The sequence below is a fragment of the Mobula hypostoma genome, chromosome 13 (genome assembly GCF_963921235.1).
Source record: "Mobula hypostoma chromosome 13, sMobHyp1.1, whole genome shotgun sequence".
NCBI lineage: Eukaryota > Metazoa > Chordata > Chondrichthyes > Myliobatiformes > Myliobatidae > Mobula > Mobula hypostoma.
The window spans coordinates 39444896-39516984 of record NC_086109.1 but is presented as its reverse complement, the minus strand read 5'-3'; the positions used below and the strand labels follow the sequence as shown (position 1 = coordinate 39516984).

General features: G+C 40.5%; 1 protein-coding gene across 1 annotated transcript; it reads left to right on the top strand.

Annotated features, from left to right (window-relative positions):
* The first annotated feature begins 28616 nt into the window (after positions 1-28616).
* On the top strand, positions 28617-58609 carry csrp1a (cysteine and glycine-rich protein 1a). Its single transcript, XM_063065572.1, has 6 exons — positions 28617-28721; positions 43286-43398; positions 49430-49598; positions 52097-52226; positions 55633-55726; positions 57330-58609. The coding sequence occupies exons 2-6, from the start codon at positions 43287-43289 to the stop codon at positions 57404-57406; spliced, it is 582 nt and encodes a 193-aa protein (XP_062921642.1). The 5' UTR covers positions 28617-28721; position 43286; the 3' UTR covers positions 57407-58609.
* Positions 58610-72089: the final 13480 nt, after the last annotated feature.

The window sequence follows — 72089 nt, the reverse complement described above, 5'->3', positions numbered from 1 at the left end:
CTCCAGATAGATCCTACTGTCTCCAATTTTTCATCATTTTGTCCAGCAAGGCATATCAAAGTGTAGCATGAATGGTGTCACCCTTCGATCTTCCTCACTAGTATTCTCCCTTTTTGCATGACTTTGTTATATTCCTCATAGTAACTTATGGTATTTTGTATGAATTACACTGTACTACTGCCACAAAACAACAAACTTCATGAAACAACACACATAAAAGTTGCTGGTGAACGCAGCAGGCCAGGCAGCATCTTTAGGAAGAGATGCAAACCTCTTCCTATAGATGCTGCCTGGCCTGCTGCGTTCACCAGCAACTTTTATGTGTGTTGCTTGAAATTCCAGCATCTGCAGATTTCCTCTTGTTTGCGTTTTTAAACTTCATGAAGTATGTCAGTGATAATGGACCTGATTCTGATGTGTGATCTGTTTAGATGAGGTGGTTGCTATAGTTGATAAACTGACATTGTGTGCAGGATGTAAGATCTGGGTGCAGGATCTGTGTGGATGGGGTGACAAGAATCAATGTTGGGTAGGACTCCTGAATGGTGGAGTTGTTTTCAGGTGGGTGATGGGGACCTGTTAAATTATGCAATGTCCACAGCGTGTGCAGTGTGCACATGCACTGATATTGACCATTTAAAACATAGAACATGGACTGAACAACACAGAAACTTGCCCTTTAACCCCACAATGTTGTGCTGAGCTAATTAAGCTATCGATGCCTAGTTACACTAATCTCTTCGTCTCGCACATGGTCCATAGCTGTGCATTCTCTCCATAGTCACGTGCCTATTGAAGAACCTTTTAAATCCCTCTATTGTCTCTGCCTCCACCAGTACCCCTGGAAGCAGATTTCTGGCACCTGCCACTCTCTGTACAATAAGAGCTTGCCTCACAAATTTCCTTTGAACTTGCCCCCTCTCATTTTAAATGTATACTTTCTAGTATTGGACATTTCAAACCTTGGAGAAAGACACTGTTGAGGCCTCTCATAATTTTATAAATATACGGTATATCAATTTTATAAACTTCTATTTGTGTGTGGTCATTGAACTTCTGTCTCTCATAAAAGTCCTTGGGGCTTCATTGTTGGCTAGGTATCCTGATGAAAGTTCTTCAAGTAAACGTCAATATGATCTGAATTTGTTATTGTAACCAAGGTCAATTTGCCTTATTTAGCCATTGTATGCGCTTAAACATAAACTGGGTGATAAACTGCATGATAAAGACAGACATCCCACCTCTCCCGGAAGTTCCGGGAGTCTCCCGCATATTGGTAGTGGCTCCCTGATGTCTGCAAATTATATACAATATCCTGGAAATCGAATTTTTGAGAGCGAGCGAGGAGAGAGCACGAGAGCGACAGAGAGCAAGAGTGTGCGCAAGAGAGAGCGAGAGAGAGAGAGAGAGAGCGTGCACCATGGCAGAGTGTTCCAAAAAAAGAAAATATAAAACGTATGTCACCCCAGACTACACTAAAGTGTACCCCTGCCTAATAGGGGTCAAAAATAATGACAGTGTTGCTCGCTGAACTGTTTGCAACAGTGACTTTTCTATCGCCCATTGTGGGTTAGGACTGTAAAAGACATGTTGAGGTGAGTTTAACAGGTGTCATTCGTTCATTAGCATAGCTAATGTTATTTAAGCTAGCTGGCTAGCTGCTAAGGAGCTACTCTATTGCAGACATCCCACCTCTCCCAGAAGTTCCGGGAGTCTCCCGCAAACTGATGGTGCTACCTCCCTGAAATGAGTATTTGCAGGGTGGGATGTCTGTAAAGAGTTAAAGGGAAGGGATAAATCTTTTTATGGTCCTCCTTATAACTGATTTGAAAAAGTATCCCATTCTAATAAATACTAGAGTTATATTAAGTTAGAAAAGTACAACACACTATTCAATTATTCTTCATTCCTCATACAGGTTTTCCTACTATACACTCATTTTCCTTTATTATGATACTTTTGACATTAAGAACTAATCTCCCTGGTTTCCTCATTCGTTAAGTAGTTCAATGCACAAAATGGGTGTAATTTTCATGTTTGCAAAAATATGTGCAGCTGATGATAAGAATGAAAACTGGCTCCACTAAACTCCCAAACTGAGCTGTAAAGACTGGATTGTGCAGTCTTTTGATTGTTCACCCCATAACATGAGAACAGATGTAGAACAATAATCAGTTCAGTGAAAGTTGAACACATTCCCATCTCTGTCTTAAGACAGCATTAACAGAAGACTAAGAAATTCTTGCTTACCCAGTGTCACAGTGTCCTAAAGAAGCACGAGGAAAACAGGAGAATAATGCTGTTACGTTGTTCTCCTCTGCAAAAAATATTAACTCATTCCATTAAAATGAAAGAAAATACATGCTGCTGAATTCATTGCACTCCCTGGTCAACTGTAAGTTAAAATAACAGAGTGTTGTCAAAATGAGCATTCAAATTCTTCTCATACCGGGGAAATCAAAGAAATACAGATGTGAGAGCTGTAACTCATGAGGCAGATAGAGTTCACACAACTCAATCGGCAGTGTTGCTACATTTGTGAAACATTTGAATTCTAGACTTGCATGGCTTTTGTATATAAAACTTATACCTTTTATGTTGTCTCGATCTGTATGAAACCAGTCCACACTGGTTTCTTTCTGGGTAAGTTACCTGTTTTGCTCTTCAATATGGTGTGATATTTATCCAACTTGTGCAGTTTATACCTCACAAACTCTTTTAGATTGACATATGCATTAACCATACAACACACACAATAGAAACGTTCACTACATATTTACAATAATCAGTCATATGCAATGGGACTCATAAACAAATGAACGCATTTCATTTAATACGAGTTTGTGCTCCGAGAATAGGTGCCTGCTGTGTTTATGCTGGTGATCACAGTAATGCCCTTCCTAACCTTTACCCTTATAAGTATAAGTTGAAAAGATAGTTTAACATTTTTCATTTATAAACTGTTAATTTGGTATTTCAACAAATTTACAGATGTTCTGTGAATTCCAATCAAAGCTGTGTTATTTTTTTCCCCTACTATTAATGTGCAATGGAAAAATGCACTGTGCTTTGGCTTTAAAACAGCTATGAATCATAAATGAAGCATATGAAAACTCTCCTTATTGAATGCTCAAAGTTTTCCACTGACTCAGTGTAAATGTCAGAGAGCTACACTCTTTGATTCTCACCGCATCTCAGAGGAATGTAGAATCCTACTGGATTATCATCTGAACTCATTTCTACCTTCCCAAACAGTCTGATGTAGGAACATGTCAGTAAAGAAACTGGTTGCATGTTAGCTCCATCTTGAATTCATTTTCCCGGAGATGTATGGATATAGGATATTCTTCCAAAATGTATTCAATACCGTCAAATTTCCTTCTTTGTAACGAGGCCAGAAAGCATAAATTATTGTTAATATAGGGGGCAACATTTTAAGGTGCTTGGAGGAAAGTATAAGGGAGATGTCAGCAGTAAGTCTTTGCACAGAGAGTGGTGGGTACATGGAATGCCCTGCCAGGGGTGATGGTAGTAGCAGATTAATTAGGGGCATTTAAAAGACTTTCAGATAGGCATATAGCTGATAGAAAAATGGATGGCTATGTGGGAAGGAAGGGCTAGGTTGATCTTAGATCAGGTTAAAATATCAGCACAATATTGTGGGCCCAAGGGCCTGTACTGTGCTGTAATGTTCTATGTTCTATTATTCATAATTCACAAGGATAATTAATTTTGCTGCACTACTACTACTGATATTCAAATGCTATAAATGTGCAGTATTGTTTTCCTTGCATTTTAAAATATGATCCTACTGTCCTCATATTGATTTTTGATTTAATTATATAATATAGAACATAGAACATAGAAATCTACAGCATATTACAGGCCCTTCGGCCCACAATGTTATTCTGACCATGTAAACTACTCTATAAACTGCCAGTGCATAGCCCTCTATTTTTCTAAGCTCCATGTATCTTTCTAAGAGGCTCTTAAAAGACCCTATTGTATTAGCATTTTTTTTCTTTTTTTGCCAGCGACGGTGGTTAGAGGTGGATAACATTAAATTTAAATTGATAATCATTTAAATAACAATTGATATACTTTCAGTGACTTTAAATGTTTAAGCATATCATTGATAGTATTTCATATGGACTACACAGGGTATTGTTTTAGCCAAATAACAGTTGCTTTATTTTGGAAGATAAGTCACAAAAAATAGTGACAAAATAGACTGGCAATAGAAATCATCATGTTGTGTTACAATTGCCTTCTACCACAACTTGCACAAATGGGTGCACCCTTAGTTTGTGACACAGTCTTGCAATTAGAAAGGATCACGTTTCATGAACATTGTAGGTGATTAGTAATGCATCATCCCCATGTGTATGCCAATGTTCCACTTCCAAGCCACTTGAGTACAGAATAACAGATTGCAGTGTTTGTTAGCTGACCCCATCCATCATTATGTGCAGGTTATGCTTTGGGGTTAACACAGGGTTATTACTATGATCTACATAGAGAATCATAAATTATTAATATTTGACATAATAAAACAAAGACGCTTGGCCCAAACTCCCCGTAACAGTTCAATGAAAGGATAATCCACTTAGTCCCATTTTATGACCTTCTCTCAACTTTATTATCTCTTTTTTCAATTATTTACATACTTTCAAATTAGCTGGCAGATGCCAAACACCGTTTTCAATAGGATTTTCCAGACTCTGTTTTTGCCTTATAATGAGCATGACTGGTTGAAAGTGAGGCTAGATTCAGTCTGTCAAAGCTCTCTGTGTCCACCATCACTTCAGCTGCTTCAGGCTGCCATAGAAACAGTGCATCTTTCACATGAGAGTGGAAATGCAAGGAATTCATATCTGATATTTTTCCATTTGGCTTTCAGTATTACAAATGAAAGGATCATCACGAGAAATTTTGGAGGATTGCTGGAAGGTAATCACACTGAAATTCTTCCACGGTGATTGCCTTCCAGTGTTCTTGTGAGACAGGGCCTTGTAGTTATAACAGAATTCTCTCCCTGCCTCCGTAACGCAGTATTTATCTGCTCAAGGCATGGGCTTTGGTTGAAACCTTTGGTGGTAGTGTCCCTTTTTTTTGAGTTGCTCAGATTTTAAATGGGATTCAGAAGGCCAATGGTTTTACATAATCACAACGTAAACCTCTTTTCAGTGGCAGCCCACCCACCCCTTTACGCTTCTTGAAGCCATGAGATAATACATCACATAGGGTGCGGCTCCTAAACCAGAGACCAGCTCAGTGGATCACTCGCCAATTCACAATTTTAGGATATTTTTATGAAAATGCTTGGATGCAGTGTCATCTGAATGAAATAATTTATCCAAATTCATGTCTTTTGGACTTTTGTGTCTTGAGCTTCACGATCTAATCTTAACTGGAGGTGTGAGGTGTGAAGGTGGGGTATTCAACAATATAAATCAGGCCTGAGCTGGATGATTCTATTTCCTGGGCCTCCCCAACTTGAATAAACCCCATAAGTTTCCTCATGTACTCTGTGGGAGCTAGCACCCAGGTCATAGACTGCTCCTTGGAAGCTCAGAAGAGGGAGAGAACTCCTGTAAACAAAGTAGAATTGAAGGGCTGGAAGAGAGATGGCTGGGAGATGGTGGTGAACGGCAAAGGGTTAATGGGGGAAACTGGGAATTGAAAAGTGGATGGAGCAACAATTATGGAGAGGTGAAATTGTTTGAGTGAGTGCTATGGAAACCATAGCTGTAAACTTTGTGGTTTTCAGTAGAGTGCTCCAGCTGACACCGAACATAGTGTTGGATTCTGATGTTTTAATCCAAGGTTCTATCAGAAGTCAGGAAAGAGGCACAAAACTTGTTGCTTCATGGTAATTTTACTAAGCATTAATTGAACAAAGACAGTTGAAAATGAACTGTAACAGAAGCAGACGCTAGAAGCAGAAGGCAGAGCAATGACGAAAAGATAAAGAGGCTAAGATGGCACTGCCGCAAGTTGCACTCTTTATACTACATAGATTAAGAAAAATTCCATTCAAATGTGCAGTTAAGAGTCAACCAATTAGAAATTCCAATTGAAATAATGCCAAGAGAAGCTTCCAGAACTTCTCTGAATTTTTCCAAAGTAATCTCTAGGGGCCACACTGAACAACTGCATCTACATTCTGTAGCTATTAGGAAACATGTTACATACATATAAAATACAAGCAGACAGTTAATTGTTAAATTGCAAAGAAAATAACAAGATCAATTCACAATTCATAGGGGAAGCACTAAAACAAACTTCTTTTCCTACATTTGTCACAGTACATTATAATTAGATCTTTCAACCTTAAAAAATATTTCCATATGGAAAAGTAACTGCTTAATATCTTTCAACAGGTGTCACAATGTCAACACCACAATGCCTCCTGTTGTGTGCATATTAAAAGTCTTTGATATTAAATTGGAAGCATTCCAGTCTTGTGATTGATGGATCTGATTACCTGAAGTTCTTCTAAATGTAGAAAATAGGTTAAAAAGTCTCACTGCATTTTTAGTTTGTGAAAGACAATTGATTACAGGACAAAGAATCAGGTTGCAATTTCATTTAAAAGTAATCAAGAGAAGAGTTTATGAAGCTATCATGGATCATCAAAAGACTGTCTAATTAAAGGGGACCTCTGCAGAGTTGAGAGATGAAAAAGAAAAAAAGCTGAAGTATTTAGAGGAAATTTCTTATCAACTTAGGTAGTTGAACTCAGCCACCAAAGGGGTGGATGTCAGGAAAAGGACTAAAAATGGAGAAATAGAAACAGAACATGCTGGAAACTCTCAGCAGTTTAAAGGGGGTGTGCAAGGCCAGTTTTGTTCTATTAAATACCATTAAATACCTTGAATGGGCTGCCAAGGATGGTAGTGGAAGCAGGCATGACAATAGCATTAAAGAGGTTTTTAGATAGGCACATGGTTATGCAGGGAACATAGGGATATCGATCACATATCAGCATAAGGGACTAGTTTAACTTGTCATCATGGTCACCAAAGATGTTGTAGGCTGGAGGGCCTATTCCTGAGCTATACCATTCTTTATTCCATGTTCTATTGGTGAAAGGGGAACATTTTGAATGTTTGAGCTCATTGGACTAGATGTTTCAATCCCTTTGATAAGCAGGTCCTAACTCAGGTCATAGCGTAGAGATCTTGAGGTGGGGCTTGGTGGGTGGCAGATGCTTCCCAGGGGTCATCAGGGCACCCCTTTCTTCAATGTTTCATCAATTTAAGCCCACTACATCTCCAGAGGGCTCAACGGTGTGACCCAGCATCACAGGAAAACCCCCTTCCATATCTGGCCACCAATGGGCCATTTTAGATCCAGCTGCTGTCACTCTTCTTCATCCATAACCAATGGCAGCTTCACTCAGCTATTCCGAGAGTTCTTTTATAGCTTGCTGCTGGCCCTGGCCTCGGACTCCCAATCCCTTTAGCAATCTGTCCATGGATGTAGCCACAAATTCTCTGCAGCCAACCTCTACAGGTAAAGATCTGCACCTTCCACCCACGCTGCTTGGCATCTGTGGCCAGCTCAGCATATCTTACACGTTTCCGTTCATACACCTCACAGATGGCATCTTCCCAGGGCATTGTGAGCTCTGAGATTACTACAGCCTTCACACTGCTGGACCACAAAACCAGACGTGGTCTGAGGGTGGTAGTGCCTCTCTCCGGGGGAAATATTAGCCTTTTGTCAAGGTTGGCAGCCATGTTGCAGTCATGAGCGGGCTCCAGTGTGCCCGACAGCTACAGTGTCACTGAGGGTGGCACTGTCTGTCCTTGCTGGACAAAGAGAATGATGGTTCTTCCAGTCATATGGGGCTTAGAATTGTTCTTCAGCCTTTGCTTCTCCACAATGGATGCCAAACAGCTGAGGACCTGGTTGTGCCTCCACGTGTATCTTCCTTGAGTGAGGCATACTTTGCAAGATGAGAGGATGTGCTTGAGGTTTGCTGTTCTTCCAGAGAGTGGACAAGCTGGATCTTCACCAAGTCACTGGTTCAGATTTTTGGGAGTGGGAGAACATCATAAAATCTCTCATTAGGAAGCTAATCGTTCTTCCTTCCTTTCCCAAAAAGTCTTTAAAGCTGAATTTTCTTTTCTCAATGTTTTTCCACCTTGTCCACTGACTCTGTTTAGCCTGAGACACTGCTCTTGCATATCTCATTTGCTCCTCCTGTCGCTGTACTTCCTTTAGATTAGATTAGATTCAACTTTATTGTCATTGTGCTGAATACAGATACAAAGCCAATGAAATGCATTTAGCATCTGACCAGAAATGCAAAGAATAGTGTTATTTACAAAATAACTGCGAGTAAAAAGTAAGTGCTACAGCACACAAATATAAAAGTACTGAAACAGTACAATACGGATGCAATACTGCTTAGCGCTGTGATGAAAGGATCAGCAGTGTCACAGCCTCAGGGAAGAAGCTCTTCTTGTGCCTGCTGGTGCGGGAGCAGAGACTCCTGTAGCGCCTACCGGATGGGAGGAGAGTAAAAAGTCCATGGTTAGGGTGAGATGCATCCCTGATAATGTTTTTCACCCTGCTCAGGCAGCGTTTATGGTAGATGTTCTCAATGGTGGGCGATTGGGTGCCAATAATCCACTGGGCAGTTTTCACCACATGCTGGAGTGCTTTGCGGTCTGATACGGGACAATTGCCATACCACACTGAGATGCAGTTGGTAAGTATGCTCTCAATGGTACAGCGGTAAAAGTCCGTCAGTATCCTGGGACAGAGGTGAGCTTTCTTGATGCTCTGCAGGAAATAAAGGGGCTGTTGCACCTTTTTGATCAGGATGGTGGAGTTCAGGGACTAGGTGAGATCCTCGGAAATGTGGACACCAAGGAAGTTGAAACTTGATACAAACTCCACTACAGTTCCATTGATGTAGATGGGGACATGAGTGTGAGTCCTGGCGTGCCTGAAGTCTACAATGATCTCCTTGGTCTTCTGGGTGTTAACGGCCAGATTGTTGTCGGCACACTATGCAGCCAGGTGCTGAACCTCACCCCTGTAGGCCGTCTCGTTTATTTGACTGGAGATCTTTCTACTTCAGAGCAGACCCTTTCTTTCAAAATTCCAAATTCCTGCTCTCCCTACAGTAGTGTCGTCTGCGAACTTGATTATGGAGTCAGAACCATGTACAGGAACGCGGTCATATGTGAAAAGGGAGTACAGAAGAGGGTTCAGCACACAGCCTTGAGGCACGCCGTTGTTCAGGGTGAGAGTGGAGGAGGAGAAGTTGTCTAACTTAACTGATTGGGGTCTGTTAGTCAGAAAGTCCAAAGTCCAATTGCAGAGGGATACGCTGATACCACAGCTCAACTTTGCTTTTGTGTTGTCGCCTTTGCCAAATGGGCCTATTTAACCCCGTGTGCTTTGTTTTACACACTTTATGCTAGGTGCGAGGAATAAGCTGCCAAGGATGTGCTCAAAACAGGTACGATAGCAACGTTTAAGAAACATTCACATTGTAGTTGTAAATTATAGAAGTAAGTAGTGTGACCAAACGACCAAGTTATCAGAAGATTGATGCCAATAAGAGAGACAATGGGGAAACATTCAGAAATGTTAATGAGAGACGAGAGAGATTAACGAAAAGAGACACAGTTCCGAGTATTGTCAGACCGGTTGCTTTGAACCTGAACTGTTTAAAGTTTGATGGACAGGCGATACCCCAGCAGGGGGATAAAAGGAACAGATTCGCTAAGGCAAGCCACACACCACGACACCACGAGATAACGAGACCCTGGAAGTGCGGTGTGCCCCACAAGTTGGTGGAAGTTTGGAGGTCTGGTCACAGGACCGACCATAGACGCACAGGGTGAAAAGGTACGATCGGCGGGAACCTGGTGTGTGTGTCCACCCTTGCCTGGGTGCTGGGTTCACTGCAGAAGAATGATCGTATCTGGAACGGAGGGGTCACAGTCGGTGACCTCAGAAGACATTACAAAGGGCTCGCCCGAAAGCTAACTGCGAGGAATATCAAAGGTCTGTTCGAATCCGATTTGAATATCATCATTCGCTCTCTCTCTCTCTCTCTCTCTCTCTCTCTCCCCAACGGCACAACAGCGATTACTGCGAACTGAACTAAACTGAACTGAACTCTGTGTCACTTGAGACTGATCATTTTACCCCTAGACTGCGATAGAGCTTGATTGATCCTATTATACTAGTCTGTGTACATGTATGTTTTATCATTGCTAACCTGTTGCATTTATATCCTTACTATTAGAGTACTGTGTTACTTATTTCTTTAATAAAACTTTCTTAGTTCCAATAATCCAGACTCCAACTAAGTGGTCCATTTCTGCTGGTTTGGCAACCCAGTTACGGGGTACGTAACAGTAGAAATGAGCCCATTGGGTATAGGTGAAGCCAAAGAATGGGAGTTTAAAGGCTGATTTATACTTGTGCGTCAAATGGACGCCGTAGCCTACGCAAGTGGCCTATGTACGTTGTGAGCATTTATACTTGTCTGTTGGTGTGTCTGTGTCGTTCTGCAATTCGGGCATGTCGCGCATGCGCACACACCTGCCCGTGCAAGGCTTCATGGTCATTGTAGTCTTTCCCAGGGTAAACAAGTTTAAAGCGAGCGACACACACAAAAATTGCTGGTGAACGCAGCAGGCCAGGCAGCATCTATAGGAATTGGTACATTTGACGTTTTGGGCTGAGACTCTTCGTCAGGACTGACTGAAAGAAGAGATAGTAAGAGATTTGAAAGTGGGAGGGGGAGGGGGAGATCCGAAATGATAGGAGAAGACAGTTTATGCCGAGCGTCTTTTTTCGTAAAAGCGAAATGCGTCCTCCATAATTTCGGAGGTCTATAAAGCTTTATGGAAAGCATTGCAGCCAGAGTTCCTTCCCTGCCCTTCAGTCGCCCAATGGGAAGCTATTGCAGCCTAGGATGAAATGCGATGCTACCAAGTGCACCAATCACAGCTGTTGTGTTCTGCGTTGCCGCGACACATAGTTACATTTTGGGGGAGGTGCACGTCAGGCTCTGGCGTAGGGATCTGTGTCAGCTCTGCGTAGGGTTTGCGGCGACGCAGTACTTACGGCGTTGCGTTGACGCAGAAGTATAAATAAACAAGAGCAGAGCCTAAATCCGTGAAGAAATTCTCAGTATTACACTACGCTCAATATTCTTTGAAGTACAAGCTTCAAGGTTGTAAACAGCTGAGCATCACGTTGAATCAGCAGTGGATTGGGTTCTTCCTGCTGCTGAATAGTCGTCTAACATATTTTGCTGGAGAATTAAGCTGTGATTAGGCAATGCTGGCATCAAACTGGCAACGCATAATAATCTGCTTACTCTGTGTACTTCCAACAGGCATTTACATTGTTTGTGCTAATACCATTCCCAATATGGGGCTGCCGTTACTTGATTTAGAACCGTGTGCCAGTTGGGTGCATGTTGGCATCAATTACCAACCACGGCACGCAAGCAACTGACACTAAGCAGCCAACTTCTGTTTCTAGTGAAAATGTATGATCATGAGGAGGCCATTTGCAACACATTGCACGTGAGAAAACACACACAAAATGCATGAGGGACTCAGTAGGCCAAGTAACATCACTGGAAAGGAATAAACAGTCGATGTTTTGGGCTGAGACCCTTCTTCAGGACATGAGCAAAGCTTGTGATAGGTGATAACACTGTCAACCATCTAACTGCTCGATTTAATATTTGTTTTACTTTCCCTTTTAATTTTTCATATTTTTAGCTTCCATATTGCATTATGATCTTGTACATTGTTAAGTAATGTCAGTTTCTTGGGAAAAGTTTGGAGAGTGTCCGAGTACAGAAATCTTTTCTTTTTATTTCAGCTATTTATCCTACACTGTCTTCACAGCTTCCTCCATAGTTTTGCAAAGCTGCAGAATAATGCTTCATTAGACTCTTTCTTTAGCATAATGTCTAACAATTTGATTATATCATCTTAGAACAAGCAAATAGTGACAGTACACAAATATGTATTTTGTTCACTTGAATGGTGCCCCACTGTAATAGAAAATAATAAAATATTTATTTCCCAACTGGCATGCAATGCAAAACTAATTTTAATTCTGAATCTTTTTCCTTCCATTGTTACAAATTTATTTCAAAGTCTTTGAACAAACTCACTGATCTGGAAAAGGCAGATTAACAAATACTTAAAAACTTCAATGACTCAGTCAGTTTAAAGTATTGTCTGAAAAGCCTATTTACACTCTCATTATTTTCTGAGGCCTTGCCTCTGGTTCCTTCATGAAGCGTTGAAACTTATCTGATTAGCCTTTTCTTTTAATTTGCAATATCACTGTGACATTCAATTGTTTTTAAAAACACACTCTCTGCTCTCTACCTCACTGTTTTAGTGCAAAAATAGTGAAGTAGTGTTCGTGGGTTCATGGACCATTCAGAAATCTGATGGGGAGGGGAAAACGCTGTTCGTAAAAGACTTACTATGTGTCTTCAGACACCTTTACCTCCTCCCTGATGGTAGTAATGAGAAGAGGACATGTCCTGGGTAGTGGGGTTATTAATGATGGATGCCACCTTTTTGGGGCATTGCCTTTTGAAGGTATCCTTGATGCTAGGGAGTATCATGCCCATGATGGAACTGGCTGAGTTTACAATCCTCCGCATCTTTTTCTGATCCTGTCCATTACATAAGAACATAAGAAATGGGAGCAGGAGTAGGCTATCTGGCCCATTGAGACTGCTCTGCCATTCAATAAGATCATGACTGATCTGCTCATGGACTCATCTCTACCTACCTGCCCTTTCCCCATAATCCTTAATCCCCCTGATATGCAAAAATCTATCCAACTTTTTCTTAAATATACTTACTGAGGTAGCCTCCATTGGGGCCCTCCATACTGGACAGTGATTCCAACTAGTTAGAATGCTCTCCATGGTACATCTGTAGGAATTTTTTGGAGTCTTTTGTGATGTACTAAATCTCATCAAACTCTTAATGAGAAGGACTATCTGCTTCCCAGGGTTGAATTGTCTAATGCCACAGGGCATGCACTGAAGGTGAGGAGGGGAAGCTTCAAGGGGGATGTGAGGAGTAAGTTTTTTACCCAGAGAATCATGGATGCCTAGAATGAACTGCCTGGTACGGCAGTAGAGCAAAGAAATTAAAGGCTTTTAAGAGATGTTTACATGGGCTCATGGATGTAAGGAAGATGGAGGGATATGGGCATAGTGTAGGTAGGAGGGGTTAATGTTTGCGTGATTTTGATTTGCTTTTTAGTTGGTTCGCCACAATATTGTGGGCTAAATAGCCTGTTCCTGTGCTATACTGTTCCATGTTCTATAGCTGCTGCCATACCTTCTTCATAATTGCATCATTATGTTGGGCCCAGAATAGATCTTCAGAGATGTTGACACTCATTAACTGCTTGCCCTTAGGACTATGGACAGCAGGCTTAACCAGTTCCCTTTCCCCTTTCTTGATCTCCTTGTCTCTATCTCTGGAGACAATTTGTCTACTGATATTTTTTATGAACCTACTCCCTCTCACAGTAATCTTGACTATACTTCTTCCCACCCTGTCACTTGTAAAAATGCTATTCCCTTTTCTCTGTTCCTTCATCTCTGCCACATCTGTTCTCAGGATGAGGATTTCCATTCCAGAATATCTTCAAAGAATGGGGATTCCTTTTCTCCACCATTGATACTGCTCTCACCCACATCTCCTCCATTTCGGAAACATCAACCCTCATCCCAACTTCATGCCACTTTACCAAGGACAGAGTTTCTCTTATGCTTCCTACCACCCCATAGCCCCTGCATCCAGCACATCATTCTGTGCAACTTCCACCATCTTCAATGGGATTGGGGATTCTACCACCAAATACATCTTTACCAACCCCACCCCCCACTCTCCACTTTCCATGAGGATTGCTCTCTCTGTGATTCCTTTGTCCATTCATCTCTCTCCACGAATTTCCCTCCTGATAATTAACCACACAAGCAGCTAAAGTGCTATATTCACCTCTTGCCTTACCTCCATTTAGGGCCCCAAATAGTCCTGCCAGCTGAGGCAACAGTCACCTGCAAATCTTTCAGGGTCATCTACTGTACCTGGTGCTCCCGGCATGGCCTCCTCTACATTAGTAAAAGCCAACATAGATTGGGGAACCATTTTGTCAAGCACCTTCACTCGTCTGCACTAAACAGGATTTCCTAGTGGCCAACCATTTTAATCCCAATCCCCATTCTCATTCTGATATGTCGGTCCATGGCCTCCTCTACTGCTACAAAGAGGCAACTCTCAGTTTGGAGGAACAACACCTCTTATTCCATCTGGTTAGCCTGACAGCTTGAACGTCAATTTCTCTAATCATTGGTAATTTTCTCCCTCCCCCTTCTCTCCTTTTCCCTTCCCAATTCTGGCTTCCCTCTTACCTCTTCTTTTCTCTTCACCTGTCTATCACTTTCCTCCTCCTTCCCTTTCTCCCATGGTTCACTCTCCTCTCCTGTCAGATTGCTTCTTTTTCAACCTTTACCTTTTCCACCCAGCTTTCCCACTTCATCCTCCCAGGCACTTACCTTCCCCCTCACCCGGCTTCACCTGTCATCTTCTAGCTTGTACTCCTTACCCTCCCCCCACCTTCTTCCCCCTTATTTTCCAGTCCTGATGAAGGGTCTCAGCCTGAAATATTGACTTTATTCCTTTCCATAGATGCTGCCTGACCTGCTGAGCTCCTCAAGCATTTTAGGCATATTACTCTGGGTCTCTAACATCTGCAGAATCTTGTGTATTTATTAATTCCTTTTTTCCTATTCAGGGATTATGTAGAATTTCCAAAATTTTTATTGTGTTTATTATTTTGGAGATAGTGATCTCCGGCTTTCTGATTTCCTTTAATGAGGTGCTGTTATGGTGAGAAGTAAGTAAACGAGACCATGTCATCCATCGGAGTTGCTCTACCATTTAAAGGACCACAGGTTGATGCTCTGTCTTCTCCTCATTCCCACCCAACCCAGTTCCCCATTGAACACAGGATATAACAGCTCAGAGAAGCAAAATTATTCAAAAATATATGAGCCCATAATTTGCTGCCAAGGTAGCAATACCGTCACCATGATAAGCCTAAAAATGAAGAGATTCAGATTCACAAGCAATTTCACCCTTTGTGTTTAGTCTTGTGGAACTGACGGCAGTCTCCAGGTGAGTTTCATGCAATTCCCTGAATAGTAGGTTGATTGTTACTAAAAATTAAGGCTGCCATAGGTAAGAACAGAGAAACCTATTTCCTTGTAACCCTTAAAGGAGTACATGCTTTGTCACATTTTTATCTTCAGTGCCTGTTTGATGCAAACTCTTTAAGAGAAACTTTGGTTAATTCGTTCTTCTGGAGCATATGAAAATGTATATTCTTGATTCCATGTAAAAGTGGGTGTGGCTATGAAGTTCAATTTGGTTTTTCCTTTTAATTCAACGTTATCTGCAAATTTGATCACTTTTGATTCATGTTCTAAGTCCTGGTTGCTGACATAAATTGGAGACAATTGTGATTCCTTGGAAAAGCCAGAGCAGCACATACCCTTCATCTGGATTTTACTAAAGGTCACTGCTTATTATCCTTCTGTTGCACTAAAAACCTATGCCTTTGAAAGTAAATTGTGATACTTTCAAAAGCTTTTTGGAACTTAAGGTACTTGATATCATGTGGTTTATCAAGGCTCAATATTGTCATCGGAGGATGGCAAATCTAGTTCTGGAGTTTAACAAAGGCTTTAAGAATAAGCAGGGAGACCCTGTGAGCAATATTAGGAAAGTTATTGGAAAGTATTCTAACTGACCATATATCTGTGTATTTGGATAGACAGGGTCTGATTAGGGATAGTCAACATGGCTTTGTGCATGATAAATCATGTCTAACCAATCATATAGAGTTTTTCGAGGAAGTTACCAGGAAAGTTGATGAAGGAAAGAGAGTGAATGTTGTCTATGTGGACTTTAGCAAGGCCTTTCCTTTGACAAGATCCCGGAAGGTTGGTCAGGAAGGTTCAGTTGCTTGGCTTTCAGGATGAGGTAGTAAATTGGATTAGACATTGGCTTCACGGGAGAAGCTGGACAGTGATAGTAGATGGTTGCCTCTGACTGGAGGCTTGTGAATATCGGTGTGCCACAGGTTTCTGTGCTGTTTGTCATCTATATCAATCAACTGAATGATAATGTAGTAAAGTTGATCAGCAAATTTGCAGATGAAACCAAGATTGGGAGTGCAATAGAGAGCAAGAAACACAATCAAAACTTGCAGTGGGCTCTGGACCAGGTGGAACAATAGGCTAAAAAATGTCAGGTGGAATTTAATGCAGACAAGTATGAGGTGTTGCACCTTGTAAGGACAAACCAGGGTCAGGCAGTGAGGAGTGTGATAGAACAGAGTGATCTGGGAATACAGCTTCATAAATCCTTAAAAGTGGCATCACAGATAGATAGGGTCATAAAGAGAGCTTTTGGCCTTCATAAATTAAACTGAATACAGTAGTTGGGATGTTATATTGAAGTTGTATTGGATGTTGGTGGGGCCCAAGTTGGAGTACTGTGTGCAGTTCTGTTGTGTTTTCTACCTATAGGAAAGATATCAATAAGATTTAAAGAGTGCAGAGAAAATTTACAAGGTTGTTGCTGGGACTTGAGGACCTGAGTTCTTGGGAAAGGTTGACGAGAATAGGTCTTCATTCCCCAGAACATGGAAGTTTGAGGGGACACTTAATAGAGGTACACAAAATCATGAAACATATAGGTAGGGGAAATGCGAGCAGCCTTTTTTTCCATTGAGGTTGGGTGAGACTAGAACTAGAGAACATGGGTTAAAGGTGAAAGGTGAAATGTTTAAGGGGAATATGAGGGGCAACTTATTCACTCCGAAGGTGGTGAGATTGTGGAAAGAGCTGCCAGCAGAAGTAAGTATGCAGGTTCAATTTCAACATTTTGAGGAAAATTTGGATAGGTACATGATTGGAGGGCTGTGGTCCTGGTGCAGGTAAATGGGACTAGGTAGATTAATAGTTTGGCATTGTCTGAGGGGCCTGTTTCTGTGCCATAGTGTTCTATGGTTTTGTGACTATTGTTTACAGAGCAAAAGTACAATTATTTAATTATTTTTATTTTCTATTAAGTATTGCATTAAAGCCATCCTCTCTGTTGCCATATATGTAAATGTAAACTAGGGGCTGAAACGGAGAAGGAGAGGAAAAAGGAAAAATATGTCTTTTAGTAAATTATGTTAACTCATTAAATTGTGGTAGAGACACCATCTGGCAGTTCCTCTAAAGCTCGGCACAATGGACGTGTAGAAGGTGATAAGGTGATAACCTGGTGTTCCACAACCCAATCATCAGGAAAGCAAGATATAAATAGAAAGAAATGTCCGTGTTACATGCTTACAATTATGCCTTCGGCATTGTGATTATAAACCACAAATTTCAGAGGTGCTGTTGAAAACTGAAGTTGTGAAGGAACATGTAACCTCATTGACAAATGTGCCTTTATAACTTGTTTGAATCGAATAAAAAGGTCAGGCTTCCAAGGTCATTATATTGATTGATTCTTCATGTGTAAAGTATGTAATGTTGACCTTTACAATGATATAATTAAAATGTTCCATATTTGAAATGATATGGGCAATGCATAAAATGAAATAATTTATTTTTAATCTACAAAGGTAAGCCAACTTTCATTACCTATGTTTAAAAAAGCATTTGTTTTGTTTTTCAGAACAAATTTTTCATAATGTTCTAGGAAAAATTACCTTATCTCAATCAATAAAGCAAAAACCAAATTCCTTCATAACCTTGTCAAGATAGAATGAAAACAGGAAAGGGGGAGAACAGTTATTGTCATTTTGTATGATATGCAATGTAAGATTTAAAATTCAGAAGATTGTAAATTGGAAAAAAAGAGGTTTGAAGGCAGGTAGATTCTGGGAAGGGATGTGGCGGGTGCGCTGGTGTCCTTGCTGGGTTGGGGACTGTCCCCTCTCATCAGTGCTGCTCTCTAGTGTTCACTCGATGTAATAGAAACCGGATCACGTTCGTCCATGGCTGCATTAGCGTTTGATGAGGAACTGCTGCGTGCTTGTTCTTGCAGAAACATGGCTCCAGGACAACATCCCATGTGCCATCAACACTCAGGAACTTGGGCTAATATTATTTTTTGTAACTGTATGTGCTATTGTAAGTATACATATGTGCGGTGTGTTGCATGCTGTGTGAGACTGTATGTACTGTATTTTGCATCGTGGTCCCAGAGGAATGCTGTTTTGTTTAGCTGTATACAAGTGTATACAAGCTGTATACAAGATCCTACCACCCAAGCACCTCCATCCCAGCTGTTCCCATGTCTCTACTGCTCCAGAGTCAGCAGTCACCAATGATCATGCCTTCACTCCTGAGGACTATTCTTTCCTCCTGATCTTAGCAAGCCAAGAACCAGCCATCATCATCATCATCATCACAGATGTATGGCTGAATGACAATTAAGATTGAATTTCAGCTCAACTTAAATGTAAATAAGTTCTAGAAAAAAACTGTGAAATTAGTCTTGATTTCAAAGCAGTCGGAATGTAAGGAGAGGGGCTACAAATTAGAAACACCAAAAGGAAAACATTCTTAAAAGCACTGTGTACATCAGAATTGACAAAAAGGGAAATTGCAAGGTATAGTGCAATAAATAGATTTTGAGCTCAAACAAGATAACATTTACTTCTATGTTTAAAAATGGGGAAGACATCTAGAAAGAGCATGCTTAACTTCATAAGTTTTTTTTATTAGGAGGACAAAGGGCTTGTAATCACACATTGCCAATGGATAAGATAGCAGTGTTTAGACTGGAAAATGCTCCTAACTTTATTGGTAGCAGTTGAGCAAACAAGCACTGTTGGTTGTGGCATAAAGAACTGCTAAAAAACATTTGGCTTGAACCCGCCCAATCGGAAACAGAAAACAGAAATCAGTTTTGATAAATAGAACATATCCTGACCTGGGGCACCGAGCTATTTTGTCATTAGAAGGAAACTCCACTGGGTTTTTTAAAGGTATGCACGATCCTCATCAAAAAGCCTTTTCCAAACAACATCCAAATACAATTAAACAATGGAATTTAGACAAAAAAACACATTGTATTTTCCAATCTTGCCAATTTACTTGCAAACATTTTGTCACCATGTGAGGAGACATAATCAATGCACTGCTGAATGAGGTGTGTCCTCTGAATGCTTGGCCTTCATATATATTTTTAATCAACTGTTCTTGAGCCAATCTGGGCAAAATTCCAGACCACAACACATAAAGTTCACAACACAGCCAATCAGCAATGAAATTTCCTCCCTACATCACAATTGAGTTTCTGAAATAATGACCAAATGGCTGATTGGAAAGTAAATAATGCCAAGCATTCAGAGGTCTCACCACAAAGGAAACGTTTGCAAGTAAGTTGCCAAGATCGGAGAACAACTCAACCCAACCATCAGCCACCCAATCTACACATCTTCTGAATTATTTCCAACATTGTGTTTTGCTTATAGACCATAATGTCAAGATATTGTTCTTGGAATTCTCCTGGCAGGTCACAGTGTTTGTGAGCACTATTGCAGAGTTTCACTGTGCATACCATCAGAGACATTATATGCAGCGGAATGAGCTTCACAAACTTTTGACATTCACAGTTTGTTCCTCTGCTTGCAGAGGGTGAGAGTTGGGTGGAGATGGGGAGTGAAGTTCATCAAGCCTGTAGTGGTCCAACCATGTAGATGCCAAGGTCAAGAAAGTTCACTAATGCCTCTACTTCCTCAGGAGGCTAAAGAAATCTGGCAGGTCACCATTGACCCTCACTTATTTTTATTGATGTACCAAAGAAAACATTCTATCCAGATGCATGCAACACACATCAAAGTTGCTGGTGAATGTAGCAGGCCAGGCAGCATCTCTAGGAAGAGGCACAGTCGACGTTTCAGGCCGAGACCCTTCCGATACATCACAGTTTGGTATGGTAGCTGTTCTGATCCCGACCATAAGAAACTGCAGAGAGCTGTGGACAAACCTCAGCACATCATGGTAACACCTTCCCCTCCGTGGACTCTGTCTATACATCTTACTGGCTCATTACCCATCCAAGACCTTCTCCCTATCTCCGGCTTCCATCAGGCAGAAGATACAAAAAGCATAACAGCAGTACCACCATGCTCAAGGACTGCTTCCACCCTACAGTTATAAGAGTTCTGAATTGCCCCCTCACACAATGAAATGAACTCTTGACCTCACCATCTACCTCATGATCTTGCACTTCATTGTTTATCTGCACTGCACACTCTCATAGCTGTTCCACTTCATTCTGAATTCTGTTGTTTTACCTCAGTGCTCTGTGTAATGATCTGTTCTGTATGAACAGTATACAAGACAAGTTTTTCACTGCACATCAGTGCAGGGGACAATATTAAATCAATTCCAATTCCACTCCCAAGGATAGGGTGGGCCATTACTGGGGCATAAACAAAGAAAAAAATGTGTTGTCTATTCAGCATGGATCAGTGGGAACTGGTCAGGGGATCAAATTATTACTGGGACAACAGAATGAATGTAAGCATAAAGGAAACACAAGTGTTCCCTTTGCAATACAGAAACAAGTCAGTATGATATAATAGCAACTATGGGGATGTGATTGCAAGGACTGGGAATTAAATACTCCAGAATATTTAACGTTTTGAAAAGATGAACAAAATGGAACAGGAGACTAAGATCTCTGATGATAACCACTGAGATAAAAGCAGTAGAATTTATCTTTGCTTGGAAAATATAGTTGTAGAATCATTTTGGATGTGGAATTTGCAAATCACAGAAAACAGTAGTGGGACCTGCTTGTGAGTGTCTTACAGGTTGAGAAAAAAGTTATTTTATTGGGATATAGGAAAGTGTCCGAGAAGTTAAACATGGTTTTTGTATGTCTTCACTGAAGACACAGAAAACTTCCTAAAAATAGTTGAGAACTATAAGTCAAGAGTGAATGAAGAGCAGAAGGAGAGTTACATAGTAAAACAAAGTAGAGAAATTAATATGCTGGAAAGGCATATTAACCTGCTGGGCTTGATTATCTGAATTTCAAGGTTTTGAAAGAAGTAGCTATCAATTTGTCATCTTCCAAAATTCTAGACTCTAGAAAAGTAGTAAATATACCGTAATCCCACCATTTAAGAAGAGATAAGAAAAAAAAATGAAGAACTACAATTTGAATAGCCAGCCATCAGTAGCTGGGAAAATGTTGGAAAATAATTTAAAAATTGGATAGAGTCAACAGGGAAATCATTTTTACACACTTATTACTTTCATACAGTAACGCATGAAGCATGAAGTATATAAAAGTTTTTTGAGACTTAACAGAGCGAATGCAAGAGTGATATTCCATTAGCTGGGGTGCCTGAAACCAGGAGTCACAATTCCAAATACAGTTAAGCTAATCAGGACAGAAGTGAGAAGTTATTTTCTCTCAGAAGGCAGTGACTCTTTGGAAATCAAAACCAAAGATTTAATTATTGAGTAGATTGCAAACACCCCAAAGATTGGTAGGTTGTGGAATGTTAACGGATTCAGGGAATCAGAGAAAGTAGCACTGAGGTGAAGGATCAGCTGTAAACCTATTTAAAAGTTGATCAGGTGTAAGGAGCCAAGTCATATTCCTGATTCAACCACTTACATTCTTGAAAGCAGGTGAGGTTGTTGGAATCTCTATTTTTGGTGATTTGGAAAACTTGACTTATGGCAAATTTCACTTTGTATTGAGTAAACTACAGTCAGGAGCTCAGAGAAGGGAAAGCTAAATTTCTTCAGCAGATGTACAGTCATAGAGTCACAGAACAATAGAGAAACAGGCTGAACCTTCAATTTGCCTACTCCCATTGACCCGCACCCAGACCACAGTTCTCTATACCCCTCCCATCCATGTACTTGTCCAAATTTCTCTTAAGTATTGAAGTTGACCCTGCATCCACCACTTGCACTGGCACCACACTCTCAACAACCCAGGAGTGAAAAAGTTTCCCTTGTGTTCTCCTTAAACATTTCACCTTTCACCCTTAATCCATGACCTCTAGTTGAAGTCCCACCCAACCTCTGTGGAAAAAGCCTGCTTGCATTTACTCTATGCATTCGTCTCATAATTTTGTATACCTCCATCAAATCTTCTACGTTCCAGGGTATAAAGTCTTATCCTGTTCAACGTTTTCCTCTAACTCAGGTCCTCAAGTCCTGGCAACATCCTTGTAAATTTTCTCTGCACTCTTTCAAACTTATTTATATCTTTCCTGTAGGTAGGTGACCAAAACTGGATACAATACTCCAAATTTAGCCTCACCAATGCCTTATACAATTTTAACATAACATCCCAACTCCTGTACTCAATACATTGATTTATGAAGGCCAATATGCCAAAAGCTCTCTTTATGAACCTATCTGTCTGTGTTACCACTTTCAAGGAATTATGGATCTGTAGCCCCAGATCTCTCTGTTCTAACACACTCCTCAGTGCCCTACCGTTCACTATGCAAGCCTACTTTGTTGGTCCTCCCAGGGTGCCTCACAATTGTCTGCATTAAATTCCACCTGCCAGTTTTCAGCCCATTTTTCCAGTTGGTCCCCATCCCGCTGCAAGCTTTGATAGTTTTCCTCGCTGTCCACTACACCCCCAATCTTGGTGTCATCCACAAAGTTGCCTCCTTAAATAATGAAACAACATTAGCTCTCCTCCAAACTCCGGCACCTCACCCATGCTGAGGATGTTTTAAGTATCTCTGCAAGGGCCCCTGTAAGTTTTGCACTCGCCTCCCACTGGGTCCGAGGGAACTCATTGTCAGGCCCATTAGATTTATCCAGCCTAATTTGCCTTATTACAGAAAACACCTCCTCCTCTATAATCTGTTGCTTTGCCTGTAATGGAATCATTACAATGTAGAAGGCCATTTGGCCTATCAGCTTCATGCAAGCCCCCAACAGAGCAATCCCATCAATCTCATTCCACTTTTCCTTGTAACCCTGTGATTTTTTTAAAATTGCATGACTATCAATTCCCTTTAAACTCTTTCTGCCACTTTGTGTTTTTCAGTAGCCAATTAACCTAACGGTACAACCTTGGGAATGTGGGAAGAACCCATGAACTTGGTGAAAAACCATCCAGTCACAGTGAGATTGTTCTAAAATCGGACGGACGGCACCTGAATTCAGGATCCAACCTGGGTCCTTGGACTTGTGAGCCAGCAGTGCTAACAACTACACAGACCATTTTGTACAACAAGAACCACTTCACAAAATCTACATGTAAAGAAGTACTTTAAAAGAAGCAGAATGATGCTACAATGGACACACATTCTATTACTGTGTAGAGTAATAACTGTATCCTGTGACAACTAGAAAAGTTTTGGATAAAAGAGGTAAAGATAATGGCTGCCTGCTCCTTATGAGCAATTTATTTTTCCTGTTGTGCAATGTTGACCAACAGATTCACATCCTGAAGTACTTAAGCTAATGCTCTGGAATCTGTGACACTAGGTTTTGCTTGAAGCAGTTTTATTCCTGTACAGTATGCATTGTTAACAGAGATGTTTGGATACAGTCGTCATGAAACATAATATATGGTATTTTTTTCACCATCGTCAGGTCCTTCAGATTCAGAAGTTCTTTTCCTCTGCATGCATTTCACCCAATTTTGCCATTTCTTGAAAACTGGGTGGAATAAAGTCAACACAAAGGCAATTAGCTTTGAGTCATAGATGTTCTTAAGAAAAAAAATATTCATTACCACAAGCGATAGCATACATTTAGTCAGATATGCCTTATGCAAACTTACTCAATGCAAATATATGACTTCATCTGTACAATGACTTCACAAGCATTGAACGACCAAAGACATAAAGCAGACAGAGTGAATGGAAAATGTTCACAAACTTTGATTTCACATTACATTTTACCACAAAGAATAACTAAATATGCTTGCACCATACAGCAAATGGGAATGAGTTTTGAGATCACAGTAGAGACATATTTGAATTTTCGTTCAATGCCTAAAATTCAAATGACCCATCTGGATTCCAAATCAGCTCCTTGTAGTTTTCCATTAATATGCTCTATGAATAGTATACAATTACTTCGCTACTGAAAGGAATTTAATGGACCACTTGTGTTACAAAATAAGATTAATTTGTTCGCAGAGATCTATGGTTAAGGGTAGACTATCGTGACCTTTTCAGATGGAGCACAGTAATTTTTATTTATTTCAAAGTTGCAAGATAATGCTGGATGAAAATAAATGAACATAGTAACCTTTCTGTGTGCTTTGAAGCTATGTATTACTGATTCCAGATGTCAAATAATAATTGCCTGTTGTGATATATTAACTGCCAGTTCCAAGATTCAGAAATAAATATTAAAACTTCAACTTAGATATTAAATCTTTCACTTGGCTAAGTAACCATATTCCAAAGTTCAAAGTTCAAATTTATTATCAAAGTATATATACCATATACAACCTTGAGTTTTATCTTCTTGCACGGTCTCACAGAACAAAGAAACTCGACAGAATTCATGATAATCCATATAAAAAAGACTGCTCTGATCTTGTAAACAACAGTAGCTCGCATAAAATAGCATTTTAATAGAAAATTACTTCTGAACGCAAATGATCAAGGAATGATAAAGAAAATGCAGAGGCACTGTTTGAGAAAAATGTGGGTTTAAAAATGATAAGAGAGTGAAGGGTGAGAGGGCGGGGAGGAGGTGTGGGTGAGGTGTTACAGTTATTCAGCATAATGAAAGCACGTACAAATAGCTGGGTGAAAGACAGTAGGAAGAACTCAAGGCCAAGGCCAAAGATTTGAGCATTTGGAGTGAAGGAGGGAAGAGTATAGGTCTGAAGGAGGCTAAAATATTGCTAGTTTAACCATGAAGGAGTTTGAAAATAAGAAAAAATATTTTAATTTGGATTGATGAGAGACGAGGAGCCAAAATCAGTAAGGATGATGGCTTGATGGCTCGAATTTTATATTGGTTAAATACTCAAAATGAAGGACAGAAGGCTTCCTGTTGGAATATTGGAGAGCTCCAAAGGAGAGTACCCATTCTGAAGACAATGGTCCTCGTGCATGGGGTTAGCTCAGGATTAGACAGGGGTTCGAATTTTAAAATAGCCCTATGTCGAGGAAGCAGAACAGAATCAGGAATAAATGTAGTTTATGGTAATGCTAAAATACCTGCTGTTCTTCTCCCAACTGTTTCATTTGCGGCTCACTCAATATTCAAAGGCAAATTTGGAATCTGAGAATTCAGAGGCAGTAGTAGCAAATGTGAAAATAGTTCCATATCTGCAGATACAGTATTGACATGGCAGCTCAACCCATAGATAATGAGTTTCTGTGTGCTAATCTCAAATATCAGAATCAGAATCTGGTTTAATATCACCAGCATATGTCGTGGAATTTGTTAACTTAGCGGGAGCGGTACAATGAAATATTAAATAACAAAAAAAGAAATACAGTAAATATTCTTACTGTAATATTAATATCAAATGCAACACTTGCAACACTGTGTGTCCGACAGAGTGATCAGCAGCATTGGGGCTCCACAAAGTACTGTCCTGTCTCCCTTTCTCTTCACCATTTACACCTCGGACTTCAACTACTGCACAGAGTCTTGTCATCTTCAGAAGTTTTCTGATGACTCTGCCATAGTTGGATGCATCAGCAAGGGAGATGAGGCTGAGTACAGGGCTACGGTAGGAAACTTTGTCACATGGTGTGAGCAGAATTATCTGCAGCTTAATGTGAAAAAGACTAAGGAGCTGGCGGTAGACCTGAGGAGAGCTAAGGAACCGGTGACCCCTGTTTCCATCCAGGGTGTCAGTGTGGACATGGTGGAGGATTACAAATACCTGGGGATACGAATTGACAATAAACTGGACTGGTCAAAGAACACTGAGGCTGTCTACAAGAAGGGTCAGAGCCGTCTCTATTTCCTGAGGAGACTAAGGTCCTTTAACATCTGTCGGATGATGCTGAGGATGTTCTACGAGTCTGTGGTGGCCAGTGCGATCATGTTTGCTGTTGTGTGCTGAGGCAGTAGGCTGAGGGTAGCAGACACCAACAGAATCAACAAAGTCATTCGTAAGGCCAGTGATGTTGTGGGGATGGAACTGGTCTCTCTGACAGTGGTGTCTGAAAAGAGGATGCTGTCCAAGTTGCATGCCATCTTGGACAATGTCTCCCATCCACTACATAATGTATGGTTGGGCACAGGAGTACATTCAGCCAGAGACTCATTTCACCGAGATGCAGCACAGAGCATCATAGGAAGTCATTCCTGCCTGTGGCCACCAAACTTTACAACTCCTCCCTTGGAGGGTCAGACACCCTGAGCCAATAGGCTGGTCCTGGACTTATTTCCTGGCATAATTTACATATTACTATTTAACTATTTATGGTTTTATTACCATTTAATTATTTATGGTGCAACTGTAACAAAAAACAATTTCCCCCGGGATCAATAAAGTATGACTATGACTAAATAGTTAACTTAAAGCAAGTAATGCAAAAAAAATAGAAAAAAGTAGTGAGGCAGTGTTCATGTGTTCAATGTCCACATAGAAATCAGATGGCAGAGAAGAAGAAGCCGTTCCTGAATCGCTGAGTGTGTGCCTTCAGGCTTCTGTATCTCCTTCCTGATGGTAACAGTGAGAAGAGGGCATGTCCTGGGTTTTGGGCTCATTGATGATGGAAACTGTTTTTTCTGAGGCACCACTCCTCGAAGCTGTCTTGGAAATTATAGAAGCTTGTTCACATGATGGAGCTGACTAATTTTACAACTCTCTGCAGCTTGCTACAATCCTGTGTAGCAGCCCACCACACCCTTACACCCCCCCCCCCGCCATACCAGATGGTGATGCAGCAGGTCAGAATGCTGTCCACGATACACCTGTATAAGCTTTTGAGTGTTTTAGGTGACAAACCATATCTCCTCAAACTTTTTATGAAATATAGCCACTGTCTTGCCTTCTTTATAGCTGCACCAATACGTTGGGACCAGGTTAGATCCTCAGAGATCTTGACAGCCAGGAAATCAGAATTCCTCACTCTCTCCACTTCTGATTCCTCAATGAGGAAAGGTATGTGTTCCCTCATCTTACCCCTTCTGAAGTCCACAATCAGCTCTTTGGTCTTACTGATATTGAAAACAAGGTTGTTATTGTGACACCACTCAACTACTTGGTTTACCTCACTCCTGTATGCCCTTGCACCACCAAATTTATAGATGGCATTTGAGTGCACCTTTCCACACATCCATGGGTATAGGGAAAGTAGAGCAGTGGGCTAAGCACACATCCCTGAGATGCCCCAGTGTTGATTGTCAGTGAGGTTGAGATGTTACTACCAATCCACACAGACTGTGGTCTTCCAGTTAGGAGGTTGAGAATCCAGTTGCAGACAGAGGTACAGAAGCCCAGGTTCTCTAGCTTTTCGATCAGAACTGTAGGAATGATGGTGTTAAAACACTGTGCTATAGTCAATGAACAGCATCCTGACATAGCTATTTGTATGATTTCATAGCCGAAATCAAGTTCACAAACCCAGAAGGACAGTTTTGGAAAGGAAAAGAATATTAAATAACAGGCAGCTATTGGGCAGAAAGGGAATTTCTTTGAAGCAGTGGACAATCTGATAGTGTTGAAGATATCTGAAGGAAGGCAATTCCTGAGCACTGAGGCTCAGATTAGGCTCTGAAAGATCAGTTGTATTAAGGAAGTGGGTGAAAGGAGCAGTTGTTGAATATGATGAATGAGATAAACTCAAAGATGTTCTACCAGGGCACTGAACATGAGGGGCTAGAGATGAAGATGAGGGTGAGTGCGTTGGGGGTGGGGGGGGGGAGAGGATGCTGAGAGGTATTTGTTCATTAACAAGAAGGAGGGGATCCTAGGGAGAAATTTGGTTTGAGGCAAGAAGCAGAATTTATTATTATAATGGTGAACTGGGAGTTCAGAAATCTTGTGGCTCTTTTTGGAGCTGAGGATGGAGAAGGAAGAGAATTGAAAGAAAATGATGAATCCAGAGGAATTAAACTCAGCTCAGTGTGACAGGGCACTGTTTACAAGTGTGGATGAGGAATAGTAGAAGACCACCTTGGAGCAGAGGTGAATGCAAGAAGTCTATAAGTTATGTAGCTGGCCTGGAAAGGCTGATGTGCAGAAAGAATGTGTAGAAGAATGCAGCATAATACCCAATTAATCTACCCTGGGAAAAATATATTTTGTGCATAAATTATTCCTCATGGATAACAACTTGAACAAGAAGCAACCACATAATATATGGTAACAAAACAATACCTTACATTTATGTTCTTCAGAGACAATTGAAAATTGCAATTTTTCATTGTAGAATTTAAATACTTGTAATTAACAACTCCGAATAAAGAAATTACCTTAACTGCAAAAGTTCAAATTAAAGTATGTTTGAAAAGAGACGTGAAAAAAAACATGTTTTGGCATTAAAAGTTCAGACAGTTTGATAACGTCATCCTTAGTGCTGTGTGCAAAGGGACAAGGCGTAGTCTTTGGCCGTGGTTCCGCCTTAAATTCAGCGCAGATTGCTGCGGCAGCGTGGTACGAGTAGGGTTCGGGACGCAGTCAGACCAGCAGGTAAACTTTTAAACTGCTATTTAGGAGTTGTTGATTGCAGATGCATCGGAACTACTGCTGATTTCAGGTGCAAATGGCAGGTGCTTAGAGATTGGCTTGCGATCGATGTTCTTTGTCAGCGCCTCTGGGGAACGTTTCAGGAACTTTTTTTTAAGGTGTGGGGGATATGAATTCTGAGCTAAAATCGCGTACAAATTGGTTGGTAGTCTGGCTGCTGTAGGGAGCGGTTGTCAGCTTTAGTCTACTTTCTATCTTAGGTAAAAACGCTGGATGTGGCGCATGTGATCACTTTCTGCGAAGCTTTATTTCCCTGGGGAAGAGTAAAGCGACGTTTGATAAATCGGTAACAGGAAGCTGAGCGGGAGGGTTGCATTGACACTCCTAAACCATGTGAGATGTAGGGACTGCTCATCGGAGCCTAAACCGGATTCGGTGTCTGTCACTCTGACAACATGACAGACCTTCTATATAGACCGGGTTAACTTTATTGAATTGCATATTCAGAACTTTAGAAACAGTCCTGCTTTTATAATCATTTGTAACTAGCCAGAGAACGGGAAAAAAAAAGCCTGTTTGGATCCAACGTTTTCTAATTTCGTTTTAAACAAGTACTATAAAGATATGGAAAGCGAGAGCTCCCTGGGGACTAAAGACATTCAAAAGAACTCAAAATGGGCTACCTGTTACAAGCAACACTCCGAGAAAGAGAGTAGGGAGGAGAGAAAGTGGGGAATACTTGAAGTATTGCTCCTGCCCCACCGAACTCGTTTCTGCATACCTCGACACTGTCTTATCACCCCTTGTTCAATCCCTTCCGACCTATGTTCGTGACACTTCTCACGCTCTTAAACTTTTCGATGATTTTAAGTTCCCTGGCCCCCACCGCTTTATTTTCACCATGGATGTCCAGTCCTTATATACTTCCATCCCCCATCAGGAAGGTCTCAAAGCTCTACGCTTCTTTTTGGATTCCAGACCTAATCAGTTCCCCTCTACCACCACTCTGCTCCGTCTAGCGGAATTAGTCCTTACTCTTAATAATTTCTCCTTTTGCTCCTCCCATTTCCTCCAAACTAAAGGTGTAGCTATGGGCACCCGTATGGGTCCTAGCTATGCCTGCCTTTTTGTTGGGTTTGTGGAACAATCTATGTTCCGTGCCTATTCTGGTATCTGTCCCCCACTTTTCCTTCGCTACATCGACGACTGCATTGGCGCTGCTTCCTGCACGCATGCAGAACTCGTTGACTTTATTAACTTTGCCTCCAACTTTCACCCTGCCCTCAAGTTTACCTGGTCTATTTCCGACACCTCCCTCCCCTTTCTAGATCTTTCTGTCTCTGTCTCTGGAGACAGCTTATCCACTGATATCTACTATAAGCCTACTGACTCTCACAGCTATCTGGACTATTCCTCTTCTCACCCTGTCTCTTGCAAAAACGCCATCCCCTTCTCGCAATTCCTCCGTCTCCGCCGCATCTGCTCTCAGGATGAGGCTTTTCATTCTAGGACGAGGGAGATGTCTTCATTTTTTAAAGAAAGGGGCTTCCCTTCCTCCACTATCAACTCTGCTCTTAAACGCATCTCCTCCATTTCACGTACATCTGCTCTCACTCCATCCTCCCACCACCCCACTAGGAATAGGGTTCCCCTGGTCCTCACCTACCACCCCACCAGCCTCCGGGTCCAACATATTATTCTCCGTAACTTCCGCCACCTCCAACGGGATCCCACCACTAAGCACATCTTTCCCTCCCCCCCTCTCTCTGCATTCCGCAGGGATCGCTCCCTACACAACTCCCTTGTCCATTCGCCCCCCCATCCCTCCCCACTGATCTCCCTCCTGGCACTTATCCGTGTAAGTGGAACAAGTGCTACACATGCCCTTACACTTCCTCCCTTACCACCATTCAGGGCCCCAAACAGTCCTTCCAGGTGAGGCATCACTTCACCTGTGAGTCGACTGGGGTGATATACTGCGTCCGGTGCTCCCGATGTGGCCTTTTATATATTGGTGAGACCCGACACAGACTGGGAGACCGCTTTGCTGAACATCTACGCTCTGTCTGCCAGAGAAAGCAGGATCTCCCAGTGGCCACACATTTTAATTCCACATCCCATTCCCATTCTGACATGTCTATCCACGGCCTCCTCTACTGTAAAGATGAAGCCACACTCAGGCTGGAGGAACAACACCTTATATTCCGTCTCGGTAGCCTCCAACCTGATGGCATGAACATTGACTTCTCTAACTTCCGCTAGGCCCCACCTCCCCCTCGTACCCCAGCTGTTACTCCTTTTTATGCACACATTCTTTCTCTCACTCTCCTTTTTCTCCCTCTGTCCCTCTGAATATACCCCTTGCCCATCCTCTGGGTCCCCCGCCCCCCTCCTTGTCTTTTTTCCCGGACCTCCTGTCCCATGATCCTCTCGTATCCCCTTTTGCCTATCACCTGTCCAGCTCTTGGCTCCACCTCTCCCCCTCCTGTCTTCTCCTATCATTTTGGATCTCCCCCTCCCCCTCCAACTTTCAAATCCCTTACTCACTCTTCCTTCAGTTAGTCCTGACGAAGGGTCTCGGCCTGAAACGTCGACTGCACCTCTTCCTATAGATGCTGCTTGGCCTGCTGCGTTCACCAGCAACTTTGATGTATAATACTTGAAGTATTTTGTAGATGGGCAAAGGAGAAGTAATGAAAGGGCGGAGCTGCTCTTGGACCAAAGTAACCTCGTGGAGGCGGAGCATAACTTGGGTACCAAGAGTTCTGCGCTTTTATTTACGAGAGGATCATTCCCATGTTGCAAAAAAGAGAGGAATTGGATAGAAGTAGATGAAAAAGAGACATTTATACAGCTGGCAGCTGTTTTTTTGTGTGTGTGGGGAAAAGTCAGTTGGTTTAGATTAGTTTACATCACTGGTTTTTAAGACAATTAAAACTGGAGAGTGCAGAGGCTTTGGCTACAATCTTGCAATACTTCCTGAATTTGGGAGTGGTGCCAGAAGACTGGAGAACTGCTTATTTTACAGTGTATCGCTATTCCAAAAAGGGAGAGAGATTGGGAGATAAATTAGTAATGACTGGACAGTTTGTCATCTGATAATAGTGAGGAACTTTGGTGATTATAACTCAAGACAAACAACTGTTGTGTGCGGAAGTCACTGAGTTTTGATCGAAGGCAGATTCAGTGAAGGGTTGAAAAATGCAACTCTGATTTGTTAAGGAATTTGGTGCCAGAATTGCAGTTACTCTGGACCATTGGGTACTATTTCTAGGACCCAATAAACTTCTAATTTGCTTTTATAATAATGCCTGTCATATGATTTCATAGGCTCTTCCATTGAAGGCAAGTGGGTTGAAAGTGAATTTAGGGCTTGATAAGTGGAAAGGGAGCTGGCATAAAGCACCTTCTGAGCCAGAAACTGAACAATCAGGGTTGTTGGATTGTGGATGATCAGAATTCATCTATGGAATAATTGATATGTATGTGGATTTCCAGAAGGCACTTGCAAATGTCCCACAAAACAATTTGCTGGCATGATTCAAAGCCCATGTAATTAGTAGGGTAATGGCCATGTAGAAATGACTAATTCAGGAAAAAGTAGAGAGTAGTGATTGATAGTGTCTCCTGTTGGGTGTTTTATTCAGATCGTAGCTTTCTGATTCTAATGAATTGTAATTTGTTGTGGAGCAGAAAGTGCATGATTTCTGGTGCAAGGATTGTGCCAGAGCTTGTGAGAACATGACAAAATGGAACCCTTGGCCAAAGGCATTTAATAAAAAAAGCAAGAATGTGTTGCAAGCCTTTTTATATAGCTAGATGGAACGCAATTAAAGGGTTGTACAATTGTGGGTGCACCAATTTAGGAGAAAAAATGAAATGCAGTAGAATGTGGAGTGTGGTTTGCCAGAATGTCCGGGAGATGGAATGATGAACATTTTGGAGAGGCCAGTATAGTGGCTTGTTTTCCTTTTTAGTTCTGAACTTGTACAGCACTAACATAGGCCCTGTGGCTCTCTGAATACTAGCCAGTTTACAAGTATCACAGAACATTACAGCACAGTGCAGGCCCTTTAGCCCACAGTGTTATGCCAACCCTTTGACGTACTCTTAAGATCAATCTAACTCTTCTCTCTTGCATATCCCTCCACTTTTCTATCATTGATGTTCCTATCTGAGATTCTTAAATGCCCTTAATTTATCTGCCTCTACTACCACCTAACACTTGCCTTTGACTCCCCCTCCCCCCCCCATACTTTCCTCCAATCACCTTTAAATATGGCTGCTTCTATTAGCCAAGTCCACCCTGGAAATCCTCCTATTGTTCTTCTCCAAGATTGTAGCACTCAATCTTACACTAGGCACAATTTGTAGTGGTCAGTTAACCTACCGACCATTGTCTTTTGGGCGTGACAGGAAACTGGAACACGTGTGGGAAACCCATGCAATTACTGAATTTACAAACTATGTGGATTATATAGGTGGTCAGGACTCAACCCAGACTGCTGAAACTGCAAGGTAATAGCTTTTCTAGCCACACCACTATTATCCAGAGGAAGTTAAAAAGAGATGCAAGGGAAATCTCCAAAGTCATGAATTGTTTTGCTCTTAACTAGCAGTAATTACCCTGAAATAGATTTACTTGTTTACAATCATGATGATTCATGATTTTAAATATCTTCATTTTAAATGGAGCTTCCTACCCAGAGTCCAGTCTGTATAGGGTAATGGCCTTTTCATTATTTGCTAACTGAAACCTATGGTGCAACTAGGACCTCTTGCTAGTTAAGATAGCAAAGTTTCAAAGTACATTTATTATGTAAGTATCTATACAGAATACTGCCCTGACATATACCCTCCTGCAGGCAGCCACAAAACCATAGAACCTGTTTAAAGAATACCCAATGGGCAAAAATGGAACAAATTGTGCAAACAACAAGCAAGTAACACACGGCATAATAAATATTAATCTGCAGAGTCCACAAAATGGTCCCTGCGTGACAGCCAATGGGTTAGTTCAGTTTAGCGCCGTGTTGTTGACTGCAGGTCGCAGTCACAGAGAGATGGTTCCGTGCCAAAGTGCCTTGATCAAATTGCGCAAGTAGCAAAAAAGAGTAACCAGAAACAGATGGAAACCGAATCACAGAGTCCTCCCCCCAAAAAAAACAGCTGTTAGCACTGAAAATGTTAACATCAAGCCGTGGAGTCCCTGTTTCCCCGCCCCCCCCTCCCGCCAACCAAAAGAAAGAATCCCACAGCTACTATCTGTGATTGAGCCTTGCAGTGTGGGGCCCAAGACTCTTGCACCTTCCTCTGGCAGCAGCAGATGATGACCCTCAGGCAGACGGTGCTGAGCACCCGCTCGCCTTCCTCTGCCATCCTCGTCAGTTTCAATCTTGCTGGACGCTTTAAAGGGCGAGGCGTAAAGGAGCTAACCATACCATGTTAGAACCCTATGCCCACTAATCTCTCCTGCTAGGGCAAGGTGTTGTTCCAGACATCAAACTGGTGATCTTCCACAGCATGTTCTTCCTTGGATAGGGAGACCAGGCCTAACTCAAAGGTACCATTTGTAATTGCTGCAGTGCTCTTATCTAATTGGAATTAATTTGTCCTCATTCTTCTGCTCAAGTTCTCTTGCAATATAAACTGACTGAACCTGGATGTTATCTTGCAGTGATTGGCATTCACGAGGACCTTGGTCCCTACATGTACCGGTGTTTTCAGACTCACCATTTTTAACTAGTAGTCTTTCTATTTTCCAGAATAAGGTTGAAATCTTCCATTAAGGTAGATTTGAATTATTCTACTCCTTCTTCTCTGGGACCCACACAACCTGATTTACCATTACCTCCTTTGCATTCAGTTGCTCTCCATGGATCAGCCTTTCTGACAGCAGCTCTGACCTGATTTCTGGTATTGAACCTACTGTGCTATGGCAGGACACTGTACCTCACTTGATGAATGTGCTGAAATCAGAGACACTTCAATGATGAGAGTGAGTGGAATTTGTCCCTGCAATCTTTGCCAAGCCTTTCTGTTGCTGCACTCAGCTGGCTGTTTGTCCTACAATCTCTATGGGTCCAACACAGTAATATTTTGGAGAAGTGCATTCCTATGGTATCTGAAATTTCAAGGCCGGAATATAATGAACATGCTATTATCTTTGAGATAAGTGATGCTCATTTACCTCTATTTTGTTTTCTATTGCAGATTAAGTCTGTAAGTTTTCCCCTGCTGCTGCCGTGCTCTTCCTTTACATATTTCCACAATATCATAAAGCAGGGCCCATAATGGTGGGCTAGAAAGTGTGGGTGTGGAAAATCCCAGCTCACAAATAGAATTCTGTTCGCGCTTAATGTATTTTGTTTTGGCTAATTCAATCACAAAAAGAATGCATATGTTTTCCAAGTTTCTGGAGTTGCTTACATGAATCAATTTGTTTTGGTTTATGTTGACTTTTTAGAATAGGCATCATTTTTTTCTCATTTTTGAAATAGGGTCATATGTAGTGATTGAATTGATGATTTGTGGACATGGATTTTAATTTATTTTTTTCTTCACCCTTGATGGTGACATGTTTAGGCCTGCATGCAGAAACAGTGTCTATCATTCTGACAAAATATAAAATTGTAAATGTACATCGCCAGAACCTAGGATTTTGTCCCATGGGCTCTCAAAACTTCGGAATGGAGTTTATTGTACCACTGAATTGCTTCATTATCAAAAACATTTTTGGGGTTAGGAAGAAATGCAGTTGGAAGGTGTTTGTATGATTGTGTAATTGAGTGGGATAAAGTGTTTCCAGTGTGCATGAAGATGCCCAATTTCCAAAAGACACCAAGTATATGATTATCACAAACAAATGTGACCTGTGACTTAAAATGACTAACGTGTCCTTAAAACTACTTTCATTCAAAGAATTTGTGATGTAGTTCCCAGTACAAGTCATATCATTCTATTAACATGACATCATTATTTAGAAGTAAGTTCAAGGATGAGCAAGTCCTTTTATGTAGTGGTTATCATTTTAATGCAGGTCCTGACTACTTCCTTTTGAGGCTGACTCATTTGGCTTCTTATTTAGTGCATGAGTTGTATGTTGGTTAAAGATCAACAGATGTGGTTGCTACCTAACAGCACTTACACTGTCACACTTGATGCTTTAAAATGGATGTATTAAAAAGTGTACATTTTTACGTTCAGCACACATAAAAGTTGCTGGTGAACGCAGCAGGCCAGGCAGCATCTCTAAGAAGAGGTACAGTCGATGTTTCAGGCCAAGACCCTTTGTCAGGACTAATTGAAAGAGGTAGAAAGAGTTTTGAGAGGGGAAGGGGGAGATCCAAAATGATAGGAGAAGACAGGAGGGGGAGGGATGGAGCCAAGAGCTGGATAGGTGATTGGCAAAAGGGATATGAGAGGATCATGGGATGGGAGGCCCAGGGAGAAAGAAAGGGGGGGGGGAGCCCAGAGGATGGGTGAGGAGTATAGTGAGAGGGACAGAGGGAGAAAAAGGAGAAAAAGAATATATAATCAATAACAGGAGGGGGAGGAGGGGCATTAACAGAAGTTGGTTAAGTCAATCTTCATGCCATCAGGTTGGAGGCTACCCAGACGGAATATAAGGTGTTGTTCCTCCAACCTGAGTGTGGCTTCATCTTTACAGTAGAGGAGGCCGTGGATAGACATGTCAGAATGGGAATGGGATGTGGAATTAAAATTTGTGGCCGCTGGGAGATCCTGTTTTCTCTGGCGGACAGAGCATAGGTGTTCAGCAAAGCGGTCTCCCAGTCTGCGTCGGGTCTCGCCAATACATAAAAGGCCACATCGGGAGCATCTGATGCAGTATATCACCCCAACCGACTCACAGGTGAAGTGTCGCCTCACCTGGAAGGACTGTCTGGGGCCCTGAATGGTGGTAAGGGAGGAAGTGTAAGGGCATGTGTAGCACTTGTTCCGCTTACAAGGATAAGTCCCAGGAGGGAGATCAGTGGGGAGGGATGGGGTGACGAATGGACAAGGGAGTCGCGTAGGGAGCGATCCCTGCAGAAAGCAGAGGTGGGGGGAGGGAAAGATGTGCTTAGTGGTGGGATCCTGTTGGAGGTGGCAGAAGATACGGAGAATCATATGTTGGACCCGGAGGCTGGTGGGGTGGTCGGTGAGGACAAGGGGAACCCTATTCCTAGTGGGGTGGCGGGCGGATGGAGTGAGAGCAGATGTGTGTGAAATAGGGGAGATGCGTTTCAGAGCAGATGATGGAAGAAGGGAAGCCCCTTTTAAAAAAAAAAAAGAGGACATCTCCCTCCTCCTGGAGTGGAAAAGCCTCCTCCTGGAGTGAAAAGCCTCATACTGGGAGCAGATGCGGCAGAGACAGAGGAATAATGAAAAGCCTCATTCTGAGAGCAGATGCATCTACCTATCCTAAGTATATCAACAGAATAAATGAAGGGAAATATTTTGGTGGGTTGTTTTTTTTTTCCTGACTATTCTAACGGCAGGTAAAATTACTTGTGTTTTTAACAGAGATGGTAAAATGGGGTGGTCAGGGATGAAGGATCAGTCTCAACATGTCTTGACACAATCTGCCTGGAATGTGGTATTACTTTCAAACAGCATTGTTCCACTTTGAAATAAAGTGCAAACAACAAGAACACGGGAAATCTTAAAATCCATCCGAATTATTGAAGTAATGCTCTCTTTTTGACACCTTTTTATTCTGAACTGAGTGAAAGAGATTTTTCGTAAATCTTCAAGTTCAGATCACTTCCTGCTTTTACTTTCAAGACTGAGCTTCCTGTGACAAATACTTGCCTACTCATAGGTGAGGCAGCTGGCAAAGAATCAAATCTTGTATAAAGGAGCAACATACAATGTCTTTTTTAATGTCTCTTGACTGAATTTACACTAAATAGCATCAAACTATAAATTGTTCACTACACACCCTCAATGAGGAAATACTGCCCTTTTGAACCAACAGTCAGTGCATTGCTGGGAAATCTGGGAATTTTGCCTGGTGGTAGTCATAGTCATTCTTTATTGATCCCCGGGGAAATTGGTTTTCGTTACAGTTGCACCATAAATAGTAATAAAACCATAAATAGTTAAATAGTAATATGTAAATTATGCCAGGAAATAAGTCCAGGACCAGCCTATTGGCTCAGGGTGTCTGACCCTCCAAGGGAGGAGTTGTAAAGTTTGATGGCCACTGACAGGAATGACTTCCCATGATGCTCTGTGTTGCATCTTGGTGGAATGAGTCTCTGGCTGAATGTACTCCTGTGCCCAACCAGTACATTATGTAGTGGATGGGAGACATTGCCCAAGATGGCATGTAACTTGGACAGCATCCTCTTTTCAGACACCACTGTGAGAGAGTCCAGTTCCATCCCCACACATCACTGGCCTTATGAATGAGTTTGTTGATTCTGTTGGTGTCTGCTGCCCCAGCACATAACAGCAAAAATGATCGCACTGGCCACTACAGACTCGTAGAACATCCTCAGCATTGTCTGGCAGATGTTAAAGGACCTCAGTCTCCTCAGGAAATAGAGACAGCTCTGACCTTTCTTGTAGACAGCCTCGGTGTTCTTTGACAGTTTATTGTCAGTTCGTATCCCCAGGTATTTGTAATCCTCCACCATGTCCACACTGTCCCCCTGGATGGAAACAGGGATCACTAGTACCTTAATACAATACAAGACTTTGTGCCAGCAAGTAGAGGGAAAAGAGCTATTGTTTCATTTGTACAGGTTCTTGAATAGTGGTATACTCTTAAGAGTTAGGTATTTCCTGAATTTTTTTTAAAAACAAATTAATTAACTTCGTTAACATAGTTTTTTATTTTGAACCTGTAGCATTTTCCAAAGTACTTGATGGCCTTATTTGATCATTTATCATATTGGACGGTGATGGTGGGGTCCTCTAACACTAAATGCTTGACTTTTATTTCTAAATAACTCAAATATCCTGGTGCAATGTTTTGACCTTTCAAGTTACCAATTCCTTTCCTTTCACAGATGCTTTTTGACCCACTGAGATCCTCCAGTAGTTTGTTTATTGCGTGAAAGCTATCCATCAGCCCTATTCCAGTTCTCTCGGATTTGGTGTCTTATTTGCTGGGTTTAGAAGCCCAGGCTGAACTGTAATTTAGTATTCAATGCCATGGATTAAATTGGCCAAAGCTTCAAGGTCATGGATTGGAGCAAATGGGGAGTTTAAAGAAAGAATGTTGGCCCATAAAACTTGTTGCTTTGGGGGTATCAGAGCCAACGGCAAGTAAAAGACTTTTGGAATGTGGATCATAAAGCACTTTTGAAATTCAGTATTAAACATGCTAAAATTGCTTTAGTGTACACACTATCAGCTCCTGATGTCAGCAGCTTTCAACTTGTTTACATACTGTTGCCAAATAGGATCTTAAAAAGTGCTCACCAGTTTCTGGGTCCATTCTGTCACTGTAGTTTCATTGACTGTCATTTTTGTTCCTTTCCTATTAACCCTCTATGTACAGAGCGGCTTATGCAATGGATGTTATTGAAGAGGCATTGGAAAGTTACAAAATTCCAATGGGACTTTTTCTCTGTTTCTATCTTGGCACAAACTCCAGCTTGTAGCTGGTTAGATTAACTGTCCTCCCTTAGTACAGGAAGTAAACAGTGTACTGCAAGCCTGTTGGTATGAGCCTGGAAGGGAGATCACACCAGGCCTGAAGTGTAATTTGCCCATCTGTTAAGAATAAACTAGACTGTGTAATATTTTTTTAATCACAGCATATAATTTGCAGGTAAGAGGAGTTAATTTTATCTGGCATTCAATCACTGTTTAGGTGCTCTATCTATAGCATATGCATTTAATAGTTCAGTAATTTTATAAAATGTTTGTTTAAGCAGTTGCTTATATAATTGTATACAAAAATGCATGAACTGCTTACGTCATCACACTACCACGTGATGTGCTCACCTTGCTTAAAGTAAAACACGAAGTTAGACTCACATTTCACACTGATGGGTCTTCCTTTGAATTAGTTTAATATTTTGGAGTTGGACAGCATGGTTCCATAAATTAATCAAAGTCACATACCGGTTAGCAGAATGCTATTACAGCGCCGGGCATCAGAGTTCCATTTCAATGCCATCTGTAAGGAGTTTGTAAGTTCCTCCCTTGGAACATGTTTCAAAGATGCAGGAGGTTAATTGGTCATTGTACATTGTCCTGTGACTAGGCTAGGGTTAAGTGAGTGAGTTACTGGGTGGTGCAGTTCGTTGGGCTGGAAGGGCCTATTGTATGCTGTATCTCTAAATAAAGAAAACATTTAAAAATCTCTTTGTGTCAAATGCATTTTTTTCACAGAATGCTAGACACCTTTATGAAATGGGATATTGTTTGACCAACTTATTGGAGTTCATTGAAGTAATATGCCTTGTAGAAAAAGAGCCTAGTGGATGTACGAGACTTGTATATTCAGAATGCATTGCCAGTGGTCTGTTATCAGGAATGCCTTCTATTGGATCTTGTGCTTTAGTAAAGCTTTGGGCCTGTGGCATAGTTTGTGCACAGAAAACGGATTTTCAAATATAGCATGCATTGGATCTGTTCTGGCATGCTGAAGAAAAACTTGTTTAAACTTTGGGACCTCTCTACAATTTTTTGCAATTGTTGTTGACACAAGGAAATGTGGATACAAGCTTAGCAACTTCTATGTCATTAAGATTTCTTTAATCAAGGGAACTCTGTGCTTGTTCAGCTTTAAAGATAATTGCACAATAGAGATACATAGATGATATCCTAACTCTTATGAAAATAATTCTTCAAATAGATCAAAGCTCAATTGGCAATGTTTGTCGAAGCTGAGATTGTGCTCCTGGTGCTTGACAACGCAAGCTGATGCTCTAACAAAGAACAGCAGCTAAAAGCACTCGTGCCATCAGCACATCATCAAAGCCTGATTTCCTTTTGAACTGTTGGTTAGTGCGATATTTTGTGTGGGATGATCGATTGCAATTCAGTCATTTGTTTTCAGGAGAAATTCAGAATGATAAATTTTAAGCCAACATGCCTTGTGAGAGCAACACAGGTCAGCCCATCATTAATTTTTCATCTTGTCTGGTTGTATCAGTGGTTGAATTCAGTGGTGCATAGTTGGCCAGCAGTTCATTATAGCTGTTTTGACCTTAATCCAACCTGTTTGCATTTTGTGTATTGTATAAAACTGAAAGTTGGATCTCTGCCACATCCCTCACATAACCTATGTATGACCGTATTTGAATTTCCATTAGATTAGAGAATTTCCATGTTCTGAAAATGATTAACAATATGGCAATGGTTTCTGTGCATTCTACTTTGTTCTGTGGGTTAATTTAGAAACCGATTAATTGTCATTGACCAGTTCTGACAAAATTAGACATCCTAGCTGAAAACTGCTGCACAGTGGGGATGCTGGTATCTGTTATCTCAACACCAGTGACCTGGATTCAATCCTGACTGCCAGACCTGTGTGTATGGAGCCATGTTTTTCATGTGGCTGTGTTGGTTTCTTCTTGCATCCTGAAGACTTGGTGTTTGGTAGTTTAATTGATTTCTAAACTAGAAGTAGAGGTAAGTTGATGAGCGTGTGAGAGCTAACAAGTTTAGGGGGTAGGGAATGAAAATATGATAAATAAAAATATCTTGAAATTGGGATTGACAGGAGAGCTGATTCCAAAATTGTCATTTAAGATCCAGAGGATCATCTGTCATGGTTAAAGTTGACTTGCCTGAAGTTGCACTTGAGAACCTGAATACTTTCCTCTAAGACTTGTCCTTTTTAGATCAAAAGTATTTGTATTAATGGCATAAAAATACTTTGCCTGAAGCACAAATCACTCTGAGTTGTTAACATGCAATGCAGACCAGACAGAACAAGAAGTAATTGTTCTACAAAATAGATTAACCAATTCTGAAAAGCACAGAATTCTTAATCACAACTAGAGTTAAAATCTTGATTTTTAAAAAAATATATATATATATTGAAGCTTGGCACATCAGTAAAATCACACTAACTTTTCTTGGGGGGGTAAATTGTTCATGTTGGTTTCATCATGACTTGTACTATCTACCTTGCATAATTCTTCACATTAATAATTTGCAGGTCAGTTATAGTTGACTTCAGTTTTATCCCTGCTGATATCTAGTGGAATAACAGATAGATAACAATTTAAGTCCCTATCGCACAGGTGTCTATGTTAAACTTTGGATGCAAAATCTTTGCTTTGATAATCCCAATATCTTCTAACTGTAATAAGCTATGAAATTAAATATTCATCTGTCGAAAACTAATTGGGATCATCTCTAACTCAAGGACACTGTACAAAATGGTTCGTTTATGTTGTGAAATGAACTTCCATTTTTAAGCATCCATTCACCAACACAAACTATAGTTTTGATACCAGACAAAGCATCATTGCTAAGAAATCCCAGCAAACCTCCAGCATCTCGTGCTTGAACTTGACCAATAAGCCAAAAATTGCTAGCAGAACTGGGAATGTGCTCATTGTTAATGTAAATCATCCAACAAATTGAGCTGGTGATGCCCATCAGTGGTTTAAATACAATGGATTTCTAAATTATTTACAATGCTCTGCCATTAACATAATGCAAATAGTAACCAGTTTTTCATTTTGAAGAAATTGACTTTTCAATCTAGTTGTTGATGCTGTGTAGATGGGGCTAATACCAAAGCATAGGAATATTTTAAAATATCTGCTTAACTTGGTGAGACCAGAAAGGAAATACTCATTCTTGTAGGTGAGAATTCTTCTGAGTTTATGTTACTTGTTTTTAACCTTGATATCGATTCTTAATATTTGCTTTGATGTTAATTTACCCATTTTCTTTGTTGCTTTTTCTCAGTCCATATTTGGTAGTTGTTAATGGAGTGAACCAAGAATCTATTTGGTATTCTCATATGCCTTAATGAACATAGCCATACGATGGTCACACCTGCAGTAATTTGCTTTGCAGTATTTTTGAGCGGGAAGCTGATTGGGAAAGGGATTTTAACAAACAGGGCATTACACAATATACTACTTCCATTGAGTTCTGAGCCAGCTAGATTTTTCTACGTCTGAATGACTGTATCATAGTCAAATCTGATTTTCATGTATGCCCGAAACCAACATACTTCTGCAAAAACAATTCATGAGCTTATCATCAGTCTCTTTCCTCTCAACACTAATGTATTTGCATGCATTATGTCATAGTTCATTTACCTCCATACCAGCCAATGTTGTTTGTCCTTAAGGGCTGAATGATGCATTACTGAATTGTGCTGAGTTTTTTCAAAATGAATTTACTAAAAGAGGTAACGAAGCAATTATTTTCCAAGTGATAATTGTGCAACAAGAAAATAACTTCCAAATTTCAGTTCTTCTCATAAATAACCAAAATATTCAGGAAGACGTGCTCTAGATCATTAACTGTTTCATTCTCAATAGATGCTGTTTGAACAACTGAGAATAGCAAGAGCTGTTTTATTTCAGTTCTCTCATATTTGCATTATTTTGAAGCAGTGTCTGTATTCTTTGTAGAATGCCGAACTTTGGTGGTGGAAACAAGTGTGGCGTTTGCCTGAAGACTGTATACTTTGCCGAGGAAGTGCAATGTGATGGGAAGTTCTTCCACAAGTCGTGCTTCCTCTGTAGTAAGTAGTTAGTGAAATTTCACTTTTCTGTATGCTTAGTTAAGTGATAGCAGTTAACCTTGCAAAACTAAGATTTCCTATTTTCCTACAGAATTAAAACTGGGAGCAATAATTAAACTACTCATAAAACATAGATCAGTATGGGACAGCTATAGGCCCTTTGGCCCATAATATATGTATGGAACATGATGCCGGATTAAGCTAAATCCCTTCTGCCTGCATATGATCTGTATCCCTCTGTTCTCTGCATATTCATGTCTCAAAGGCTCTTAGATGCCACAATTGTATATGTTGCCACCAATATCCCAACGGTCCATATCAGGCACTTAGCACTGTTTTCTAAGAAAAGTTGTCCTGTACACCTGTTGACTGTCACCACTTTTCACCTTAAATTCAGTTTGTATTTGTAAAATTGTGTCCACTTTTGCAAAGAATCCCAGTGATTTATCATTTCCAAGTTCTTCTGACTACTTGCAGGTAATAGAGAATTCTGCAAGATTCTAATTGCATTTAATTAGTAGTTTAAAGCATTTAGCAGCTTTGGCATGTCTATATAGATATTTTTCTGCTGCTTTCTTATAGGCCACTATCCTATTGATTAGTAATATCCAAAACCACTTCAGCTAGAAGAAACGGAAGTACTTCACTGTAGTGCCTCTCCCTCAAAGCCAGCATTTTTGGAAGTTAGTGTTAACTTCTGGTTGGAGACATTAGTTTTACTTCTTGGGTTATGTGCAAACTTTCTACTCTCAGTCCTGAGTAGGAGAGCATTGATCATTTGAAATATCCCAGGAATTAACCTGTGAAGAATTCTGTCCCATTTAGTCATCTTTAATATGCTTTGTCAGTATTGTGAAGAAAATGCCATAGCTTTGACTAGTCAAAATATAATTGGCGTAACAGCAAATTAATATCAGAGTAACAGGTACTCGTTATCATTTGACCTTGAGTCCAAATCTCCTCTTCAATTTGGGTAACTTTCTTGAAGAAACCACTGTTTTAACCCACTGACTCTTTTTGGCAGAATTCAGTTTGCTTATAATGAGATGCCAGAATGTTATTTGCCAAAGCATTCTAGTCTACTGATGTTATGAGCTGCCCCTGTTTACATGACATCATTGAAACCAACTGGCAGATGAATGAGTATTCATTTCCTGTACATGTCCCAATGTTGGGAAGAAATTGGTTGTCTGTATTGCTAAATAATGTCAAAGTAAATCTTGATGAACACTTTAAATATTCATGCAAAACATGGATCGTTAGTCTGTTAATGTCACAGATCCTTAAATGTTCCTCTACCTCCATTTACTCGGTATACAGTACAAGGTAAACTTGTAACTAGTATATTGAATGGTTAGGTTTTACTTAATTGAATACTCAGTTTTTGTACACATTGAGATGTTGAAATAGTGGAGATTTTAATTTCCTTTTCCCTTTTCTTCAATAAGCCCTTAGTAAGCTACACAAATTCTTATGACAGCTCTTTATCAGACACTAATTTGCATCGATTAACTGTACTTTGTGTAGGGACGTTATTAAAGTTGTGAAGAGGGGAAGGAATAGTAAGCTGATTTGGGGTCAGGAGGGGGGAAAATACTTTTAAAACTTCGAGCAAGTACAACAGTTGAAAATGTTCATGCTCAGTTTTATTGCTTAGAAACAATCAATAATCTTTTGAGCCTCCAGGTCTTTTTTTTTTGGTCTGGGATTTCTAAAAACTGAATGCATACATTGCATCATACTGTATTTACAAATCAAAGCCCAGTCTGTTAAGTTGGGTCTTTTAAAATCGTAGTATTGATTTTCTTTTTGCTTTACATTTTATATCAACAGTTTTGATTTGTTTTGAGTATCCCATCCAAATCCATAAGGTGGGTGGGACCATTGCATATTCCACACAGTTCAGTTTCCATTGACAAGTGATTCTTATTTAATCTGCTAATTACTTAATATTTTATTAAAAGAAATTGCTTTCTTAAACATCCTTGAATCTCATCTTCTGGCCTATCAGTGTTTACTAACTTGGTCAATTATGAATTTCCAATGTAGTGATACTAATCTTCAGTAGATGCAGTTCATACTAGTTACAGCAAAGAAGTTAATAAAAGCCTTGGGACTTTGGCACTGGTCTGGGAGACTTTCCAGACTACTGGGATGTTCTATTAATGCTGCAACTCAATTCACTTTTAGATAATACATACTAGTATGATTTTCCAGTGAGCCTTGTGAGTTTGAAGTGAGCCTAGGACCAAACGCTGAACCACTGGAATTTCTAAATGCAGGATTGTGGATTAAGAGTTTTGCTGTATTAATCCCAGTCTTCTGGGGTGCAATAAAATGCTTGCCACATTAACTAGTGTGGCATTGGCTTTTAATTACAAACATCCTGCATTTAAATTGATTTGGCAAAATCTGCTCCCATATACTCACTTTTGGCACTCAAACCAATCCTAAACAGGTGGGAAGGATTGTATTTTTGAGCACATAGTATTGTGGTGATCTGTTTGAAATAGTTGGAATTCAAATTGTACTTGTGATCCTGTGTGGTTGTGGTTATTTATCCAAACTTTTTATTTGTACATCTCCTTGGTGAGAGTGGGTGTTATCCTCACTGATAAAAATGTATTTGGATCCCATTTCCAGATTACAGTTGGCCTAGTATAGAATGGGGTGCATTTGAAGCCTAGAGAGTTGACTGCTGTAAGAATTTTTTTTAAAAGTCTGTTTCTAAAGCCAGATTGTGTTGAAACAAACCTAGCAGATTAAATATTAGGACACCTAGTACTTAAATATGATTTTCTTTCCTGGATATCCAGCTGCTGGGGAGTCTTCCAATTGGTGATTTTTTTTTTTTGGTCAGCTTTAGTCTTCATGTAACACATGCCAATATAAAATGCTCAAGACTAACCATAATTGGTAAAAATGTTGTCTGCCTGACTGCCATATATGGGTTGAAAGGTAGGCCAGGACATTGGAATGTTTTGGGGAATAAAGACTGCCTGGGTTAAATATTTTAGATTTTTCACATAAGCAGCTCATTAAAAGCAATGAATTTGGAAGGCAATCCGACTAAACTAATCTATATCCAAATATTTCTTCATCCTGTCCTTTAACCAGCTAAGTGATTGGACATGTTATTATGCGATGTGACAGGTATCACATATTAATTAATTTTGCCTGAAATATTTTCTTAATTATCTCAAATGAAATTGCTTCATGAAGAGGAATGGAAAGCTTAATTGTATGGAAACTTGTGAAGTTAGATCTTTTGATTTATTGAGATAAAATTTTATATAATTTGTGGAGAAAACCAAACTATGGTATCTGTAGAAAAGTGTTTAACGATTTGCAAGTATGGAATTCTCAAGCATAATTCACATCAATGTAAGAGAATTTCTTAAAACTGGTGATTTATTATTTCTGCCATAGTTGCTATTTTAGCAGCTGAATGAAGTAGTGAATGTTGACTAACTATTAACATGTTAAATAATCTTATTTCAAGTACTAGAACATATTTTAGGAATGGAGAGTATCTAAGTACCAGTTTAACACGGGATTGTCTCTTCCAATACAAAACTTGGAACTTCCTGAACTTTCTATTGTTCTGGCAACTGCAGTACAGAGTTAAAACAAAATAGTAAGGTCTAAACAAAAATTCGTCCAAAAAAAAATGCAAGTATTAATGTTGTCAGAGGACGAATAAGCTTGAACTGCAACTCAGCAGGTCAGGCAGCATCAATGAAGGGAAATGGATAGTCTTGTGAGATATTGAATATACATTTTCCTTTGCGGGTATTGACTGACTCTCGAGTCGCTAAAGATTCCTGCATCTGCGGTTTCTTGTCTCCTGATTGTCGAGGACTTCTTGGTCTTTAGTATTACCAGCATAAAAATATTTTGCACTTTTCACCTAAAAGGGGAGATACCTTGTGCTTATAACAAAGGGGTTTATAGCTGAGCATATCAGACTCTACACTGGTGAAGGAGCTGGAGGGGAGGGTTTCCCTGATGCTGATACGATGTGTAGTTGGTGCCAAAATCTAGCTCTCTGCCAGATCTGTTTTGGAGTGTACTCCATGGATCCTTGACCTCCATATGTTTTATGGACTTGAACTTGTCATGGTTCATGTTTACAAAAAAAATTCTCTCGCCTATTTGTAACTTGTCACAAAATCCTAAAGACAAATCTCTGGAAAATTTTTATATGATAAAGCCTTGGGGGCCCTTAAATTACCATTCCTAACTAAAATTGTTTATACTGCAGCTATAATTTAAGAATTTTTTACGTGATAAAGCTGCAACATAGAAATAAAATATTCTCTTCTGGATACTCAATGCCATAAATATACTGCACTTGCACTGCCAACCCAAGACTGAAATGCACTCAAATGTAACCCTTCAAATTTTGCATTTGTTACTGGGAAACGTTACATAGTATTAATATAAAGCCATATACCCCATAAGTTGGTTTCTATAGTAATGGAAATAATATAAAATCAGAATTGAGTTGAATATCATTGGCATATGTCGTGAAATTTGTTCGCTGTACGGCAGCAGTACAACGAAATGCTTGATAGATAAATTAAAGAAAAAAAACTGAATTACACTAAGTGTATATACATGTCAAATAGTTCATTTAAAATGAGTAGTGCAACAAAAACTTTAAAAAAAAAAGCAGTTGGAGTAGTGTTCATGGGTTCAATGTCCATTTAGAAATCAGATGACACAGAGGAGGAAATTGTTCATGAATCGCTGAGTGTGTGCCTTCAGGCTCCTGTACCACCACCTTGATGGTAGCAGTGAGGAGAGGGCAGGCCCTGATGTTCTGGGTTTGGGGGTGGGGGGGGGGGTGTCCTTAATGATGGATGCCAACTTCCTAAGGGACCACACCTTGAAGATGTCTTGGATACCATGGAAGCTAGTACCCATGATGAAGATAGCTAATCATACAAATTTCTGCAACTAACTTTGATCTTGTGCAGTAGCACTCCACCCCCCCGCCCCCCCCACCCCCTAATGCTAGATGGCGATACAGCCAGTCAGAATACTCTCTAAGGTACACTCGTACAAGTTTTTGAGTGTTTTAGTTGACAAACCAAATCTCCTCAAACTCTAATGAAATATAGCCGCTGTCTTGCCGTCTTCATCGCTGCATCAATATATTGCGACCAGGTTAGTTCCTCAGAGATACTGACACCCAGGAACTTGAAATTGCTCACTCTCTCCACTTCTGATCCCTCTATGAGAATTGGTTTGTGTTCCCTCGTCTTGCCCTTCCTGAAGTGAGTGAATAATCACTTTAAGGGGAGAAAATGGATGGCTGCTTGGAATATTTAAGTAGTCATTTCAACTGTAAATTGGTATTGTGTGGGAGGAGGGGATAATGTACAGTTGGCCCACCTTATGCGTGAATTCAACCAACCGCGAATCGAGCAAACCGGGAAGTGCTCTCCATCCGTGCCGGGTTGATGTGGAGGATCAAAAACCCAAAACACAATAACTAAAGCACTGCATTACTTAATAATAATTGTAGTTTTCATCGGGGCAGGGCCTTTCTCACTTTATCCTTTAAAATTGTTCCAATTGTTGACCGACTGTAGCCTAACGTTTTTCCAATGACCGATGGCGTTTCACCTCTTTCTGGTTGCTTTATTATTTTCACTTTATTTTCAATCGTGATTATTTTCGTGAACAGAAACACTGCGGATTCAGAGCTCCACCGCCGGGTCCTAATATCCACAGCATTGAGACAGGTTAAGTAAGGTCTGGGGTTCCGCTGGGTCCTAAGATCAACTGCATTGCAACAGGTTGAATAAGGGACTTCAGCATCTGCGTTTTTTGGTACTTCGAGGGGTCCTGGAACCAATCCCTCATGGAGAGGGAGGGCCAACTGTATAATTAAAACTAATTAAAGTAGTGGCATACGAGAAGTGTTGGATGTGCAAGCAGTTCTTTGCCCTCGCTTGCTTTTGGTCTGTATTGCAGGAAGTGCTGAAAGATTTCATCTGACAATCTCTTATTTGTTTTCCAGTGGCCTGTAAAAAGAACCTAGACAGCACTACACTTGCTGTGCATGGAAACGAAATCTACTGCAAATCGTGTTATGGGAAGAAGTACGGACCTAAAGGTTATGGCTACGGCCAAGGTGCAGGCGTTCTGAGCATGGACACTGGTGCAAGGGTGGGAATAAAACCCGTGGAGTAAGTTAGTTGGTTAAGTGGTTTTGAGTTGCTTAGTATTACACAATTTGTATCAATGCTCCTTGCTTCAGTGTTCTCAACCTGAACAAGTAATTGGAAGAATTACATGTGTTTTACTCCAGTTTTTCTAGGTAACCTCTTTATCACAATAGATTGCTTAAAAAAATTTTGCAGTGTTCTTTCATTGCAGAAGATATTCTTGCTTATTAAATTTTCCTCCTAGAACTCCAGCATTTCTAAAATGGTGTTGGTCTTGTAAATCAATGCTGAACCTAAAGTGAATCCTCCCTCTGGTATAGAGTCCATGTGCTGTTCAATATGATTCAAAGAATTCCACAACCTCAGCTTGACTGTCTCACTGTACATTCCACTAAAGACTTGCCTGCTTGCTGTGCCTATGTTGACGTGAATCATCTGTACATGCACACCCAGAACCAACTGCACATCCTATACTTATTTTTTCCTAATCCAATCAGTAGATAATCTTTCCTTCAGCTTTCCACTTCGAATCTCCTTGCCGACTTGTGTTCTATACAGAGTCGTATATGGAAATGGTTTAAATCTTTGTGCTGAACTGACAGATGGAATGGATGCCCAGTTAATCTACAGAATAAATTCCTGGGATGGGAAGATTTGACTGAAAGAGGAGAATTAATCCATTGTTTGCTGGGGTGTGGGGGAAAAAAAAATAAGGGGTAAACTCAAAGCATATATGCGGCAAACAACAGGAATTCTGCAGATGCTGGAAATTCAAGCAACATACATCAAAGTTGCTGGTGAACGCAGCAGGCCAGGCAGCATCTATAGGAAGAGGCGCAGTCGACGTTTCAGGCCGAGACCCTTCGTCAGGACTAACATATATGCGGCAATTCTCTACACAAAGGGATGTGGTAAATTCAAGGCTGAAATGGTGAAGCTTTGAAATCCTGAGCATTAAGGAAATTGGTTGACAATGCTGAAATGCATTTCAGATAAGAATCAGCTATTATTGTATTGAATGTAAAGATAAGTTCATGGGGCTGCACAAATGACCCCTGTTCCTATTTGGATGGACAGGGCAAGTTCAATGGTTTTTAAATGCTGTCATTAAAGTTTCCATGTAACTTTGAATTTTGCATTGGCCTGGGTTGTGCTCAATCCATTCATATAGGTTGTATTTTTACTTAATTTGTGTAGGAAACACAGCTCCAATCCATCACTTTGTTGGCTTTCAGCAGTCTCTATAACTTGTGCCTGAGCCTGGGATTTGGCTTGCAACTGACCCTGACTGAATCTTGATAGCTTGCCACTTTCATACACTGCTCTTGCATACATCTCTGCTAATTAGGGACATTTAAAAGTGATCAAAAGTATTTTGAAGTTGAAAACCTTTTAAGTTTTTAAAATGGAGGAGAGGGGAAGAAAGCTTCTCTCTTCCAAAAGTCTGAGTTTTGAAGTTGAGGAGTCTGATCTACATATGGCAGCCAGTCATGGTGTAAAGATGAATGAATGAATGGGTGGGTAGGGTATTGTGTCTCTGCTCAGGATATTTTTTATCCTGACACTGGATACCTTGCTGAATGCTCAGCTTGTGGAAAGGAAGCTTTCTTAATGCTATAGTGTAATAAGAGATGGAAAAGGTCCATGGGTATTGATAAGTTAGCATGATTATATCTCAATCAAATGACTATAGTGAAGAAGCTTCTTTACCTTGTGCGGTTCTACAGGAGTGATCCTTCTTGCCTTGTTAAATTGGGCATTTAATTATCTTGCTGCAGAAAGTATCTTCAACTTCCCATTTCATGCATTGGGTATGACAGACATTCGGTAGCCACTTTATTAGTTACCTCGTCTCGTACCTAATGAAGTGGACACTGAACAGATGTGGTCTTCTGCTGCTGTAACCCATCCACTTCAAGGTTCAATGTGTTGTGTGTTCAGAGGTGCTCTTCTGCACACCACTGTATGGTTATTGTTACTATCATCTTTCTGTCAGCTTGAACTGTACTGGCCATTCTGTCCTTATTAATGAGTCTCCTCAGCCCAAAGAACTGTTGCTGCATGTTTTATTTGTATTTCATTCTCTGTAAACTCTGGAGACTGTGTGCAAAAATCCCAAGGGATAAGCAGTTTCTGAACTACTCAAACAGCCCCATCTGGCACCAACAATCGTTTCATGGTCAAAGTCGCATCTCTTATTGTGGTGTTTGGTCTGAACAACAGCTGAACCTCTTGACTATGTGTACAATGCTGTTGTGCGTTGTGTTGCTGCCACATGATTGGCTGATTAGATATTTGGATTAATGAGCAGGTGTACTTGATAAAGTGGCCACTGAGTGTATATTAAAGCTTATCTGGATTAATTAATTTATAAATGGGAAAACTAGGGCACAATTCCCTAAGAGTCTTGGTACGAAGCTTTGATACTTATCTGGATAGGTGTTTGGTAAATGAGAAGACAAATTATTGACAAATTGGCTTCAGTTAATGCTTGTTGTTGAAACCTGTTCTGTTTTCAGACCCCAGGCTCATTGCCCAACAACTAATGTCAATGAATCAAAGTTTGCCCAGAAATTTGGCAGTTCAGAAAAGTGCCCTCGGTGTGAAAAATCAGTTTACGCTGCGGAGAAAATTATTGGAGCTGGCAAGGTAATTAAATTTTCTGCACGCTTTAGATTTTTAAACTAACCATCATTATCAGGTGCCGTGCCCAGTTTGAGCTTTGGCTGCCATGGCCCACACCCTCCTGTTTCGGGTCAAGTGGATCAATTCATTGGTATTCATTTCCAGTTCTCTGGCTGCTGTCTCTATCATCATTTGTCTTTGCCTTCCTCTTGCTTTCTTCCCTCCAATCTTTCCCATAATTACCGTGCATTCTAACTCCTCTTTCCTAATCACATGTCCAATGAAGTTACGTTGCCTTTTCATGATCTCATACATTATTTCTCTTTTGTGTTTGCTCTGTTCATGACATCCTCGTTAGATACTTGTTTTGTCCATGATATTCTTTGCATCATCCTCAAAAACCACATCTCTACTGCTACAATTCATTTCCTCATGTTACTAGATATTGTCCAACGTTCTGAGCTATATAACATAACTGGATAAACATAACATTCAGTACTCTAAGGTGGGTTGTCATGCCTAGTTTAGTATTGGTCAGTATACTCTTCATTCTCGTAAAGATGTCTTTGTCATTGCTATTCTTTTGATGTCCATGTGGCACCTGCCATCTGATGTCACCCAGCTTCCTAAGTAGCATAAGTTGTGTACTTGTTTTATGTCTTCCATATTTATTCTCAGCCTGCAGATAGGATTCTCCTTCTCTTTGGATATCACCATACATTGTCTTTTTGTAATTGATAGACCCATTTTTTGCACTTTCTTCAATTATAATCAGTTAAGTTTTGTAGTTCTTCCTCTGTACTTGCAATTAACGGTGTCATCTGCATATCTGAAATTGATGTTTTCACTGCCAGCAATAAGATGTTTCTTATTTTTTGTAATACTGTTTCACTGTACACTAAATAAATCAGGGGAGAAAAAACACGCTTGTCTAACACCTCTCTTGATTTTCGTAAACTGACTCACTTCTCCATCTATTCTTACAGCGGCAGTTTGTTTCTAGTACAGATGCTCATTAGGCGGAGGTCCTTCAAATCTAGATAGTTTTCTGTAATATTTCAAGTAACTTATTGTGCTTCAGTTTATCAAATGCTTTTGTGTAGTTGATAAAACAAACAAACAAGTCTTTTTGCACTTGCATAGCTGGTTCTGATAGTATCCTTAACATCAATATTGCGTTTCTTGTACCTTTGTCTTTCACAAAACCACACTGTCCTTTACCTATTTCAGCTTGTGTCTTACTTTTAGCTCTTGTCATCAAAATTCTTAGGAGTATCCTGGTGATATGACTCATTAAACTTGTGGTCCTATGTAATTCACATTCTATTGCTCCAGGTTTCTTAGGAAGAGTGACAAATACTGATTATTTTTTTTCATATCTTCTGGTATTATTCCAGTCTCATAAATGTCATTGATTAAATCAGTAAGTTTTTCAATTCCATTATCTTCAAGGTTGATAATTTGTTCTATTACTAATTCATCAGGACCTGCTGTCTTTCCTTTCTTCATCTTATTTATTGCATTACGAACTTCAGATTCTAAAATACTAGGACCTTCAATGTTTTCTTAGTTTCTGGTTTTTCGCCTCGATCATCTTCAAACAATTCCTGAATATAATTGGTCCATCTGTTCATAATCTCATCTTTTTCCATGATAATGGTACCATCCTTTGTTTTCAAACATCCACCTGAAGAACAGAGGAGCTTTTTACCAGTGATATTCTTAATTTGTTGATGTAACCTTTTTTGGAGCAGTAATAGGGATTCTTTCTATTTGCTCACAATCCTTGTTTAACCATTCTTCCTTGGCTTTTTGACATAAGCTTTTAACTTTTTTTATCTGAAGGACTTGTATTCTATTGGATTTGCTTTCACATTAGATTTTTGATTTCATCTGTCATCCATTTATTCTTTGTGCTTTTTTCTTTTTTTAGGAATCACTGACTTTGCTGATTCTACCAAGGCCTCCTTTAGGGAGTTAAATTTCATTTCTACATGATTGCTATCATCTTCAACAGATTCTATTTCTCGACTTTGAAATCTATTCCTTACTTCAATTGTAAATTTTTGTCTTAAGTTTTCTTTAATTGCAAGTAGTCAAGGGGTTGTTCAGGTTTTTGCTTCTTTAGTTTTTTAAGTTTTACTTTTACATGACATACTACTGGGTTATGGTCACTATTACAGTCCGCACCTGGATATGTTTTGCATTGAGTCACTGTTTCTAAATCTTTGGTTTATAGTAATAAAGTCAATTTGATTTCTCGTGTTATCACCTGGACTTTTCCAGGTCCACAAGTGTCTTGTATGGTTTTTAAAGTAGGTATTCATAATAACTTGATTATTCATCTTGCACCATTCTACCCATTTCTCACCTCTTTCATTTCTTTCCCCTAGTCCAAATTTTCCGATGGTATTTCCATCATCACCTTGTCCTACTTTAGCATTTAGATCTCCCATGACAATATCTTGAGATTTGCATCCATCCTTTGCTTGTTCAAGCTCTTCATAGAAATTATCCTTATCCTCATTTGTTCCATCTGTTGTTGGTGCATATATGTGTATAATTGCTCAATTGTATGATTGTCCTCTGAATCTAACAAGGAGCACTCTTACTGATATTGCCCAATATCCTAAAACACTTTTTGCCATGTTTTCATCCATAAGAATTCCTACTCCCTTAGTATGGGATGTTCCACAAGAATAAATTGGTGTTTTATTTCTATTCTGACGTGAAGTAAACTAAACTAACCATACCTGTTGAAAATAAATTGGTTTCATCAAAAGGTGCAAATTGACAAATATAAATGTTGTTTAATTTTAACTATTTGATATGAGTATCATCAGCTTAAAATTTCAAAGGTCAGTTTAACTCAGAACATTACTAAATGATAGTCATCTATTTTGAAGTATACAGCAAAAACTGCATAGCTAGAGCGGATTTGTGTCTAAAGATGTCATTTGGCTCTGATAAAAATGGGGGAGGTAATTATAGGTTTTCCTTCCAGCTGAAACTAATCTGGAGGAAACAAGAGACTGCAGATGCTGGAAGCTGTAGGTCACGTTGCATCCATGAAGTGAAGTAGACAGTGTTTTGGGTTGAGTTCAGAACAAGGGTTCTAGCTGGAAAAAGTTGACTCTGTGCTTCCACAGATACTGCCTGACACAAGCTTGCTCTTTAAGCGGTCAGGAACATTTATCCAAAGGTATTGAATACATCTAATTTAACATATTGTGCAAATCTCATATTTGTGGTCAATAAAGTTTATGCTATGAGGCAGTGTTAATTGATTTTTTTCTCCCTTTCCTATGTAGCATTTTCATTGTCAATGGAAAGTGTACTGATTCCATAATGCTAGCATACATGCTGTACCTAGATTTTATTGTAAATTTTTTTGTCAACTGCTGTTACACCTTGTCTTTCCCTGTTTTAGTCCTGGCATAAGGCTTGCTTCCGCTGTACTAATTGTGGTAAAAGCCTGGAGTCCACAACATTGGCTGATAAGGATGGGGAGATTTATTGCAAAGGTTTGTTTTGTTTTTAATTGCTATCTTTCACATAACATTCTGTGATCTTGCATTTCAGAAATGCAGACAATAGCTATTAACTGTTTGTCACTTTTAACTCTAAATTTATTTGTATGATGGTGGAAATTTTCAGCCACCCGTTTAATCTGCCTAAATAATTTTTAAAACATCTGTATAAATTTTTACCATCATCTAACTGAAATTCTGCATTTTGTCTCATTCAAGTCATTGCGGTGGGCTGTGAATGTGAGGCCCAATCACTGAACCCTGTGGTACCCCATTAGTTTATTGTTGCCAAACTAAAATTTGTTTGTTCTGTCTGCCAGTATTCTATACATTACTTCCAGTATACTGTGCTTGAATTTTTACATCTTTTCTGTGACTACTTCTGAAGTTTTCTGACAATCCAAGTACATCTCCACTGGTTTTTTCACTTGTCTGTTCCACCAATTAATGCTGAAAACTGAAGGACTGTCAAATAGTATTTCCCAGAAGAGCTGCAGTAGAAGGTAGCATATCAGAAACTCCACGCAAAGCAGAGGAGCACAACGACGGATGCTGTCTTTTCCAGTGTGATTTCCTTAGTCAGTTTTTGAAGTATACAGTATACACTTGTGCAGCAAGTCCACTTTGTACTAAATCTCTATCCCTGCATATACTAACTAATTCTAATAGTGTGAAGGATTGTTAAGTAGCTGACTGCACTTCGGGGGGGAAAAAGTCAACAGTTAACAAGTGACCTGACAAGATGATAAAGCTTTGAGGGGAGAGATAACTGGGCTTGGTTAGCTTGTTGGTCCCAGCCCAGTGCTTTCTCTTTGGTATGATCGGCAGAACAAGGAGAAATCATTGGAATTGGTTCACCTAATGATGCCTGTACTGAGATACAGTAAAAAAGGCTGTTTTGCATGCTGTTCACATTGATCAATTCAGTACATTGTGCATTGACGTAGAACAAGATCAAACGCTAAGTGAATGCAGAATGAAGTGTAGCAGCTACAGAAAAAGAACAGTGCAGGATCATAAGGTAGATTGAGAGCAAGTTATTGTTATTGTACTGGGGAACCATTCAGTGGTGTTACAGCAGTGGAATGGAAACTGTCCTTGAGCCTGGTGGCTCCTGCATTCAGGTTTTAGTATCTTCTGCCTGATGAAAGGGGGAGGGGAGAAGAGAATGTTCTGGGTGCGTAGGGTCTGTGATTATAGTGGCTGTTTTTTCTGATGCAGCAAGATAGTCCATGGAGGGGAGGCTGGTTTCTGAGTTGTGCTGAACTGTGTCCATAACTCCGCAATTTCTTGTCGTCATGTGCAGAGCAGTTGCTATACTAAGCTCTGATGCATCCAGACAGGATGCTTTGTATGGCGATCATGCAGAACAAGGAGGAACCTGGAGAAGGAGAGCACTCAATAAGTGGTCACATTCTAAAAATATAGGAAACATTATTTCATGAGTCTGTTCCCCTTCTAAGTAAATGTATTCTGTTAAATCTTTCCTGCTACTAGAATCACTTTAATTTCAATCATTTTGTATTGGTGTAGAATTGTTTTCATGTACATTACAAATTCCACTCACCAAAGCTGAAACATTTTTATGTTCTGCTAGGTTGTTACGGTAAGAATTTCGGACCTAAAGGATTTGGCTACGGTCAAGGAGCTGGTGCACTTGTCAACACCCAGTAAGGGGCCTGTGCTGAACCTGGAAGCCACATGAACACAAGGAGGCCCTGCCTACAGTATTTGCTGAATTCTGAATATTGCTGTAGTAATAGCAGTAGTAATACAAAATACAGCACTGTGTGTGTGTGTGTGTGTGTGTGTATATATATATAAACGATGTTTTCTCACATTTTTTTGCAATGCTTGGCACAGGTTACTTCATGTACCATGTTATTGTGTTGTCTCCAAAATAAGTGTTTTGGGATTAAATATACTAACGTGAAAACCAGAATGAATAATGGCTCCTGTCCAAAATCTAATTTTAGTGCCTTGAATCTGCTTATGACTAATTACACACTTGGGGGTTAGCATGAACTTGGCAGCTGCATTTCTCAACACTACAATATTTATTCACCTCTCTTTTTTCCTTGTATGCATGCATCTGTAGAATTGCATATTTGTGCTGCAGTATAGATAAGCTATCCAATTTTTTTTAAAGTTTTCAGTTGCTAGAATTGCTTAGCCAGGTGTCAGTTCGATTCAGATGTGATGTCTCTAATCTGGTTTAATAGCTATGGTTAATTCGGGTGTTTCGTCTGATCTGGCTGTTTGTTTCTCTAAATCTTCAAAAAGTTTCACACAATAAAATTGGTGACCATCGAGCACCTGAAGTTTACTCCAGTTTAGTCCACTACTGACTTTTTCACATTTTGGCTTACTTTAAAATTGTAGTTACAAGTAAATAAGAGAAACACTTCTGATTTTCAATAACCTAAGCTTGGACTGCAAACATGCCTAACAAGATTATCAGCTCTACTTTTGATTAAATCTTTTTTTTAAAAATGTCGATGCATGGAGTTAAATCTGTAATTCATCTTGCCATTAACTTGGTATAAATGTTGCTCTAATAAATAAATGGTAGATTTTTGGGTTGGAGGAGTGCAACACATGATTCCCAAATGTTGGCTTGGTATTAACTTGCTTTCTATAACATATACAAAAAAAGCAAGGACTATATACAGTATCATGCTTTTTTTAAAGTGCAACTTGTTTTGCTAAATTGATTACCTGTTGGGCTTTTGGACCACTTTCTAAACTCTTACTCTTCCATGTTACATGAAAGCAGTGTCCTGCATTTTAATAAAGGCCACCTGGCTCTCCTGCAGAATGTACAACCTTGAATTTTCTTTCTTTTCCAGAACATGTTTAGAATTTTATCCTCTTTGCAGCTTTTCATAAATTGGTTTGAACATTTCCTGGCTGTAGATGGTGGTTCCTTTTTGGAACTTCTAGCATTTAACTATTCCAGCTGGATTGGCCCCAACAGGCAGTGTTATTGATGCCACCCATATTCTGTCACTGCACTATGCTCGATCCAGTAACTGAGCCTGGTCATCTTGGGAGTCTCCAGCATGACAAGGGAGATTGGCCTTGATTAATTGGCTTGGTATTTTGTTCCCATCCTAGTGCTAATGCCAGGAGTTGCCTGTGTTTGTACAGCACTAATGTTTGCCTAAGTAGAGTTCAATACGGCAATATAAACTTTCTCATTTTGGGAACCCTCTTCTAAATGATAACTAGATACTCTCTTAGTGCTCACTTCACTCAATGGGGGAATAAATGTTAAGAGCCCTTGTAGCTGATAGAGAGATGTTACTGATAGTGTTGTGCTTCAATTCTGGTGATGAATTGACTGGACAGTCTGCTGTGAGGTGTATAGCAAAACAGAACATAGTAGCTGTAAACTGATTTTTTTTCTACTTTAAATGTGCTTGGCTCATCCCTCAAACCTTTTCCTATCTGTGCACTTATCTAAATCGCCTTGAGTGTTGTCGTTGTATCCACCTCTACCACTTTAGCAGCTCGTTCCACAAATCCATTGTTTTTTTTAAAAAAAAATGATTATCACTTGATCCCATTAACCTTTTCTTTCCTCTTCTCCCCCCCCCCCACTGCAAACCGCACCTCAAATCTATACCCTCTAGTGTTCCCTCTCCTGTCTTCTCCTATCATTTTGGATCTCCCCCTCCCCCTCCCACTTTCAAATCTCTTACTAGCTCTTCCTTCAGTTAGTCCTGACAAAGGGTCTTGGCCTGAAACGTCGACTGTGCCTCTTCCTAGAGATGCTGCCTGGCCTGCTGCGTTCACCAGCAATGTTGATGTGTGTTGCTTGAATTGCCAGCATCTGCAGAATTCCTTGTGTTTCCCTCTAGTGTTATGGTCTTTCTGCCCATGGTAGGAGAGTCTAACTATTCACACCATTACACCTCTCATGATTTCATAAACCTCTGAGCCCCAGAGGAAATATTATATACCCCAATGTCTTGCGGAGTTGTGACATGGCAAATCTTGTACTCTTTGCCCTGACTAAAGGCTGCAAGCATACCAAATGCCCTATATACCACTCTGTCTGTGTTGCCTCTTTTGGAGGACAAGTTACTTCTACTCAGTCTATCTTCTACAGTATCTGTGGCCCTGTCATTTACTAAGGAATTTCTATCCAGCTTTAAATCGCCAAAAGTAACACCTGACACTTGCACACATTAAGCTATTTGCTGTTCTTTGACCCACTTCCCCGGTCAATTTAGATCATCCTGTAACCTCAGGTAATGTTTGTATCCATTATACCTCTAATGCTAGTGTCACCTACAAATTTATGAACAATGCTGTCACATTCACACCCAAATCGACAATATAAATGACTTGCCTGGTCTTAGCAATACTCTCTATGCAACACTATTAGTCACAGGCCTCCAATCAGAAAAACAACCCTCTATAACCACACTCTGGCTCCTATCACCCAGATGACTTTGTATCCAATTGTCTAGATCACCTTGGATCCTTGTAATCTAACCCTCTGGACCACCTTACTAGTTAAGATCTTATCAAAGGCCTTACTAAAGAGAATCTAGACAACAGCTGTCCTGGCTGTACCATTCCTTTTGGTCAACTCTTCCCAAAAAAACTGAATCAAATCAAGTTCAATAGGAGGTGATAAGAAATTGTAGGACCACAGTCTGCCACTCCTCAGTAATTCCCAATGGCCCCAGCCAGTTAATACCAGTCCTCCTAGGAAGACTATGACCGTACACATGGGGACAATTCATTGCTGGGGTTGTAAGACTGTCAGGTATTCTGTTTCTAGCACGATTACTTGTTGCAAGTGAGAGGACATGGACAGGGATTCACATCAAGATTCCTGTGCACAGCTTAAGCAGATGAAGAGAAGGTGGGTGTGTGTGTGTGTTTTTTTTGTATGTGTGTGTGTTCCATCTGTGAGACTGAGGGTAACAAAAACCAGCATAATCACTCACTCTACTAGGTATCTCTAAACAGGATACCAATGTACAATCCTAGCTTGTTCAACCATCCTGATAAGAAAATTTAAGGCACCACGGTGGTGTAGCAGGTAGCGCGATGCTATTTCAGCTCGGGGCGTTCTGTATGCGGTCTCTATACATCCTGTCTGTGAAGTAGATGGGTTTTCTCCAATTTCTTCACACAGTTCAAAAACAGATCTGCAGGATAATTGATTATTGTAAATTGACCCATGATTAGGTTAAGGTTTGTCAGGGTTTCTGGGCTTGGGTGGTGTGACTCAAAGGGATGGAAGCATCAATTCTGCACAGTATCGCTAAATAAATAAATGCAGCCATTCCAAGTATGATTTTTTTTTTCTCTAGAAACTTTCCTTAACATGCATGGGTAAGTAATGTGGTACCGTCAACAGTATTCCAGCAGTTACTTCAGCAATGTCATTATGCTAATGATATAACATCCCTCTTGTGTTTGGGAGGGGAAGTCAGAAGAACACATACCAGTCCTCATTGTGGGGGCAGCAATAGAAATGCTGAGCAGTTTCAAGTTACAGGGCGTCAACGTCTCTGCAGGTCTATCCTGGGCCCAACATTCTGATGCAATGACAAAGAAGGCTCACCAGGGGCTGTTCTTCATCAGGAGTGTGAAGAGGTTTGGTATGTTATCAAAGATGTGCATTCTGATTGGTTGCATCAGTGTATGGAATGGAAGCAGCCGTGCACGTGATTGGGGGGAACAGGATTGTAGACTCAGCTAGCTCCATCAGGGTTACGAACCTCCCCACCTTTGAGGCCTTCCTCGAAAGATGATGTCATCACGAAGGACCTTCACCATCCAGGAACGCTGCCTTTTCATTGCTGCCATCAGGGACGAGGTACAGGAGCATGCTCAATTGCTGGTTTTTTAAGAACACTTACATTTCCTCCATATGTTAACTCAAGGAAAGAACAGAGGCTGAAAATTTTCTTTAAGTAAAATCCTCAATTTTCCATTGTATATTAATTTCTTCTGATATTGGACTCGTTGGATCACAAAATCTTGGACTTAGATGATCAAATTTCCAGACGCATATTTCTTTGATGTTAAGAAATGCATTGTGCCCTAAAACTGGATTTCATCTACATTTCCATGAACACAAGATTCTGCAGATGTTGGAAACCCAGAGCAGCACAAACAAAATGGTGAATGTACTTAGCAGATCCAGCAGCATCTATGGAGATGAATAAACAGTTAACGTTTCAGGCCAAAACCCTTCATTAGGATCAGTTTTCCTCGACATTGTGTGTCTTCCAAACTGCAGTGGTTTTAGAAAAAGGAGCCTGAGTCACATACTTGGCTGAAAAAGCTTGAAACAATATGAGGTTGGTTTACTCCCACAATCTATCCAGACTCAACTGAAAGCAGCTGCTAGCATTTTACACTGCTAGCAATCACTGGATCATGATTAAATGCACTCCCCCACAGTAGAAAGACAGATTGAACGCAATCATTACTGAGGGACACACTGCAGGAGAGGACTGAGTTTCAGAAAGGGGGATGGTAGTGGGAGGGTAGATTAGTTGTGGTTCATGAAATATAAGTTTCAGTAGAGCTTCCTTTACCAGGAAAAGAAGTAGAGATAAGGTTAGCTGAATGACAGTTGATTCAATAACTTGAAATGCTCCTTTCAATGCATCCTCCTGCCCAATTAAGATCACTTTGAGAGATACGTTGTTAAGCACGTGACACTTAGTTGCTGAGAAGACAGTGCTGACTCACTATCATGGATGTTGTACAGCAGTTCAAAAATTTCTGGAGTTTGGCCTGTATTTGAAATGAAGAGAGGAATTGATGCAAGTATATTTTGTGCATATGTCAGCCGTCATCAGGAATGCCAAATTTTGTAGAAAGCCATTGATCTTCTGGAATTAAGGATTTAATCATTGTTGTAGTCAGTACAGGTGGATGTCTGCACCACATACAGGTATGTTCAGTCAATTCAGTCACGTGTATAGTGAAAACTTTGCATACTGTTGATAATCAAATTATTACAGAGGTGGAATAAGATAAATCAATAACAATGCTGAATAAACCAAAAGGTGGCAGTGCAGGTACATGATAAAGTGCAAGATCATAACAATGTAGATTGTGAGGTCAATAGTCCATCTTGACCTCACAAGAGGTATGTTCAAGAGCCTGATAACAGTGGCATAGAAGCTGTCCTTGAGTCTGGTATGTACTGATACAGTGTTAAGCATTGTAGTGAGGAGAGGTACTGGGTTTGTGTGTGATTTAAAAAATTCCTTATGAAGATCATTCCTCAGTGAAGGCTTCCTTTTGCTTTGGTTTTGCTGGGGTGATGGGAGAGCTTATCTTCACCCATGTCACGTAATAGACTTCCTCATTCTTCTGTACCTCTTCAGAATATAACTGGGACTGCATCCTCTGATACCAGCTGCTATCTTCTGTTGACTGTGTTCAGCATAACACTACCAAGTTTTTACACCTGCCTGGTATCCTGCAGGTACCCTTGAGTCGTTCAGGTGACAGAATTCAGATTTTAGAAGAAATATTGCATTCTCCATGACACTTCTGGCATTTACATGTCTCTCTTGTCCACTCTCAATTGATATGGGACGCTTGTGAATTGGAGTGAGGGGAGATAGTTTGACTGAAACTGTATTATGATATTCAGAGTGCAGAGCTTTGAACTCCAATATTTCAGAATCAGGTTTATTATCACTGACACTGAAATATGTTGTCTTGCGGCAGCAGTACAATGCAATACATAAAAAGTACGATCAACTTTGCTATGTTTATGGGTTGGTTCATTGTCCATTCAGGGGGAGGGGAAGAAGCTGTTCCTAAAATGCTGAGTGGGTGTCTTCAGGCTCTTGTACGTACATGCTGATAGAAATGAGAAGGGGGCATGTCCTGGGTGGTCGGGTGCCCATGATGGAGCTGGCTGAGTTTACAATCCTCGGCAGCTTTTTCTGATCCTGTGCAGTGGCCCTCCGTACCAGATGGTGATGCAACCAGTTAGAATGCTCTCCATGGTACAACTGTAGAAATTTGCTAGAGTCTTTAGTGACATACCGAACCTCCTTAAACTCATAATGAAATGTCACTGCTAGAGTGCCCTCTTCATAATTGCAACAACATGTTGGGCCAAGATTGACCTTCAGAGATCTTGACACTCAGGAACTTGAAACTTGCACACTCTTTCCACTGCTGACACCTCGATGTGGGCTCCTTTGACTTCTCCTATCTATCTCAGTCCTGAATGCTTCCTCCTTGCCATCTGATATTCTGCCAACAACAGTTGTCACCTGTGAATTTGTGGATGGTATTTGAGCAGTGCCCAGCCATACGGTCATGAGTAGAGCAGCAGGTATCCTCAAGGGGTGCCAGTGTTGATTGTCACCAAGAACAAGATGTTATTTCCAATCCTCACTAAAGTAACATCTACTCTTCATTTTGATATTGTGGGCAGAATATGTAGTCACTTGGTGTATGACTGATGCCTGGAAGAGGTCTGGCATACTAAGATGAATCACACTTGAAGTATCTTTTCCAGTTTAGCTATTTCTGTGAATTGGTTGCAAGCATAATCTATTCTGAATAAAATCAGAATTTGAACTGTTAATACCTGAAGCAAAACAGCACGTCATTATGCAATTTTTAATCTTTGGTGTTGCGAAGCATGAATAGTAAGGATCCCTCTGCGGGGTGTTACAACAGTTCTTACAATTTTCACAACAGAATGGAAATCGGAAGAAAATTTCATAAATACAGTTATGTTTAAATATTTGACAACTAAAACACTTGTAACACACACAAAATGCTGGATGAACTCAGCAGGCCAGGCAGCATCTACGGAAAAGAGTATTGTCGATGTTTCAGGCAGAAATACTTTGGCAGGACTGAGGGGTTTCGGCTCGAAACATCGACTCTACTCTTTTCCCAAGATGCTGCCTGGCCTGCTGAATTCCTCCAGCATTTTGTGTGTGTTGCTTGAATTTCCAGCATCAGCAGATTTTCTCATGTGTGAAAGCACTTGTAATCCTATTTCATACAATATACTAAATGATTTAATTACAATGTGCAGTGATCAGTACTTTAACAATATTTAAATTAATGAGTCATACTTTAAAAATGACACAGCTGTGACTAGAATCTTACCAACACTATATCTGCTTCCCAAGTAGGTTTATATTTTTGATTTGAAAAACTGTTTGGTTAATGCAGAACTTCATTTACAGAATACATGAACAACCAAGTTATCCTGAATATAAAGCTTGATTAATTTTCTTAACAGCACTGTAGGCATTGATATAGTGCTGCAAAGAGGAATCATAAAGCCATCGTCTTGCCCTGATAATCACAATTGTATGATTAAGTCATTTCCATCCATTAATGTTTCCTCCTCCTGATTACAATTTCTTGTTGGCCTCGTGTTACTGTAACGAAATATTATCGGAACACAGCTCAGCTCATTTTAAAAATCTCAATATTTCACGCTTATGGATCTGTCTTGATGGAAAAGAAATAAGGTAACTTCCCAAACCAAGCCTCAAACCACATCAAGTTTAATTAGCAAAGCTATAATTATTCTAAATGGACCTGCATTAGATGAGTTTGAAATGAAGAAAGCATAGGCTAGAGTTGCAATGTCTCACTTCCTGTGCAGTTCTCTATTACATTTCATAACAAGAAGTCAGTGACCTATACTCCTCTGTTAAGATGATTAACATCCAGAATTCTTACCATTAAACACAATCCAAATGCATGACCATTCTATGTACAGTGTCAATGAGCCTAACATGTTAAATACAGCTTTTTCAAAAAAAACTTATTTTCCATATTCAAGATCTCTTACAATAGTCACAAGAAGAGGATAAAATGAATTTGATTTATGTTTAATGTTAGAAATTTCAGTCAATAATGATTTTAACAGAACACAAAAGACATCAATTTTTTCTGCTGTACTGGTTGACAGACATGTATGTAATTGTAAAGCTAAGTGAAAGCCAGAGAAACTACATTCCAGAAGTGCCCTGCACATTTATCATACACTTGGAAGAAGTTCTCATATGTGTTTTGTTTGTGCCCTGTGTGCACTTTTTCTGTCTCAATAGGATAATTGCACTTAAAGGAAAACGGAAGACTTTACAAATTTTTGACTCATTTGGTCATGGTAGTTGTTATTCACATTTTCCCTCAGTCACATTTTGTTAGTGTAACACTCTGTACACTCTGTTGGTTCTCCAGCACTTCCTCAAGGAACTCCATCAGCATCTGTACAATCTCTCCTTTCAGACATGATTAGAAATGCAAGCCCAAGGTTCTGGACCCATTCTGGACTGTTACCAACTATTCTTTTCTTGTTTCTCCTGAATATGGTGGTCAGTGTCAATTATTGTGAACTATTTCTTCATCTGAATTTAAATAGAATGCATTGGATCATCAGAAACCTATGTATACTAAAAAAAATGTAGGAGTGAACATGAGCCGTGTACACAAGAGATTCTGCAGATGCTGGACATCCAGGGTAACTCAAACAAAGTACTGGAGGAACTCACCTGTCAGCATCTATGGAAATGAATAAAGAGCTGACATTTTGGGCTGAGACCCTTGATCAGGACATAAACTTCTTGTCAGCATTTATCATCCACTCAAACAAATAAAAGTAAATCATATTTACCTATCTTCTTCCCATATACCTGGTGGTTGGCAGCTTAAAAATCAGCCATTGAATAAGTGGCAAGCCAGAGTCAACTGGATAATCTGTGCATCGAATATAAATGTTCAAAGTGTCCTGCTGGTACTTTGTAGGACTTAGATATCAGGGGCTAGACTTTCAGCATCAAAATAATTAGAATGGAACACAAACGGTAGCTCACAGGACTTCGTTATTCCATTTCAAAATTCAATTGACTTTCCAAATGGTCAATGAGCACAGGAAGTGTGAAATCTTGTGACAGAGATCTGCACAAAGGACTGTTTCAGATTTGCCAAGCAGGAGGCCTTTTCAAGGATTTATTCAAGGAAACCGAAATGATCACTTCTGTGTATAAGCAGAGCAGTCTGCAGCTGGTTTGAAAAGGATTTAACTGCAGAGCCTCTTAAGGATCTCAAAAAGAGACTGAAATGGCACCTATGGACTCCGTGAAATCTATTGCAATTCACCAAAACAGCAAGCCATTTTACGGTAGGATGTCTGCACTAGAAATTGCACAGGAGGGATTTGCTCCTTACCTCAACAATTACCAAGGTACAGGTTGCCAACGATGAGCAGTACACCAGCCAATGGCAGCAACACACATCAAAGTTGCTGGTGAACGCAGCAGGCCAGGCAGCATCTCTAGGAAGAGGTACAGTCGACGTTTCAGGCCGAGATCCTTCGTCAGGACTAACTGAAGGAAGAGTGAGTAAGAGATTTGAAAGTGGGAGGGGGAGGGGGAGATCCAAAATGATAGGAGAAGACAGGAGGGGGAGGGATGGATAGCCAATGGCAGCATGTGTTTGACTAGAGTTGGATGATTGACTTGCTATGCTTACCTAATGTTGATGTGGGTTGGTACTATCCAGTGACTAGTGACTGAAGATCAGGTTCTACAAATTTGATTGTGGTTATGGTGGACTTTCTGGTAACAAACTGGTTGCTCGTGATAATTTGATTGAATTTCACGCCAACATTTATGGATCTCATGATACCAATAGGAATAATGATTGGGTTTATAAGGTCGTTATGCAGCTTGACAAGATTGATTTATAATGTTCCCACTAATGGGAGAATCATGGACTAGGGGACATAGGGAATCAATTATTTAGCACTAAAGTGGGTGTAACTTTTTTCTCTCACAGATGCTGGTGAGTCTCCAGAGTTCTCTGCTCCTGATACATTTCAAAATATTAGACATATTTCTGGTGAATTTGAATTAATTTTTGAAACATTGAGGAATCAAAAGCTGTAAACTTGAGGAGACTTACGGCCAGCATAGATCAGCCATGATCATATTGAATAATAGGGCAAGCTTGAGGAGCCTGATTGCCTGTCTCTACAACTATTCTCTGGTGTACTAGCAAAGTTAGGGAATGAAAGATTTCAGTGATAGTGTTAAACTAGAAAGCTACAGGCCATTGTCTTTGGATAAAGTAAGTTAAGTGGGGGATACGTCAGCATAATTACAGCTAGAAGTGGTTCAAGGACTAGGGAGAACAAATTTAGTTTTAGCCAAAAAAGTGGAGATGGGTAGGGAGGTAAGGTGACATAAAAGGTATTTTATGTCAGAGTTTTTATGATCCAGATTTCATGCATGCAAGGCTGCTGGAAACAGAATTAGTGCCTTCAAGATGGAGTTGTGCAGAAACTGGAGAGGGAGAATAATTTTGCCAGCAGCAGAGAAAGTGCTGAGGGTAATTTTATTCAGAATGAAATTTGTCCTACATCCATGTAAAACCATGTAACCATGATTTATGAAACTGGCCAAGCTCAAGTGTCTTTTCCTCAGTAGGTACAGTTAAATTGATAATACACATTGGATTGGACAGCAGTAATTCCTTCTCCCCTTCTGGCATGTGTTTATTTAGTATTTACTTTGAGATAAAGTGTGGAACAGGCAAACTGCATCACACAGCAACTCACCTATTTAACCCTAGCCTAATTACAGTACAATTTACAATGAACAATAAACATGCTAACCGGTACATCTTTAGACTGTGGGAGGAAACCAAAGCACCTGGAGGAAACGCATGTGCTCATGGGGAGGGCCAGAATTGATCTCTGAACTCCGACATCCTGAGCTGTAATAGTATCCCATAAACCAAGGGCGAAGCTGAAGTCAGATGTATCAGTAGTACAGTGAAGTAAATGGAATTGTACAGGCATGAAAGGCAGGCAGGAAGGGGACACTAACAGGGATGACGCCAGAACAGCAATGGCTGGAGTTTCTTCAGGAAATTCAATAGGCACGAGATAGATCCATCCCAAAGAAAGAGTAGTCTAAAGGCAGGATGATGTAACTGTTGCTGACAATGGATGTCAAATCCAACACAAAAGCAAAAGAGAGGGCATATAATAGAGGAAAAATTAGTGGGAAGTTAAAAAATTGGGAAGCTTTTAAAGGTCAACAGAAGGCAATTAAAAATATCATTAGGAGAGAAAACATGAAATTTGAAGGTAACGCACACAAAATGCTGGAGGAACATCATTTCTACTATGGAAAAAAGTACAGTCGATGTTTTGGGCTGAGACCCTTCGGCAGGACTGGAGAAAAAAAGATGAGGAGTAGATTTAAATGGTGCGGGGAGGGGAGAAGTAAAGAACTGGGAAGTTGGTTGGTGGAAGAGATACAGGGCTGGAGAAGGGGGAATCTGATAGAAGAGGACAGAAGGCCATGGAAGAAAGAAAGGGGGGAGGAGCACCAGAGGATGGCGACAAGGTGAAAGAGGGAAAAGGGAATTGGGAATGGTGAAGGAGTTGGGGGGGCGGGGGTGGGGGATTGGAACCATTATCAGAAGTTTGAGATGTTCATGCCTTCAGGATAGAGGCTACCCAGATAGAATATAATCCTGAGTGTGGCCTTATCATGACAGTAGAGGAGGCCATGGATTGACGTATCATAATAGGAATAGGAAGTGGATTTAAAATAGGTGGCCACTGGGAGATCCTGCTTCTTCTGGTCGATGGAGCGCAGATGCTCGGTGAAGTGGTTTCCCAATCTACGTCTGGTCTCACCGAGATATAAGAGGCTACACCAGGAGCACCGAACACAGTTAATGACCCCAACAGACTCACAGGTGAAGTGCCACCTCACCTGGAAGGACTGTTTGGGGCCCTAAGTGGTAGTGAGGGAAGAGCTGTAGGGGCAGGTGTAGCACTTGCTTCGCTTGCAAGAATAAGTGCCAGGTGGGAAATCAGTGGGGAAAGACGAATGGACAAGGGAGTCGTGTAGGGAACGATCCCTGTGGAAAGCAGAGATTTGGGCGGGGGGGTGGGTGAAGGGAAAGAAATGCTTGGTGGTGGGATCCTGCTGGAGACGGCAGAAGTTATGGAGAATTGGGAGATCGCTTTGCCGAGCACCATTCCCATTCTGATATGTCAATCCATGGCCTCCTCTACTGTCATGATGAGGCTGTACTCAGGTTGGAGGAACAATACCTTATATTGCATCTGGGTAGCCTCCAACCTGATGGCATGAACATTGATTTCTCAAAGTTCTGGTAATGACCGCCCTCCCTCTCCTTCACCATTCCCCATCCCCTTTTCTCTCTCTCACCTTATCTCCTTGCCTGCCCATTGCCTCCCTCTGGTGCTTCTCCCCCCTTTTCTTTCTTTCATGACCTTCTGCCCTCTCCTATTAGCTTACCCCTTCTCCAGCCCTGTTTCTATTTCACCAATCAACTTCCCAGCTCTTTTCTTCATCACTCCCCATCCCAGTTTCACCTATCACCTTGTGTTTCCCTCTCCCCTCCCCCCATCTTTTAAATCTACTCCTCTTTTTTTTTCCCAGTCCTGCCAAAGGGTCTCGGCCCGAAACATCGACAATGCTTTTTTGCATAGATGCTGCCTGGCCTGCTGTGTTCCTCCAGCATTTTGTGTGTGTTGCTTGGTTGCCACCATCTGCAGATTTTCTCTTGATTTGAAATTTGAAGGTAAGAGAGCCAATAATATCAAAGAGAATACCAAAAGTTTTTTCAGATATATAAAGAGTAAAAGAGAGCTGAGAGTAGATATCAGACCGCTGGAGAACGATGCTGTAGAGGTAATACTGGGGGCAAGGAAATATGAGGATGGAAAAGTATTTTGCATCCATCTTCACAGTGGAAGACACTAGCCATATGCTGGAAGTTCGAGTGTGTCGGGGGCAGAAGTGAGTACAATTGCTCTTACTGGAGAGAAGGTGCTTGGGAAGCTGAAAGGTCTGAAGGCAGATAAGTCACTTTGATCAGATGAACTACACCCCATGTAGGCATTAGAAATGATCTTTCAAGAATCACTACATTCTGGCAAGGTTGTGGAGGAATGGACAATTGCAAATATCACTTCACTCTTCAAGAAGGGAGGGAGGCAAAGAAAGGAAATTGTAGGCCAGTTAGCCTGACCTCAGTGGTTTGGAAGATGATTGTTAAGGATCAGGTTTCAGGGTACTTAGAGACATATGATAAAATAGTCCAAAGTCAACATGATTTCTTTAAAGGAAATGCTTGCTTGACAAATCTGTTAGAATTCCTTGAGGAAATAACAAGCAGGATAGATGAAGGAGAATCAATGCATGTTGCGTACTTGATTTTCAGAAGGTCCTTGACAGGGTGTTGAACTTGAGGCTGCTTAACAAGTTAAGAGCACAAGGTATTACAGGAAAGATATTACAGGATAGAGGATTGGCTGATTGGCAGGAGGCAAAGAGTGGAAAAAATGGGAACTTTTTCTGGCTGGCTGCCGGTGACTAGTGGTGTTCTGCAGCTTTTGATGTTGGGGCCATTTCTTTATACATTAAATGTCAGTGATTTGGATGGAATTGATGGTTTTGTGGCTAAGTGTGTGCCTGATAGGAAGATAGGTGGAGGAGTAGGTAGTGTTGAGGAAGCAGAGAGTCTGCAGAAGGATTTAGACAGATTAGCACAATGGGCAAAGAAGTGGCAGATGGAATACAGTTGGAATGTTTATGGTAATGCACTTCGGGAGAAGGAACAAATGTGTAGACTATTTTCGAAGCAAGCAGAAATCCGAGGTGCAAAGGGACTTGACAGTACTTGTGCAGGATTCTCTGAAGGTTAACTTGCAGGTTGAGACGGTGGTGCGGAAGGCAAATGCAATGTTAGCATTCATTTTGAGAGGACTAGAATATAAAAGCAAGGATTTTATAAGGCACTGGTGAGTCCTCACTTGGAGTGTTGCGAGCAGTTTTGGGCCCCTTGTCTAAGAAAGGATGTGCTGATGTTGGAGAGGGTTCAGAGGAGGTTCATGAGAATGATCCTGTGAATGGAAGGGTTATTTATTGTATGAGGAGTATTTGATAGCTCTGGGCCTGTACTCAGTGGAATTTAGAAGAATGAGGAGGGATCTCATTGAAACCTATCGATGGTCGAAAGGTCTAGATAGACTGGATGAGGAGAGGATATTTCCTATAGTGGGGGAGCCTAGGGCTAGAGGGCACAGCCTTGGAACAGAGGGATGTCCATTTAGAATGGAGTTGAGATGGAATTTCTATAGCCAGTGGATGGGGAATCTGTGAAATTTGTTGCCACTGTCAGCTATGGAGGTCAGGTCATTGGGTATATTTAAGGTGGAGGTTGATAGATTCTTGATTAGTCAGGACGTGAAAGATTAAGGGGAGAATAGGGTTGAGAGGGAAAATGGATCAGCCATGATGAGGTGCCGAACAGACTCGATAGGCCGAATGGC

Excerpts from the sequence above, each read along its gene's own strand:
- csrp1a (XM_063065572.1), top strand. The coding sequence starts at position 43,287 with ATGCCGAACTTTGGTGGTGGAAACAAGTGTGGCGTTTGCCTGAAGACT. Across the intron at positions 43,399-49,429 it reads CAAGTCGTGCTTCCTCTGTA|TGGCCTGTAAAAAGAACCTA; the intron begins GTAAGTAGTTAG and ends TTTGTTTTCCAG. Across the intron at positions 49,599-52,096 it reads GTGGGAATAAAACCCGTGGA|ACCCCAGGCTCATTGCCCAA; the intron begins GTAAGTTAGTTG and ends TTCTGTTTTCAG.